General features: G+C 49.2%; 2 protein-coding genes and 1 long non-coding RNA gene across 4 annotated transcripts in view; 2 read left to right on the top strand and 1 right to left on the bottom strand.

Moving 5' to 3' along the window:
• LOC113843161 (uncharacterized) overlaps positions 1-9,655 on the top strand; it is a 16,251-nt gene extending 6,596 nt beyond the window's left edge. The window contains exons 2-3 of the long non-coding RNA XR_011805642.1: positions 555-639; positions 9,411-9,655. This is a non-coding gene — a long non-coding RNA (uncharacterized lncRNA). The remainder of the gene's footprint in view (positions 1-554; positions 640-9,410) is intronic.
• A 5,685-nt stretch (positions 9,656-15,340) lies between these two features.
• LOC113840770 (olfactory receptor 6E1-like) lies at positions 15,341-18,194 on the top strand. Of its 2 annotated transcripts, none has more exons than XM_027447510.3 (2): positions 15,341-15,482; positions 15,627-18,194. In XM_027447510.3, exon 2 carries the CDS (start codon positions 16,296-16,298, stop codon positions 17,427-17,429), a length of 1,134 nt encoding a protein of 377 aa, XP_027303311.2. In that variant the 5' UTR covers positions 15,341-15,482; positions 15,627-16,295; the 3' UTR covers positions 17,430-18,194. The 2 variants fall into 2 exon arrangements, with proteins under 2 accessions (XP_027303311.2, XP_071886700.1); XM_072030599.1 differs by having other exon boundaries at positions 15,341-15,535.
• A 178-nt stretch (positions 18,195-18,372) lies between these two features.
• On the bottom strand, positions 18,373-39,830 carry LOC113841931 (antigen WC1.1-like). Its single transcript, XM_072030452.1, is given in 17 exon segments — positions 18,373-18,555; positions 19,121-19,298; positions 32,159-32,336; positions 32,566-32,718; positions 33,424-33,519; positions 34,178-34,318; positions 34,588-34,623; positions 34,987-35,295; positions 35,384-35,417; positions 35,873-36,213; positions 36,339-36,653; positions 36,734-37,060; positions 37,169-37,483; positions 37,711-38,019; positions 39,147-39,471; positions 39,473-39,494; positions 39,823-39,830. Coding segments are annotated over 17 exon segments (3,270 nt in total).
• Positions 39,831-71,101: the final 31,271 nt, after the last annotated feature.

Below are 71,101 nucleotides of genomic sequence, written 5' to 3'. Positions count from 1 at the left end.
CACTTATTTTATACCAGGAGATGCATTGAATGATAGCATATATTTAAAATAGAAGCTATATTATAAAATCCCCCACTATATGATAGGAGGACAGAATCAAGAAAAGGAGCACCCTTGTACTGGGAAGGTAATAGTCTGAAGACAAATGGATAACAAGAATCACGTTCAGAGAAATTGTATATATTTGGATTAACCATAAAATCTCTGGGAGGTGACCTGATACTGAAGGGGAGTGTCATTAGCACCTAAAAGATAATTTTATCTACTCTGACTTCAAAGGAAGAGAATGATGAGAATCTTTTTGAGGGTTACCTTTAATTAATGGCAGCATGTGGCTTGCTTAGAATCCAACTAGCAGGTCTGCAAACCAGTCAAAAACTTGGGCTTACATGTACATGTCTTTAGCTCCATGTCAGCATCACAAGGCTGTTTCTGCAGCTCTGTGTCTCAGGTTTAGCCTCCAGACTCTTTCAGATCCCCTGCTATCAGCCCCGCTTTCACATTTTGTTTCAGAACTAATAGTCTAAAAGTTTTCTTTACTCCCTGTCTTCCAGGTCAAGTCTTGACAGAGACCATCTCTGAGTGTTGCTGTTGGAAATATGAAACTCTGTAAAATGAGGTCTCTCAGCTGGAAAGAACGTAAGGCTCTCAGAAGTGGTGGGTGATCACATTGTGCCACATCAGTATTCCTATTTTAAAAGTATGTGGCACCAAATGGTATAAATGTGTTAGATGCCAATGGTATGAATAATGTTCTTGGCTGTACCAGTCCTATCTGATTGTGCAGCATAGGAAAAATGTTGATATTTGTATATTTAATTTATTTATTGAGTGTAACCCTTTTCTCTTGCAGAATTTATTGCAGCTAACTCTAGTAGAGAGAGATCAAGGGAAACAGGTACTACATATGCAAGTCTAGGCTCTGGTAGATAGAGGAAACAACAATTAAATTAATGAAATGCATGATGATTCAGAAGTTTACTCATTTTCTACTCAACACTTGATGAAGAACAGCAAGTATAAAGAAAATAATGGGAATTTATCTGTGCTAAGGTCTAAGGATTTGTTCCTAGATACAGAGAAACCATCTCAATCGAAACTAAAGTGCAACAGCTACATCTTTCATCCCAGAAGGGGTGACAGTGAAATCAACTATGTGGTTATCAGAGCAAGCTGTTGCTGCCACTTCTCAGCTAAGATAGAAAGAAATTTGACCAAAGAAAGCCCTCCACCACCACCACAAAAAAAAAAAAAAAAAAAAAAAAAAAAAAAAAAAAAAGTGAAAAAAAGTGAAAAAAAGCTGAGGTCTGGCAGAGCAAACAAGGATTTAAGACTGAGATTTCTCATTTCAGTAAGGCATTAGCAATCTGTGTCCAAAAGTCATTTTATTTTCCCAAACAGAGGAAATAATTTTGCAACTAATGTTCACAAAAATCTAAACATATGTCCTCCCTTGTCCTAACACTTTCCACTTCTTGGAGCAGTTCCTTAAGTAAACCTACATTAACACAGCTATAGGTATGTTAGGCAAGTAAGCCTTATACTGGTATAGAAACTGGTGTTAAACCGATGTAATCTGAGTGGACATAGCATTCTCTATGTTGATTTAGCCTCATTTAATTGCCTACTGCCTTAAGCCAAATCCTTAAAGACACTCTTAACTTCTTACATATTGGGGTATATTCTGTCTAATCATTATGCTTTTCTTTTCTTCAAAGAAGCTACATCTTCAAATGTACCTCAGGGATTTAGAAACCTAAGACTCCCTTTAGAAACAGCTTGCATGTCTAGCAGCCTCAGTTGTTTTTTTTCAAGTTGCTAAAACTTAAGCTTATCTTGAAAATACTATTGGCAGTCTTAAAATGGCATGAGTCTGCACCTGCATTATGCAGCTTAAAGCCTTAGATTAGAAAACAAGTCCAAAGTAAATATTTAATTGAGGATAAACAATTAACAGTTCAGAGAGATCAAAAGGAGAATTCACACTTCTGACTATGATTGTTTAAACTTGCCCTGCTGCAGGTTAGGAACAGTGACCACGTCAAAGTTGCCTTCACAGCCAGAAGCGACAGGAACTTTATCATTTAAGCAATCTCAGGTCTCTAGGCATAAGATCTGTGGAGAGACCTGAACTCCATGTTAGCTATACATTTTCCATGCCTGGGGATTTCTAGCATCCCTTTTAATAATGAGCTCCAACCATAAAAGCCAGTGGTGATCACAAATTCTTAAACTGTCAGTTATCTGGTATTTGCACCTCTTGTTGAGGGGAAAAAGCAGGGGAAAAGATGGCATGCAAGGTGAAACTGAAGTCAAAGAAAGATCTGCAAACACAAAGGCTGAAAAGTCAGCTGCTAATCTACCCTTTAATACAGAGACTCAGGAAAAGTTAGGAATGGTGAGATATCTTCTGGTATTGTCAATACACTGAGAAAGGAAAATGTTAACATGGCTTAAGACTGCCTAATGAGGATAACTCGGCTTCCCTGCCTTATACATCCATTTGATGAATTTAGTATTTTCATCTTTTAACTCACTTGGACATGATTGTATCAACTCAAAATCTGAGACACAAATGTACATCATCATACATTCTCTGCTAAACTTAGAGACCTCAAATTTTAACATGAGTAACAACAATTTCAGTATTAATCCTAGCTTTCTGAAAAGCAAGTGTTTTTCAAAAGAGAGACGATGATTTGGAGAGAAAATATCTAAGTATCTACTTAAGAGACTTAGAAGATATCCTTTATCTGTGTCTTGCTAGTGGAACATGGCCAAAAGTGTCAGGCCTTGCTGATAGACTTGGTGGCCTCACCACAACAACCCTTTATATTCTGTGCTGTGAAGCTTTGGAATTATGTTTAAGGCTCCGGGACAGCTGGGCAATGCTGCTCCAGTCGTTGTTCCTCCCCAGTACACTGCCTTGAAAGTATTAACAGCAACAAGCCACTTCTCTGTCAATAGCAAGGGCAATCATACAATAAAATGACTGCTAAAGGTCCAAAAAGCCCCTAATAAAGCTGAAAGCAAAGACTAACCTCTGTGTGAAACAGTGTGAAAAGTACAGAAATTACGTTTTTTTTTGTTTGTTTGTTTTGTTTTTAAACAGTTCAGAATGGAAAAGTTATGCCTCCAAAGTCATGATTAAAACAATGTTTGTGTTCTTGTGCACGTTGTACAGTCTTTATTCCTGGTCTCATTCACTCAGCATATATGCCAGCACGAATGAGAAGACATAATAGACAGCTCCCATGTTTCCCTAAGATTACAAAGTCTTACTGCACTAAGGCTCTACTTCACATCCAGCATCACTCTCCTGTCTCATTGCCATGGCTTTTGTGGCTGCAGGTATTCTTTACCTTTCCTTTTATCTTAGGATAGTTGATGTATGTCAGTTACTCTAAGGTTAAAAAAAAAAAAAAAAAAAAAAAAGCAGCTTTTAGCACTGAGGACAAGCCCTAAAGGAGATACTGACAAGCAATCTGTCTTGGGGGTAATTTCCAGATGGATCCAGTGCAGAAACCACATTCCTGAAACTAGTAGATGAAAGCATGGCAGCTGACACAGCTTAAATTTGTGACTCAGGCAAATCTGTGTTTACCCAGGTAGGATTAATACTCATACCAGCCAGAACTGCAGTCACTTAGTGCCAACATTAATGGTTCTGGGGTTGTCCATCTAAACTGACTACTTGCTCTGCTGACTGCTATGAATACACCATTGATTTCTTCATTTATTTAAAAAATGGCAAAACAAACATTCCCAATACAATCTAGGCTTTGACTTGCAGGAGGACTGAGCTGGTTCAGTCAGGTTATGGTAATTTGTCTGTTGACATTATTCTGATGGATAAAATGCCTATTATAAATATGTTTGTTGCTTCTCCCACTCTAGTGGCCCCTAGCCAAAAGTATGGTCTGATTTGGGCTTTAAGAGTTTGTTCTGCAGATGCAGTGCAGCTCAAAACACTTTCTAAGAGAAAATTAATTAGACATACCACTAAGTAGAACAGGGAATCTTAGAAGGTAGAATCTTCCCACAGCTCAGTAGAAGAAATAGGAGACCTTCATCCTTCTGTAGCTGATGAATTCAAAGCCTATTCTGCTGCATGTACCACTAGAAAAGGATGTAAATAGTCCATAGGCCCACAAGCAGCCTCGGCAGTTTCAAAAATAAATAAATAAATAAATAAGCAAATAGTTAGACAGGTAAAAATAGAAATAGTTTAAAGTTATTATCTTTAAACCAGATCATTTCAAAAACAGATCCTCTTGCAGGCATACAAATATTTGTTCTAGCATAAGGAAGAAGAAGGGAATACAAGGCTGGAAAGGAGAGAAGAAGATTAAGACTAAGGCAGCCCAAACTTGAATCATCTCAATATGCCTGGAACCCTCCTCAGAGTTTCAGCATATGCTTTGAGACCAATGAAAAATGAACTGAAACTGCACATCGTTGTTGAGCTGATCTATCTGTAATTTTAATAGTCATATCAGAGAAGCCAAACCTTATTTATTTCTCAGGGTCCCTGTGCCCTTCAAGTTACATCTATCACCAATGAACACTTCACTCAAAACTCCTTTCCGTGTTTCTTTACAAACTGTTTTTAGGATCAAAGATTGCAGCAATAAGATGACACATGGTGACAAAAAGGAACCAGGAAATTCCACCCATCTCCCTGACCTCTCTGCTTACTAGTGGGAACCAAAAGTAGGGAGGCACTCTGCTGTGCCAGGTACCAAGCAGGTGGTTGAGGTGCTGAAAAGCGTGATAAAAAGGATCTGAAACTCTCATGAGAAGAGAGATTGGAAAGGATGATATTTTCACAGAGTGAAGGATGTACAGGAGAAAAAAAAAGTATGTGTAATAAGGAAAACAATTTGGAAAAGGGAGACTAAATGAAAGACACAGGAGAGTATCTTTGATCTTATACCCCATTATTTAAGCTACTCTGGAGCAGATGGACTTCCATCTGCCTACTACATGCTGCTTCTGCCTGCATCGTGAAATGCTGGTCTGACCTCTATCTCAGGTGGGCTGGGACTAGCTGGATGTTCAATCTGATTTCTCATAGAAATTCCAGTGTTCTTCTAATTGAACAAGGCTCTTCAATCAGGATTCAAATCTGATTGCTGTGGTGATATTTAAACACATGTTTAATGATTTGTTAAACCAGAGGTTATGTTAGTACCTGTTCTGGGCACTGTAGAAGTTGCACCACTCTTAAGAACAGACCTCTGGCCACTCTGGATGGGAAAAGATGCAGGCACATGACTGTTAGCTCTGCCGGTTTGATTAGCATATGTTAACCACTTGGGTGGATGTTTATTTAAAACCATCTGCTCAGTTAATCTGTGTAACTATCTGAAATAACTCCTGAGGTCAGTGTTTTAAACAAAGGGATTGGGCAGATGGTCAGCTTTGCAATGCAGGTGGAACACTAGAGGTTTGAGGAAGCAGATATAATTCCAATATAAGCTTGAATTACCCACTTTTCTTGCAGTTGTTGGATTGTTAGAGCTGTTGCATCAGTTCCCAGGCAGTGCTTCTACTAACCCAACCATGTTAATTCATGCTGCTGGTAAGGTCTACTATCTGAGGCCAATTGTTGGGGTATGTGAATTTGTAAAATAATTTCACTGCTCAGCTTCCAACTACAACCCCAAAGCTAGTGCCTACTGCCCCTTCAGCTGAAAAAACAACAGCAACAGCAAAAACAAAGCACAGAACTATTTGAGTCCCCTTCTAGAGAATGTTTAAACCTCTCTGCTTAATTTGCACTCCTATGTCTGTATGATGCCTGTGGTCATCTACTGTACCTTAGCTGAAATGAGGTGCAATTAGCCTCTGAAGACTGGTAACTCCTGTTGAGCATGAAAATCACAGGAGAAAAGGACAAGCCTCGTATGGATTTTTTGATTACCCTTGAAATCTTACAAGAATGTGGGAGCCAAGGGGAAGGAAATAGTTAAAAATATTTGTTTGGCAATTAGGTTATCTATTCACAGAAACAGAGAAAACCAGCATGGTTTTTCAGTACTTTTTTTTGGTGATCATTTTCATCAGACACCTCTACTAGATGGCTGTCCAAATAATTGGTTTTGTGGCTTGGCAGTTAAATAAAAATCTGGGGGCAAATTCAGCTGGGATCAAACAGAATTCTAATCTTCTTGCCAAACAAAAATTAGAAATTGATTTAATTTGACATGTCATGTTCCAGCTGACACGAAATATTTCATTTGAAGAATTCACACAGAAGTAGAAATATGGAGAGAAGGAGAAGTTCTAGGAACTGCCACTGGGGAGGCAGTTCTCCCTTTATTCCCTGTCTCAAGGGCTGCCCATTTACAGAGGGTATGAGAGATTCAGATTCAGCTCTGTCCTGTGTCTCCATTACTCATTTGCCAGCTGAGTGGCATAATCAGCACATATGGTTAAAGAGCAGCTCTCAGTTATGTGCTGATGCACCTTCTCTTTGCTTATTCATAGGAGCAGGGACTGGAGCTCTAGTTTTCCAGGGAGTTTATCATTCACCAGGTGGAAGCTCATTCTTGGATACTTTTCTGTGGTCTTCCCTTTGTAATATTTAAATATTTTATGCAAAGCGGAGTTGTGGTACTAATACCCGGGTTTCTCACAGCCCAGACGAATACTCTACTCCCAGGCTGTCAGATAAAAGCGATATTTGTTACATCCTCCTTTATCTTTGTGGTAAAAGAAGAAGAGGATCAGGTTCTGGCCAAGGTATCTAATGATTTCAAACTGAATTTGTAAGTAACCTTAGGATAAATATTCTAAAACACTTTGCTGAAAGTTTGTCTAGCTCCAGTAATTTGCTTGCAAACTCTTGGAGAAAGAATGCCTGCCAGATATATTGTCTGGCATGGGAAAGCTCAAAGGATCCAAGAAGATGGATTGTGGTCAAAACGTTTTAATTTTAACTTCATTGAATATACGCAGTATATAGTAGCCTGCATGAATACAAGACTGTTACACAAATTAGATATAAAATATATTCATGGGCTTGGAAAGACAAATTTAATGTAAAATCTGCATTAAACTAACTGTTACTAGCCATTTTTGCACTTCAGATGTACAGTCATATTTCCTTAAAAAAATATTCACACAAATTTGTTGGAAATACAGTGATTCTAGCCTCTAAAATACAACATCTCTGTACTCCTCATCAAATACAATAGTCGTTAGCTAAATTAAAATGGAAGAAACTGTATAGAGAAGAAAAATAGAGGAAATCTTTAAGGGGTTACTTGAAAAAGATCTAAGAAGGCATGCTGTCTCATGTGTTGCTGATGATGCACAAAAAGTCTCTGTGGAAAAGTTCAAGACAGTGTCAAGAATGCTGGCATAATTAGATAAATGACCAGTGCCTTTGGGGCATTGATGTTTTGTTACGTAGAAAAAATAGACAAGACCATCACATGCATTCACATGTAGTAGGAATGAGTAAAATATCTAATACTTTCTTAATCTCAAAAATCTAAGCCAGGAGACTTTCTAAAATATGCTGATAGATTACAAAATAAGGAGGGAAAAGGGGAGCTTAGAGTGGCTTTCATCTTTTTTACTACTCCCCAAATCAATCAGTCAATAAAATGAAGTTGTATTTTAGACCACACTAGAAAATGACTGCAGTCTACTGTCACCAACATTAGACACAAGCTGAAACACAAACTCTGGTCAAAAGTGGTATCAAGACCTTTCTACTTGGATGTAACATCTTTAGAACCAGAGTGTAGCTGTGTGCTGCATATGCCAGGTGATGAGTGGTGGCTGGAAGAAAAGAAACAAAAGAACCAAACCAAAACAAAACAAAAACACATCTTCTGCTTTGTGCATAATTTGTTAACATTATAAGTTGCTAACATTATGCTTTGAACAAAATACCAGTGCCAACTGTTTCCAGCAAATGGAAAGTCACCACAAAAAAAAAAAAGGAAATCCAGTTCATTGGCCAGCCAACATACCTGCTCAGCTACAAGCAAGGAAGCCAAGCAGTTGGCCAGTTCCCAAAGAAGCTGGCCAGCCTGTGAGCCCATCAAGCAGTTATACCATTAGCCAGGCAGCCAACTTGCCTGACTTCTGACAAAAGCTTTCCAAGTAGCATTGTGTCTCCAGGAAACAACAACAATAACAACAAAACCAAGAAGTTAAAAAAAAAAAAAGTGAAAAAAAGTTATTTTCTGGAAAATGTGTTTTGGTGGAAAAATTGTGATCAGGTCAAGAGCCAATTCTCTCTGAGGTGCTCCAGCAGACTCCATTGCCTGAGGCCTGGAATCATTACAAAACATTGTGGATGCCAAAAGGGAGGTACACACTGGAAATAAGGTCCATAGTGTTGAAGGACCAACCCATGAGGTGAGACAGTAGTAGGATTCAAAAGGCTAGCCACAGATGAACAGAAGCCTACCCTCCCTGTAACGGTACTCCACTAAATAAGGAAATACTGTTGCTTATATTCTCATTACCAGCTACTGCTTTTACTCATGGGACTAAAGCACTTGGGAAATTTTGTCTCTAAATTTACATTCTTGCACATGCAAGGGAAAGAAAATAAAGAAAAAAAATATTTGCTAATATTTACAAACATATAAATGGTATGTTTGATATAGATCAGGAGTACACCAAGAATCACATATGTCTTAGGCATAGCTGACTGCCACCGCAGTCCAAGAGCTGGACATTTTATTTCTGTAAAACAAACCCTGTATTATTACTTACCCTTGGCTTGCACACTTGTGTGTCCTGCACTGACCCTCACTGGGGTGAGTGTTGGATATAAAGCTTCTCTTCTTGTTGGCTTCACTGTCATCTCTTTCTAAATGTTCCTTTTATGGTGATTTTCATAACATCATAAAGATCTAAGAGCTCTCACAAGACCTTTATGGGACTTGATAGCAAGAAATAAAAGGGGCCATTGAACTGTGATGGACTACTTATGGGCCTTGAGTACCTTGTGCACTTCCACCGACAGAAGCCAGCAGGAATATACAGCAGAGAGAAGACATTTACTTTGCAGCACAAATCACACAACCATGACAAGTAAGACACTAAAGAGCACTGCGTTACTGAGAAATAGAAACTGTAGATTTAAAGAAACTCTTCACAAGTGCTAAATATTATTCCTGCCCTGATCAGAATTCACAAATCCTGCCAGATAACCAAAGGCCATCCAGTTTCCAGGTCCCAGAGGGTCTGGAGTTGGCATTGGAGCTTTCATTTTAGCCAGGGCAGACCTTGGCAGTATCCCCATTTTCATTGTTGTGTAATAGAAATACTTTACATTCTTCTTCCACCTTTTATCAGTGGATTGATCTCCTCTAAAGACAGTAATGAATCAATGTTCGTAACGCCAATGTAAATTGGGATTTGTTTTCCTTGTTCTGCAGATGGGAAAGAGTGAAGAACAAAGATGATGCAACTTATTTAAAGAAGGCTTGGGAGAGTGAGACAAAGAATTCAGTCTCTGATATCCAAACCGCTGCCTTAAATTTTCTGTCAATAACCTTTCAACTTCATGCTATGCAATAAACATTCAAGCTGGGCATAAATACAAAGAAAAGCTGCAGCTGTTTTTAAAATTGGGTACCTAAGCTCTTGTGTTCATAGGTAGACATGAATAAATAGGTAAATGTTCAGGACATCTTTAGGCATATGATTTCACTATATCTGTGTATTTTTTGATTTTTTATTTCTCATTTTCTAATAAGCACTTCTATGTGGGTATTTCAGTATTACTGAAAAGAAATGGGTCTGTCACTAAGTTGATAGCAGTATCAATGGCAGCTCGATAGGCATGAGCCAGGCCCCAGCACGTTACAATGATTTGTGTTACTTTGGAACTGCCAGAATCATGACACCTTTTTTTTCAAGCATTCTGCCAGTTTTTGAGGATTTTGCCATTGTTCAGGGGTGAATTTCCAACACACTGGGGGTGCCAACTGCTCTAGATGCCTGCCCATATCCACCCATACTCCCTGCCACCCACAACTATCCTGCCTCCGGGCAGATCTCCGGATGAGCTTCATAAGTAGTTGTTTAACTTTAAGCAGAATCTGAAGTGCATTCATGAGGCAGAACAACAAGACTATGGTATTCTGAGTATCCCAATAATATTCAATATCTTGGAGAGCTATTTTGACAAGCTCAGGGGATAAGAGGGTGGTGAAGGAGGAAGGCAGAGTGATCCAGGAGGATACAGGGGTGGTGAAGGAGAAAGGGAGAGTAATCAAGTAAGAAAAAGTATCTTCCCCTTTCCCCTCCACAGATTGACTCTCTAACGGAGAAAAACAATAGGTATAATTGCTAATAGTTCCCAAGATACTGTTTCCAAAGTACAGAGTCCACGATGTTACTGAGTATAAATACCAAGTTAGAGTCATGACCAGATATCTTATCGTCTCATAAGCCATTGCTATAACACTCAGTACCATAATGATCTGAAACCAGGGCCCAGAGAGGATAAACAATACTACAGAGAGCAAATACGGAAAATAATGTACTATAATACTCAATTTGGAAAACAGGCGCAGCAGAGTTGAGATTAAAGCAATCAGCATCATGACAAGTGACTATTAAGCAGGTCTAATCCTTACACCAATTTTAGTTTAACACACTCTGATCAGATCTGTCGTTATCTCAACCTTTCGTGCCCCACGTTGGGCGCCAAAAGGACTGTCGTGGTTTAACCCGGCCGGCAGCTAAACACCACGCAGCCGTTCGCTCACCCTCCCCCCTCCCTCTCTGGGACGGGGAAGAGAAATGGAAAGTGAAGCCCGTGAGTTGAGATAAAGACAGTTTAATAAGACAGGAAAATAATAATAACAAAATAATAATAATAATAATGATACAATGGTGATAATACGAAAGTAATAATAGTATGTACAAACAAGTGATGCACAATGCAATTGCTCACCACCCGCTGACCGATGCCCAGCCTAACCCCGAGCAGTCCGGCCCCCTCCCCCCAGCTAGCCACCCCTATCTATTGTTTAGCATGACGTCAGATGGTATGGAATACCCCTTTGGCTAGTTTGGGTCACCTGTCCTGGCTCTGTCCCCTCCCAGCTCTTACTGCAACCCCAGCCTGCCCGTTGGCAGGACAGAGCAAAGGCTGAGATGTCCTTGGCTTAGTATAAGCACTGCTCTGCAACAATTAAAGCATCGGGGTGTTATCAGAACTCTTCTCATCCTAAGCCAAAACACAGCATTCCACCAGCTACTAGGAAGAAAATTAATTCTGTGCTAACTGAAACCAGGACACAAGGCCAAGTGCAAGGTGTTGCACTTGGGCTGGGGCAATCCCAGGTATTCATATCAACTCGGAGAAGAAGAAGTTGAGAGCAGACCTGCATAGAAAGACTTGAAGGTCCTGATGCATGAGACGATGGACATGAGCCAGAAGTGCGTGCTTGCAGCCCGGAAGGCCAACTATGTCCTGGTCTGCATTAAAAAAAAAGGAGGAGTCCAGCAGGGAGAGGGAGGTGATTGTCCCCCTCTAATCTACTCTTGTCAGACCCCACCTGGAATCCTGTGTGCAGGCCTGGGACCCCCAGCACAAGGAGGATGTGGAGCTCTTGGAAGGCGTCCAGAGGAGGGCCACAAAGATGATCAGAGTGCTGGAGTACCTCTCCTATGCAGAAAGTTGAGGGAACTGGGCTTGTTTAGCTTGGAGAAGAGAAAGCTCTGGGGAGACCTCATTGCAGCCTTCCAGTACATAAAGGGTGCATATAAACAGGAGGGGAAATGCCTGTTTACATGTGTTGATAGTGATAGGACAAGGGGGAAGGACTTAAACTAAGGCAGGGGTGATTTAGGTTAGAAAGTAAGAGAAAGTTTTTCACTCAGAGGGTGGTGAGGTACTGGAACAGGTTGCCCAGGAAGGTTGTGGATGCCCCATCCCTGGAGGCATTCAAGGCCAGGCTGGATGCGGCTCTGGGCAGCCTGCTCTGGTGGTTGCCAACCCTGCCCAGAGCAGCAGTGCTGGACCTAGATGATCTCTAAGGTCCTTTTCAACACATGGCCATTCTATGATTCGATGATTCTATGACTTTCACACCAACTCCTTCACTGAAGAGTTCTCGACTTTATCCTAAACTATACATACAGTTCTTAATTCACTTTTCCACAAAGAGGTGGTCATTTCTTTCAGTATGACCTGGACTTGCTAAAGGCAGCATCGGGAAACGTGAGTCTGGGCATGTGGGAGGCCTTCTGAAGCATGAGCTGGTTGGCAGGCAGAGTACCTGAGGGATTGTACAGGGCATCCCCTGCACTGAGTGTTCCTGGGTGGGCTGGGAAGAGGCTTCCTGAGTACAATAGCTCCTTGTAGCCCTGTGGATGCTAGCTGTGAGGTCACTTCTGTCCCAGAACCTGGCTGGCCAACAGCAGGAAGGAAGAGCCTCTGAGGTCATAAAAGGCCATCAGAAAGCTGCCCCCAACAGGGTGACACATTTAGGGAGGTCAAGGGAAATCTGGGAGAATAAAGTGAGGAGATTTGTGGGAGAGAAGATTAGCTTAGCTAATGGAAAGGAAAGATTTTGAAGAAGTGGCAAATGGTTCAGGTAAGGCTGATGGTTCTGCAATACTCACCGGGAAAATATTAATGTTATGCCCTCATAATATTTCTAACCAGGAACATTAAAACCTAGTGCTACCCTAATTACTATGCTTCACCATGGAAAGAATCCACTGCTCTAATCCCAAACTTCAAATCCTACCTTTATCTTAAACCCCCAAACACATCACCTGTTACCATTAGTCTTATCCAATTGATCGCACTCATCCCTAGCCCTTAATCGCTAGCATTAAATTGCCAGCCTTAACACCAACCCTTGTCCCATAACAAAGCACATAATAAAACCCTAACCAGAGACTGGTGGGGATGAACTGCTCATGTCAGCTGTGCCTAGGGATCTCTAGTGGCAGCAGGAGGCCCATGGCTGTGCAGGTGGATGTCAGGGCACTTCTGACTGAGGATATCATGTGCGACCTTCAGCAACATGGCTGGTGTATACTTTTATCATTTTAGCTGTCATAAGTAACTGAGGAGACGCTGACATGAAGCTAGTGTAAATATTTATTTCAAGGTCAGTCCTGACCTAGTACCTAACAGAGCTTTCACACAGGGGTCTTCTGTCCATCAGAGAAGCTGAAAGGCCATCAGGAGGTGCATGGCCTTGGAAGACGAAAACGACCTTGCCTTTATCTTGCTAGGTGCCAGGTGTCAAGGAGGCTGCTGGGTTTGGATGTTTTTATAGGGTGTCGATTATGCCTTAGAAACTCTGACTCCAGCAGGAAGCAATTGGTTTTGGTGGGGACTGTGAGCTCGCTTCTGCCTCTGGAGTTGAGAGGCCAGCATCAGGAGCATGGCTGGGCAAGGGACTGGGAGGTCCTATGTTTCTGAAGTAGCTGCCAGGTCAACCCTCACCTCTGGGCTGCCAGATGGACTTTTAGGCTCACATCTCGCAGTGTCTCTCACAGACCAGCAGAAGGCACCTGGTGCTTGTGTGATGCCCTCTGCCCAAGTACCTGAAAGGCCCATTCAGAAGCATGTCTCAGAGGCTTCCTTACCAAGGTTCTGGTTTGCTCAGTGTCAGCTGGCAGCATCCTTCCTCAGCACAGAGGAGAACTGAAACACAGGGCTGCTTTAGCCCACCAATGATCACAATTCCAGGACTGTCTGCTTCTCAACTTTCAACAAACACAACCCACACAGATCCTTGCTCGATGAACACTTTAATTGATGAGGGTATTTCTCTGGAGTTTCGCAGAGACAAAATTTTTCTGAAGTCTGTAGCTCATCAGCTGAGATTTCTTCCAGATGAGAAAGCCAGGTGTGAGACCTGAAGAGGAAAAGAAATTCTCTTAACCCCCACCATGAGCAATAGCCCAGGTGCAACATGGACAACCAAGTTGCCAAAGTACTGAGATGATGCAGCCCACTGGGAGCAAAGGAATTAGATGTGAAGGAAGGGGTCCAGCTGGAGGAGAGATACCATACAGATGAGAGCCTGTGAATAAAAATAGATGGGATAACCCAAACATTGGTTTCTGGGGTCAGTTCTGATACCTTTGGTTATCTGAAAATTCTGCATGGATCGGAAAAGCATGACATAGGCTTTTAAGGTGACTGTCACCCATTTCAGTAGCTGCAGGAGGTAGAAAATACATGGACTGGGACAGATGCTGTGCACTTCTTTCCTGGGTGCTTACAAAAAAGTGTTCCTCTTCCTTGACTAGCTCCACCTGAATGAGGAGTTCATGTATCAGGCTTGGATGTGAAGCCTGTGCTCCAGTGTGAGGCTCCTGAGGCAGACTGGGATGCATATCTCTTGTCCTTAGCAGCAGCAGCACAAACAACTGTGCCCAGTGGGTCTCCCTGTCCTGCATTTCCATTCAAGACAGAGGTAGCTTTTAAACTAAAAGAGGGTAGTATTAGACTAGATATTCAGAAGAAATTGATTTCTCTGAGGGCGGTGAGGTACTATAACTGGTTGACCAGAAAATCTGTGTGTGCCCCATTCCTGGAATTCATGAAGGCCAGGTTTAATGGGGTTTGAGCAACCTGGTCTGGTACAAGGTGTTCTGGCCTATGGCAGGGCAGTTGGAACTAGGTGATGTTTTAGGTAGCTTTGAAACCAAATCTTCCTATGTTTTTGTGATCTTATGATTAATGTGACTGACCAGACTTGTTTCCCATCACTGCCTCCTATGATTATTTACCCTCGTTGTAGGGGAAAAGGTCCTTGACCAGATCCCCTCAGTTCTTAGCTGCCTGTCAGGTCTAAACCACAACATATTGCTGTTGGTGACTGGGCCAATCTTCAGCTAAAACAATTACAGCCAATGGATTAATCTGAACAAGTTTTCCAGAGGAAGCCAGTGCACAGTGCACAGTGCCTCAGCAGGGCATTTGGAGTCTAAGACCAGCCCAAATCCCAGGCTGAAATGTCCACATAAACATGGTTGTACTCCCCACTTCTGATCTTCCCATTTTACTGCCTAAGTGCACCCATTCTACCCTGGGAAAGGTCCTGAGGGGACAATACAGCCCACTGAGAAACTACTTTTCTGCCTTCAACCTGTCTTCTGTTCTTCCACCCTTGCATTTTGAGGTGTTCTCTTTTTGCAGTCATTTCTCTGATCCTTTCTGTCTAAAAACATAGGGAAAGGTGAAGGAGAAAATATCTGTTTTATTAAACAAGTTTCTCTCTCTCTCTCTCTCTCTCTCTTTATTTATTTATTTATTTATTTTCTCTTAGAAGAGTAGTTTGATTTACAGAAGAGAATAATTTACCAAAATCATCAGACACCTGAGACTTCAGTAATGAGTTTCACCTATTTCACTCCTGGTGCCTGTGAGAACTTGTTCTCCCGAGGCTCCCCCAACAGTCAATGGAGACAAAAGAAAGTGCTCGTGGCTGGGTCATCACAGCCTAGAACTGTAATACAAGATAAAGGTGAGGAATCTCTTTCAGATGCTCTTCTCTCTCTCAGCATTGACAGGATAGGAGTAAGTTAAATTGCTCAACCTGAATGATATAACTTTTAGACAACTGAAATATACACCTGCATGGTAATACTTGGCACTTTGTTTTTTCTAGGTGCTTCCTCTTTCTACTTCAAGGACTGTCCTTAAGCTTTCAAAGATGACAAAATTTGTTCCACCTCTCAGAAAAGTAAGGCAGTTAGGTGAGGCCATTTGATTGTACGAGAGAATAGCAACTATTTGGAAACAACTGCATTTCCACACAGAATGAGGTCGGATGCGACTCTGTGACAGATCTGTTTCCACTGACCTGGTGGGACCATAATGAATTTTGACTTCAATTTAGAGTACTGAAAAAAGCAAGCTACACTTGCTACTTGTATTCCATCTTTCCTAAAGAAACAGAGGAAGATGATGTAGAAGAAAGCAGGGCGTTACAAAAGAGGTACTTGAAATTTGCTTAATTTGAAATCAAGCAAGGGATCCCCAGTGGTTGCTAGTCCAAAAAGGGTGTATACTGAAGAGGAGAGATAATAAATTCCAATGTACATATTTGAACTGATGATTTAGCTTTTACATAATAGAAAGCATTTATGCAGGACATGAAATTCCCTTTGGAAACACTGGTATGATGGATGCTTGCAATTCTTCTGAGTGGAATTTCACAGGAATAGAGTAGAACAGAGTAACAATCCGTTCTTAGCCCTGTATTTTTGTAGCGAGAATCATTTGTAGCTGATGGACAAAGGTGGAAAGAAGACAAGAAATTCTCTGAGGATTCTGCATGATATGTGAAACAGAAAAGTCAGGGTGTGAGGAATGTGCAAAAGAATCTGTGTGTGTGTGTTGTATAGGAAGTCTGCAAGCAAGGCAAGAGAGAAGGAAGGAGATAGCTTTCTGTCCAGACCATGAAATTATTGGACTTGTTTTTGCCATGTTCCTACGTCAGCAGGATGAATGGAACTTGGGTATGGGAACAGGCAATGGAACTGTCATTTCTGAATTCATCCTCATGGGCTTCTCAGGGCTTGATCAAAGGCTACGGCTATTTCTCTGCCTGGTCCTTCTACTCATGTACCTGACAACGGTGATGGGGAATGCAGCCATCATTTTCCTGGTGTGTGTGGATAACCGCCTGCAAACCCCCATGTACTTTTTCATTGGCAATCTGGCATTCCTGGAAATCTGGTTTACATCCTCCACAAGCACCAAACTGTTGGTAATTCTGAGCTCTGGCAGGAGAACAATCTCAGTAGGCAGATGCTTTGCCCAGTCCTCCTTCTATTTTGCCCTGGGTGCTGTAGAGTTTTCTCTCCTTGTTGTCATGTCCTTTGACCGTTACCTTGCCATCTGCCAGCCTTTGCGCTATGCTGCCATCATGAAGCATCAGCTCTGCGTCCAGCTGGTTGCTGCTGTTTGGGTCATGGGCTTCACATTCTTGATTTACCACCTGGTGCTGCTCTCCAAGCTCACTTTCTGTGGTTCAAACAAGATCCAGCATTTTTTTTGTGACAACACCCCCTTATTCCAACTGTCTAGCTCTGATGTCACCCTGCTTTGGAAAACTGAATCTGTTTTCATATTGTTTATTGTGCTGTCTTCCTTGTGTCTAACTCTGGCATCTTACACAAGCATCTTCTTCTGTATCCTACAAATGCCAGCAGCCTCTGCAAGGAGAAAAGCTTTTGCTACGTGCTCTTCCCATCTCACCACCTTGGCCGTTGTCTATGGAAGCTGCATTGCTCTCTACGCACCCTCCTCAGGACATGTTTCTTTGGAGACCAACAACATTGTAGCTTTGCTGAACACTGTCCTGTACCCATTCTTAAACCCATTCATCTACAGTCTTAGAAACAAGGCTGTGATGCTGGCCCTGAAGGAAGCCATGACCCGTGCAACAGCACAGCTTTTCCCCTAACCGTGATTCATTTCTGAAGAGCAATTTGAGTTCTCTGCCGTCGTATCTTATGTAATACCACAATCATACATATGTGACCTCCACATGCAGATGCCTCCAGAGGATTATGTTCTTGCTGGATTGTATTAGGCTGTGTGATAAGAAGCACATCTGCAAACAAAATAAAGGCCCAAGGAAATGATGACAGGATGAATAATTCGGTTCATGCCCTGCCCTGGCTGCTTCCAGGCCCATCACAGGAGAGTCCTCAGCTCAACAAAAGCCCATCTCCATGAGCCCAGAAGAGCACAAAGCACAATGGCAGGTGGGAACCCAAGTCACTGGCTCCTATGGAACCAAGATCTTGTCCCAGCTCCTTCCAGGACTGCCTTGGGAGGGCTGTCACCCCACTGTCCAGGCAGAAACCCATCCAGATGTGTCACTGGCAGCAGCTCTCCACATCAGCATTTGGAGTAATGGGATTGCTGCCAAGGGCTGTAGGTCACCTGATGATCATACATAGGGGTAAATGCAGCAGCTGGACTATAACCAGGGCATCAGAGGGCCCATGTGTTATTGTAGTCAGCAACAGGAGAGATGGGAGTGTGTGGACTTAATGTGTGTGTGCCTGTGTCATTGTGAGTGTGTGTGAGATTGGGGTGGTGTGTGGCAGCAGCTACAGTGGGGCTGCACCCACAGGGGCTCATATGTCCAACCGTCTTCAGCTGGGCAGACTGGGAGTCAGGAACTTGTCCTGGACAGGCTGAGTATCTGATCCCAGCTGCTGGAGGGTTCTACCTTGCACACATGCACATGAACATGCATTTGTGCACACAATAACTTTGTGTTTCCAAATAATGGGCCTCCATCTTGCTCAGCCAGAGAGGCAATCAGGATAATGCTGCTGCTGTTTGTGGTTGTGTGAATGCTGAGTGTACCTGCCTGCATTCACCCATGTCCTGTGTCATTGTGGACTGCACTCTGCTGCTAAAGGGATTGAGAAAAACACATTCGTGATATCAGTCGTGGCATAACTCTTGTCTGGCTTTGATTCTAGTTCATATTGGAGTTCTACCACGTCCAACGCTGCAGCACTCAGCAGTGGCATGATTTCATTCAGGCCATAATAGTCCACTGTTAATCTCCACTTTTCGTCAACCATTCACACTGACAATATGGGACCATTAAAGGGTGAGCAAGTCTTGCTGATCACTTCTTGTCTCTCCAGTCAATAAATCAGCTCATGAATGTGAATCAGGGAGTCTCAGTTAGTGCAATATTGCTCCTTGTGCACCACTGGGGTAGTGATCAACATCTGCTGCTCCTTGACCCTCAGCAACCCTACAACAGAAGGGTCCTCCTAAAGACTGGGCAAGGCAAACAGCTGTTTAATCTCACTGTCTTAAAGAGGCTGCACTTCAGCCTCCAACACAGTTAACTGTCAGGATTCCTCCGTCACTCCAGAGATAAAAATGAGTTCTGCCCATTTATAGCTGGATGACATTGCAGTACACCTTGCACTGGTTTCCACTTGAGCCTCATACTTCTGTGGATCTGATGTGTCAGGCCATCGAACCCACACTGTCCAATAACCTCAGTTGTCCCTCCACCTGACTGGAGGCAGAGCACCTCTAGTCCTGGTCAGAATATTCATGGAAATTGGAGCAGCAATTGTGGGTAAAACTACGGAGTGGTATGTTGTGTGGACCTACCATATCCCCTTTCTTGAGCAGAGGCATGTTTACTCCTAAAAGCTGAGGTACTGGTTCATACACATAGAGGGAGGAAGGTATATGCTCTTTGAGTTGGTGGACCTCTTGGGAAAGTTTCTCCACAACCAAGACACAGGCCCATAGTGCAGAAGAAATGCCTGCAATGACCATGCTGCATCTAAGGGGATCTACTTTCCGTTAGGGCTATCTGCACAAGAAAAGTCTTAGAAAAACAGACCATAGAAAGATAAATACTGTAAAGGAGTTCATGACAGTTCTGGGAGATTGGGCAAGTTTCTAACTCCCTGAAACTCATACAGCAACTGGGCAAAATAGAATCATAGAATCATTAGGGTGGGAGAGACCTCCAAGGTCATCTGGTCCAACCACTACTACCAATGTCACCCACTAAATCATGTCCCTAAGTGACAGGTCCAACCTCTGTTTAAAAACCCCCCAGGGACGGTGACACTACTGCTTTCCTAGGCAACCCATTTCAATGCCTGACTACTCTTTCTGAGAATAAATGTTTTCTAATTTCCAAACTAAACCTCCCTGGAGCAACCTGAGGCCATTCCTTCTAATGAAGAACTGGTCCAGGGCATTGCCTTGGCAAAGGGGAATGGACAATGTACAGGCAGTGTGCACCATGGCTTTGAGAAAACCACTGCCCTGTTGAGGAGTATCCCTGATGAGAAGGACCTGAGGGTTCTGGTTGAAGAGAAGCTCAACATGAGTCAGGAATGTCCACTTGCAACCCCAAAAGCCTACAGTATCCTGGGCTGCATCTAAAGCAGAGTGACCAGCAGGTTGAGGGAGGTGATTCTTCCTCTCTTCTCTGCTCATGTGAGACCCCACCAGCACAACAGACACATAAGATTTTGGACATAGGACTTAGTGAGTGGGACCAGAGCAGAGCCACAGCAATAATCAGTGGAGTGGAACACCTCTCCTGTGAAGGCAGGCTGAGCCAGTCGGGTTTGTTGAGCCTAGAGAAGAGCAGACTCTGGGGGGAAACTTCTTGCTTTCCAGTACTTAAAGGGAACAAGTAATATGGGGAAAGACTTTTTCCAACTCCAACCAATTTGTGATTCAGTCATTCTAGAATGTTTTGCAATGCCTCTCAGAACTTTCTTGTAGTATCATTGCATCAGCTGTACTCCAGGTTCCCAAGGGTAGAGACTCATTTTGAGAATGACAGCACTCACTGTGGAACCTTGAGGAGCAGGGATTACAATCAGCAGTGAGGCCTCAAAACACAGCATTGTCATGCACTCTAACTCCACAGCCTAGCCCTTTCTTCCCTGAGTCAGAAGGGACCTCTGGAGGTGTTAACTACCATCATCTTCTCTGAGCAGTGATAGCTTTACAGGTAGATCACTCACCAGGTAACCTTGAGGAGCAAGGATTGTAAACATCAGCAAGGCCTCAGAACACTGGATTGTCACGCACACTAATTTCACAGTCCAGCCCCTTGTACCCTGAGTCAGAATGCAACAATTAGACATTCTCTCCTGAACCTAAGTAGGAACAGACCCTTGTGGAGAGAAATAAATTCTTTGGGCCTAATCTTGACACTGGTTTGGAAAGGAAAGCCCAGGCTTGAGGCATTTCACTGGGGTAATTATATTTTATTTGAGAGATGCTATGAGAGAGTCTTCACAGACTCACTCACAGTGTTAGATACATATTTATATGGCTTCCATATGGGACAAGAACTGGTTTATTCATTCATAGCAGAGGGGGAATCCAAATATTTATGTAGGAACACAAGAAGCACAAGTAGTCAAATTGACAATGGGAAAATATAATGAGAACACCAAAAACACAAGCCTAGAATGGGAAGTACTGGGATTCATTAGTGGAGATTGAAGGGGTCTTTATTAGTACTGAAAAACATCCCCCAAAATAGTTTCCACACTGCATCCTCGAGCTCCTTGTTCCTCATACTGTAGATGAGGGGGTTCACTGCTGGGGGCATTACTGAGTATAGAACAGCCAGCAAAAGGTTCACGGATGAGGAGAACCAGGAGGGGGGTTTCAGGTAGGCAAAAAAGGCAGTGCTGAGAAACAAGGAGACCGCAGCCAGGTGAGGGAGGCACTTGGAAAAGGCTTTGTACATGCCCTGATGTGTTGGGATCTTCAGCACGACCCTGAAGATCTGCACATAGGACAGCACAAGGAAAACAAAGCACCCAGACACTAAATAAGCACTAACCACAAGAAGCCCAACTTCTCTTTGGTAGGCATCTGAGCAGGAGAGCTTGAGGATCTGGGAAATTTCACAGAAGAACTGGTCCAGGGCACTGCCTTGGCAGAGGGGGAGGGAAAAGCTATTGGCGGTGTGCAGCACAGCGTAGAGAAAAGTACTGCCCCAGGCAGCTGCTGCCATGTTGACACAAGTTCTGCTGTCCATTATTGTCCCGTAGTGCAGGGGTTTGCAGATGGCAATGTAGCGGTCATAGGCCATGATGGTAAGGAGAGAAAACTCTGCTGAGATGAAAAATAAAAATAAAAAAAACTGAGCAGCACATCCCAAGTAGGAGACGGCCCTGGTATCCCAGAGGGAGTTGGCCATGGCTTTGGGAACAGTGGTAGTAATAGTGCCCAGGTCTAGGAAGGCGAGGTTGAGGAGGAAGAAGCACATGGGAGTGTGGAGACGGTTGTCACAGGCTATGGCAGTGAGGATGAGGCCATTCCCAGGAGGGCAGCCAGGTAGATGCCCAGGAAGAGCCCGAAGTGCAGGAGCTGCAGCTCACGTGTGTCTGCGAATGCCAGGAGGAGGAACTCATTAGAGAAACTGCTGTTGGACATTTGCTGCCTCAGGGAATGGTAGGCTGTCAATGGTGGAAAAACACGGAACAAGTTAGAGAGATTTCTCTGAGGAAACCTAAACCTATATACTCTTATATTTTGTAAGAATATAAGAATATTATATTGTATAACATATATATTGTTTTCTGAAACCTCCCCAGGAAGAGAAACTGCTACTTGCCTTTGAGGAAGATGTGCTCCTGCCTCAAGATCTCAGTTTTGCTTCCTAAGAGTGCAGAGGGACCAGATCGATTTTCTGTGGGCTCATCCAGAGTCAGTACTGCCCTACTGCGTCTGCTGAAAACCAGTGGGGATGGATCTCAGATGCCCCGTGGCCAGAGGTGTCTCTGTATTTTAGGTGCTGAGCAGGACATCCAGCAATCCATCAGGAAACAATGCAGTATGTAGGTTAAAGAGTTAGAGGAAAACTGTGAGGTTCCACACAGACCTAAAGATCTCTTTGAGTGTAATGCTCTAACAGCCTCACTGACACAACCTGATGAGTCCATTAGCATTTCCCTGACTGCTCTTTAGGGCAGGAAAGTGAAAGCACAGCCTTTCAGAAGTACTTTCCCTGCAGGTAGTGCACGAGTTGGTCTACCTTGTTTAAAATCATCACCAGAGATACCCTGTGGGTGCTGAGGAGATGTGAGCTGCCTGCCCCAGGCATCAGCCTCTGGGCACCCGCAGGACCCTGCCCTGCCCTGCCAGGGGGTCCTTCCACCCACAGCTTCTCTCTGCAACACCCTGGGCAGCTCTCCAGGCAGGCTGAGTGCTGATCCTGGCAGGTAGCAGAGGCCCTGCCCCAGCACACAGCCCCTGGGGCACAGCAGGAACCCTGCTCTGCACCACAGCCCTGGACACCCCTGCCTGCACCCTGCCTGTACCTGTGGCCAGCCCTGTGAGAAAGAACCATCATGTCCTGTCCTTCAGTTATTTATGGCAGATAATCACTGTTCCAGAGCTTGTTGCTCTCCTCTTATCCAAACTCTGAGAGTTCTTCTGAAAGCTCCCATAAGCTACAGGATTTGCCAGCAAATCTGGAGATGGCACCAGGAACAACAGCTGTGCTGCCCTGCAGCCAGACACTTACCCTGTTCAGGGCTCTGAAGATTTCTCCTGCAGTGAGCTCTCAGCATCCCCCCTCCACTCTGCCTTTAACATCTCCCTCCCTTCTCTCACTGCCCTTGTCCCCTGCAGGCAGCGCTCCCAGCCCTGCTGTGCTGTGCAGAGGAGCTGCTCCTGGGCAGAGCTGTCTCTCTGCAATGCTGTCCGCTTGCCAGGAGCTCCCCTTGGACCCATGAGCCCGGCCCACCTCATCAGCACAGGGAGCTCTTGACAAGTCCCTGGGCCACCAGGGGAATCACCTTTGAATCATACCCCCACCAGGGGAATTGACTTTGAATCGTACTGATGTAATCACTGCTTTTCCTTCTGTCACCTGAGGATGGACACTTCCAGTGCCCTCATTTTCCTAATTCAAGAGAAGAGTTTGACTTGAGAATTATCTTTTCTTGTCCTATTTTGAGACCGGATACCCACAAAGTGACAGGCAGGCAGCATCCCATCCCTTCCAAGCACTTGTTATTCAGGGGGGGGAAAATTTTTCACAGAAATTGAAATCCTTCTCTCTACACAAGCTACACAACCAGTTTGGGGTCTTCAGTGTCATAGAAGTATAGAATGGCATGATTTGGAGGGGACCTTAAACACCATCTTGTTCCAGCCCTGCTGCCATGGTCAGAGGTACCTTCCACAAGACCAGGTTGCTACGGGTCCCATCCTCCTGGCCTTGAACGCTATTATTGAGCGGGGTATTACTTCTCCGAAGAACCTTTTCCAGTGCCTCACTAATCTCAGAGTGAAGGTTTCCTGCTTTAGATTTCATGTAAATTTTCTCTATTTTATTTTTTAAACGGTTTCACCTTGGAAGGGTATGGGATCTCCTGCAGATGGCAGCAGCGGAGACACTGACACTGCCCACTGCTTCTGCATTTGCTGCCTTGGGGCCAGCCCAGCCTGGGCTGCTCTTCTGGGCTGGGCTGGGTTAGCCTGGGGAGAGGAGAGGGAGCTGTGGAGAGCTAGGGAAGGTCTGGGCTGGGCTGGCCTCCTGGGAGAGACAGGGAGGAGCTGCAGAGCAGGGACTGGGCTGGGCCCTTGTTCTCTAAAGGCTGCATATGGAAATGTGAGTCTAGATGTGTGGCAGGCCTTCTGAAGCATGAGCTGGTTGGCCTGCACAGTACCTGAGAGATTGTGCAGGGCATCCCCTGCACACACTGCTCCTGGGTGGGCTCGGAAGAGGCCTCCTGAGCACAACAGCTCCTTGTAACACTGTGGATGCTGGTTGTGAGGTCAATTCTGTCCCAGAACCTGTCCGGCCCACAGCAGGGAGGCAGAGCCTCTGAGGTCATAAAGGCCTTCAGAAAGCTGCCCCCAACAGGGTGACACATTTGGGGAAGTCAGGGGAAAGTTGGGAGAAGAATAAGGCAGGTAGAACTGGGGCAGAGAAGAGATGCCTGGCTAAGAGAAAGACCTTGGAGGAGGCGGGTGAGGTGACATGGATCTTGTTAAGGTCATAAAATGCATGGAGTATATAGGTGGGGATGCTCTGCTAAGGTCAGCTGTGCCTCAGGATCTCAGGAGGCAGCAGGAGGCCCATGGCTGTGCAGGTGGCTGTCAGGGCACTTCTGCCTGAGGGCCTGATGTGCCACCTTCAGGCACATGGCTGGTCTATGAGGGTGTCGTTTTAGCTGTCATGAGAAACTGAGGAGCCACTGACATGCAGATAGCATAAATACTTATTTCAAGGTCAGTCCTGCCCTAGTACCTAACAGAGCTTTCACATTGTCTCCTGTCCATCAGAGAAGCTGAAAGGCCATCTGGATATGTATGGCCTTGGAGGATGACAATGACCTTGCTTTTATCTTGCTAGGTGCTGGGCCTCAAAGAGAGTGGATGTTCTTAGAGGGTGTCAATTGTGCCTTAGAAACTCTGAATCCTTTTCAGGAACAGGAACTTTCAGGAACTTTTTCTGAACGCTGTTTCAGAAACAGCGGGAAGCAATTGGTTTTGGTGGTGACTGTGAGCTCGCTTCTGTCTCTGGAGTTGAGAGGCCAGCAGCAGGAGCATGGCTGGGCAAGGGACTGGGAGGTCCCATCTTTCTGAAGTAGCTGCCAGGTCAACAACCCTTGCCTCCTGGCTGGCAGGTGGGCTTTTAGGCTCACATCTACCGGCGTCTCTCACAGGCCATCAGAAGGCACCTGTCTGGCAAGGTTCTTGTGTGATGCCCTCTGCCCAAGTACCTGAAAGGCCCATGCAGTATCAGCCTTGGCTGTGGATTGTCAAGTCTCTTGTGCCTCAGTATGAGAGAGAGCAACAAAAGTCTCAAACTGACAGGCCTATAATTCCCCGGGTCGACCCTTCGGCCCTTCTTGTAGATGGGCGTCACATTTGCTAGCCGCAAGTTGACTGGGACCTCCCCCGATAGCCAGGACTGTTGATAAATGATGGAAAGTGGCTTGGCCAGCACCTCTGCCAGTTCTCTAAGTATCCCCAGGTGAATCCCATCTGGCCCCATCGACTCGTGTACATCCAAGTACAATAGCAGGTCACCAACCACTTTCTCATGGATAGTGAGGACCACATTCTGCTCCCCATTCCCTTTATATAATCCCCAACATTATAAACCTTTTTTTCTCCTAAAATCAAGCCACAATTCTCTGTTGAGCCAGGCTGGTCTTCTTCCATGCTGGCTCTTCTTTGGGCACACGGGGACAGACCACTCCTGTGCCATTAAGATTTCCTTCTTGAAGAGCACCCAGCCTTCCTGGACTCCTCTGACCTTCAGAACTGCCTCCCAAGGGACTCTGACAACCAGTGTCCTGAACAGCTCAAGGTCAGCCCTCTGGAAGTCCAATACAGCAGTTTTACTGGTCCCCTTCCTGGCTCTTTTGAGAATGAAGAACTCTACCATCTCATGGTCACTCTGCCCAAGAGAGTTTCCAAACACCACATCTCCCACCAGTTCTTCTCTGTTTGTGAAGAGAAAGTCTAGCGGGGCACCACCCCTGGTAGGCTCCCTAACCAGCTGCATCAGGAAGCTATCTTCCACGCTCTCCAGAAACCTCCTAGACTGCTTTCTCTGGGCTGTATTGCACTTCCAGGATATATCTGGGAAGTTGAAGTCCCCCACAAGAACAAGCACTGTCGATTTTGCAAATTCTGCCAGCTGCCTGTAGACTCTTCATCAGTCTCCTCATCCTGGTTTGGCGGTCTATAACAGACCCCGACCAGGATGCTTCCCCTGTTGGCCTTCCCACTGATCCTAACCCATAGGGACTCAACCTTATCATTCCCAGCCTCAAGTTTCACAACATCAAAACTCTCTCTGATATAGAGAGCCATACCACCACCCCTTCCATGCTGCCTCTCCCTTCTGAAGAGCCTATAGCCAGACATTGCAGCACTCCAGTCATGAGAGTGGTTCCATCACATTTCCATGATGGCAACCAAGTCATAGCCTGCCTGCCGCACGATGGCTTCCAGCTCCTTCTGTTTGTTACCCATGCTGCATGCATTAGTGTAGATGCACTTCATTTGGGCCATTGCCTTCTCTCCCAGCCTTGCCATTGTTTCCCCTGGCACAGCTCCAACAAGCCTTGTTTAAGCCCCATCCCCCTTCTTACCTAGTTTAAAGCCCTCTCAATGAGCCTCACCAGCTCCTGGCCCAGGATCCATTTTCCCCTAAAAGATAGGGACCTGTCTGCAGCCATTAGGCTGGGTGCCAAGTAAAGCGCCCCATGTTCAAAAAAACACCAAAATTTCTGTGTTGGCACCAGCCTCTGAGCCACGTGTTTATCAGGTGGGCTTTCCCTGTCCTCTCTGTATCCCTCCCTGCCACTGTAGGGATAGACGAAAACACCACCTGTACACCCGCTCCATCCACTAATCGTCTCAGCCCCCTAAAGTCCCGTTTGATGGTCTTCACGCTTCTTTCTTCAATGTCATCACTGCCAGCCTGGACTATCAAAAGAGGATAATAGTCAGAGGGGTGAACCAAGTTGGGAAGTTTTCTGGTAATGTCCCTGACCCTGGCCCCTGGGAGGCAGAAGACTTCCCTACGGGTAGGGTCAGGCCGAAAAATAGGGTCCTCTGTTCCCCTGAGAAGGGAATCACCCACAACAATCACCCTTCTTTCTTTCTTGGTGGAGGCAGTCCTGAGGTGTGGAGTCGACCTCCTCGCCTTAGGCATCCTCATGGGTAGACTTTCTACCTCTTCCTCACCTACTGGTCTCTCAGGCTCCAGGGCCTCAAACCTGTTGCATAAGGGCACCTGGGAAGGTGGGGCCCATAGTGGGGGGCATCACCTGTGATGTCGAGCAGGGACCTGTCTCCATTCCTCTTCAAGTCCTCCCTCTGCCCAACAGCAACAGGGCAGGGGGTTCACCTCCATTTGGAGTGTCTAACCCCACTACCTGTTCTTCAGGCCTTGCAGGGCATTGCTCCACAAGTCTATCTCCTGCCCACACTCCCTGATATCCCTCAACCTCTCCACCTCCTCCTTGAGTTCTGCCACCAGGCAGATCAGGTCAGATGGTAGCAAAAGGCTTAGACACTCCCTGCATCCAGAGACCTGAACTGCTCCATTTTTGAGCGGGTAGTAAGTCTGGATGTGTACAGACTTCCTAGAGAGATCATGGTGCCTGGTGGAAACTATTGCAGCCTAGCTAGTGGTAGACTGCCGTTGGAGGAGGTGTTCCTATGGGTGGGGGGGAACACTCTGCCCTCCCTGCTCACCCTGCCTGCCACACGAACTGCCGCACTGACTGCCGCGCCACTCCCTTCTGACGTGCCACGCCCTGGTCACTTGCACTCCCTAGGGGCAGCTTCTGAACATCTAGGGAGGGGGCGCTGCTGGCTCCGCCTATGCCTTGTTCTCGCCTCTTTCACCTCCCTCGTGAGGGCTGCCGGGTCCTGACAGTTCCCTCAAGTGGGCTCGATGCCGGAATAATTAGCCCTGCCTGTCTGATCCCACGTTCCGCTGCAGAACATTTCTGCCTCGGAGCCAATCACCTCGGCAAGTGGCTTCGAAATGGTAGTGGCACCCGATTTAGGTGCTTTTTGAAATCTTCCTCCTTAACTACACGATGAAAGCTCTCCAATTAGCTGTCCAAGTCTTGAAGACTTGAATAAAACTATGGAAGACATATGGTTCCTTAGGTGTTTCTGGATTGTAATGAGTTCCTTGGTGGATTTTGGTGCTCAGTCTGTGAACCTGAGGTAATGAGAGGAGAATGATGCAATTGCTTGAGCAAGTAAAGTCAGAAGGAAAAGTTGAAGTGATTTGGAGTATTAATGGGCCCCACTGAGGGCCGTTACCAAGAGATTCTCCTCAGGGACTTGTTAGGGCAAATAATTGGAGGCCATGATTCCAGATTGGCAAAGCACTGTGCTGAGAAAAGTCTTGGTTTGTTTTGGTCAGACAAAAGCAGACAGGTCAAGGCCTTACCTCAGACTGGAGGAGAAATCCTGCACCCTCATATCTCACTCAGGGCTCTTTCTGGAGTCTGTGGGGTAGGGGGTGATTCTCATAATATCATGTGAAGGACAATAGTATGACACCTCCCAGCATTTGCACACAGTTGAATGGAGAATACATGGTCCCAATGCCATGAGTATAACTTGTCTCCTCATAAGCCATGGCTGCGGGAAAAAAAATGTCAGTGCTGCTGAATCCTTTCATTTTTGTCAGAGCCGTCTGCCTTCTCCTCTGCAGGCTTTCCTATGCTGTCCTACTCCTCTCTGAAATCTGCAGACAGCCACTTCTCTTCCCCACCTTGCTCTCACTCTGCTATTCCCATGATTTCACTGATGCCTCTTCACTCTTGCCAGTTGTTCCTTCAAACACAAGGGTATGGGCTGATCCAAAATCCCTGTGGGTGATCTCTGGACCCACAACACCAGTTCCAACTCCAAGTCAAGAACTTCATATGAACATGTAATCTAAATCTACCCTCTTTCAGTTTAAAAGCATTCCCCTTGTCCTAAAACTTCACACTCTGAGAACAAATCTCTCCCCATCTTTTCTGTTGGCCCACTTTATGTAGTGGATGGTCTCCTCAGAACCTTCTCTTCTCCAGGCTGAACAACCCCAATTCCTCAGCCTGTTTTAATAGGAGAGGTGCTCTAGCCCCTTGATCATCTTTGCGGTCCTCGTATGGACTCGCTCTAATAGCTTCATGTCAGTCTTATACTGGGAGACCCAGAGATGAACGCAGAACTCCAGGTGGGGTCTTGGGAGAGCAGAGTAGACGGGGAGAATCACCTCACCCATTCTCCTCCCAGCCTGTCTTTGTGCTTGGGATTGCCCTGACCCAGGTGCGGGACCAGATGATGGTTGGACCAGATGATCACAGAATCACAGAATCATTTAGGTTGGAAGAGACCTCCAAGATCAACGAGTCCTACCTCTGACCTAACACTGACAAGTCCTCCACTAAACCATATCACTAAGCTCTACCTCTGAACGACCTTAAAAGACCTCCACGAATGGTGACTCAACCACTTCCCTGGGCAGCCCATCCCAATGCCTAACAACCCTTTTGGTAAAGTTCGATGAGACGCTGGAGAGCAGCCTAGAAGAGAGGGATCTGGGGGTCGTGGTAGACAGCAAGTTGAATATGAGCCAGCAGTGTGCCCTGGCAGCCAGGAGGGCCAACCGTGTCCCGGGGTGCATCAAGCACGGCATCGCTAGTAGGTCGAGGGAGGTGATTGTCCCGCTCTACTCTGCGCTGGTGCAGCCTCACCTCGAGTACTGTGTGCAGTTCTGGGCATCACAGTATAAAAAGGACATGAAACTGTTGGAGAGAGTCCAGAGGAGGGCTACGAAGATGGTGAAAGGCCTGGAGGGGAAGACGTACGAGGAACGGCTGAGGGCACTGGGCCTGTTCAGCCTGGAGAAGAGGAGGCTGAGGGGAGACCTCATCGCAGTCTACAACTTCCTCGTAAGGGGGTGTCGAGAGGCAGGAGACCTTTTCTCCATTAACACCAGTGACAGGACCAGCGGGAACGGGGTTAAGCTGAGGCAGGGGAAATTTAGGCTTGACATCAGGAGGGGGTTCTTCACAGAGAGAGTGGTTGCACACTGGAACAGGCTCCCCAGGGAAGTGGTCACTGCACCGAGCCTGTCTGAATTTAAGAAAAGATTGGACTGTGCACTTAGTCACATGGTCTTAACTTTTGGGTAGACCTGTGCGGTGTCAAGAGTTGGACTTGATGATCCTTAAGGGTCCCTTCCAACTCAGGATATTCTATGATTCTATGATTCCTAATATCCAACCTAAACTGGCACTTCAAATGTCACTCAGATGTCACTCTGCCAACTCCAATATCACTTTGTGTCTGCCTCTGAACTGCTCCCTCCTGCCTCTGTCTACATTCAAAGTAATCCAATTGCAATGAGACAAGCAGCTTACATGCTGCCTGGTTTGTGCCCACCTGAACTGAGGCAAAAAGAATCCCAGCTCCTGTGGGCTTCTGTGAGGCATGGGACAGGCAGCTAAGCCCCTTTCTAGCCTCTGAACTGCAAACAAAGTATGAGATGCCTGGTTTGACTCAGCTGAAACCCTTCCCTAAGCAGGGGGAAGGAGATATTTGGGTGGGTCTTCTGCCCAAAATGAGGAAATGGAAAAGTGATCCAGTTGGCCTCAGTTATCCTAGAGAAGAGGCCCAAGCCCTCCTCATCACAGCCTCACTTCAGAAAGTTGTAGATTGCAATGAGGTTTCCCCTGAGTCTCCTCTTCTGCAGAATAAACAACCCCAGCTCCCTCAGCTTCTCATCATACGACTTAAGCTCCAGACCCCTCACCAGTTTTGTTGACCTTCTCTGGACACGCTCCAGCACATCGATGTCTTTCTTGTAGTGAGGGGCCCAAAACTTAACACAGTTCTCCAGGTGTGGCTTCACCAGAGCTGAGTACAGGGGACTGATCACCTCACTGCTCCCGCTGGCTACACTATTTCTAACACAGGCCAAGATACCATTGGCCTTCTTTCCACCTGGGCACGCTGCTGGCTCATGTTCAGCCAAACATCGATCATCACTTCCATGTCCCTTTCCTCTTCACAGTCTTCTAGCCACTCTGTCCCAAGCCTATAGCATTGCATGGGGTTGTTGTGGCCAAAATGCAGGATCCGGTGCTTAGCCTTGTTAAACCCCATCCCATTAGCCTCAGCCCAGCCTACCCCGCTCCCTCTGAAGGACCACCTTAGCCTCAGGCAGATCAACATTACCTCCCAACATGGTATCGTCTGCAAACTTACTGAGGGTACATTCAACCCCTCATCTAGGTCATCAATAAAAGTATTAAACAAGATAGGCCTCAGTACCAACCCCTGGGCGATGCCACTTGTAACAGACGCCAACTGGGGTTAACTCCATTAACCACAACCCGCTGAACATGGCCCTCCAGACAGTTCTTCACCCAGAGAAGACTATACACAGCCAGGAGCGATGACCCAAAGGGATTAAATAGATGCTCCAATAGGTGTTCCAGCCCACCTCCCACTACCAAAAGCACCTCCCAGCCTGCAGCAGAGGAGCCTGCTGGGGAAGAGCTGGAGGGCTGTGGGGACACACCAGCAGGAGCTGGTGCCAAGTCCTGCCCAAGTGTCCAAGACGTCTCCACGTTCACCTCTTGCAACTGAAGTATCTCTGCCCATGGGTGCTGGGCAGGCATCCTTAGGCTCCATGGGGGCCCAAGGCAGCAGAAGGTGGGCACTGCAAGGGAGTGTCTCATGGGGCTTCCCAGAGATCCACTTTGTCTGGAAACTGCCTGTGGCTGGCAGGACAGAAATGTCTCTGTCAGTAGGAATAGTGACCAGGGACCAGGGGCTCTGTCAGCCCCAAAGCCAGACCCCGATCCTGCTGGCTCTAAGATGTGCCCCTTCCCAACTGCTGCATCTTTGAGCTCTTCTCCCCTCCATCCGCCTCAGGGACACACCCTGACACCTGGGCAGGGAAGACTGGAAGATGGTTTTAATATGAGGAAATACCAACACACAGCATAAAATCAGGGGAATACCAAGAGGGGAAATACCCATGTGTGTCTGCTGACTGCTGGAAAATGGAGACCATTCCCTGGCACTCACGGCTCTCCCAGTGGCACTGAGCTCTCCTCCCTCCCGGCTGCACCCAGCTGCTCAGCAGAGCTGGGCTCTGCTGGCCTGGAGCTCTGGAACTCTTGTGCATGGGTCTGTGGTGTCACACCCTCGGTGTCCTCATGGGGATATGCCTGAGACACCTCTTCAACATCGTCATAGCCCGTGGTCCCCAGGAAAGGTGACGAAGTGTCTCCATCAGCTCCACGGACCACAGCACTTCTCCGGGAGTGCAGGCTTCCCCCTGTAAGCATCAAGGCAGGCTTCTGTGGTTGGGCCTATGGGGTACCCCTCGGGGCTGTTTATCACCTTCCTCGTCCTCACCAGCCTGAGACATTCGGCCCATTCTCCCAGCCCCCACAAAATCTCCCAGGACAGGTTCTCCATGGATGGTCAAGCTTTCAATATGGCATGGATTCTCCTAGGCCTGGGGTTGGCACCTAGGAAGTGGCAGTGCTGCATTGCCCTCTCACCTGTGGCTGCATGCCTCAGCCCATCTCCTTCCTCTGGTGTCCTGGGCACTTCCCAGTCCCCCTGCCCAGGGACAGGATCCTCCCCAGGGTCAGAAACCTCCCCAGCATCATCATAGCCATCTACTGGGTAACCTCCGGGCAGGACAGGGACATCTGAAAGGAGAGGGAAGGTGGTGGCAATGAGAAGAGATGTCCTGCAGAGCAGAGGATGGGAGGGTGTGTGGGGACACAGGGCTGACATGCTGCTGGTGTCAGGGTCACAGCAGAGCCTTTATGCAACCAGGTCTGATGATAACACTCGGTGGCCACTGCTGTCTGTCTGGTCTGTCTGCAGGGAGGAGAAATGGAGACCTTTCTTCTCTCCCCTCCCCGACCTCTTGGTGTGGCCCCAGATCAGCCTCCTCCTCATGTGCCTGGGGTAGGGCTGCAGCTGGGTCAGGGACCCCTCTGAAAAGGAGGCTGCAGAGAGCTGCAGTGGGTGCTGTGGGATGAGCCCTGCTGCCCTGACTGGTGGTCAGCACTGCTGGGGATGGGCACCCACAGAGCTGGGGGTGCATGGGGAGGAGACCAGTTCCTTGGAAAGAGACAATTCTCAGAGGAACTCCAATAGCTGCCCTGGGAATGCCCTTCACTTAGTTCTTGGTTCAGGGAGAAGCAGAGAGGGGCTGTCCCCTCTGGGATGGGCAGAGCTGGTGTGGAGGAAGCTCCTCTGTGGGGGCCAACACCTGGATGCTCTCCCACAGACCCCATGGTCCAACCATTTCAGGGACCATGGGCAGGAGCTGCAGGGCACAGCCCTGGTCTGAGACAGGGAGAATGGACACAGCAGATGTGCCCCTGCAGGTTACCTGCACCCACCTGAGAGACTGAACCTCGCCTGCTTCTCCCACGCCAGGCTGTAAGCGATCTCCTCATACACGGCCTCAGGGAAGGGCTCCCCAGCTCTCCCGGAGCCTGGGGACAGAGGCAGGGCTGGTCTGGGAATGGGCAGAGAGGGACAGGACCCCACTGGGTTCCCCCAGCCCCTTTATCGGGGCCAGCACAGGGCTGTCCCCACAGCACAGCCCCACTGTGTTGTGTTGGCACTGCAGCCACATCCCCAGGGAGGGCAGCATTCCCATGGAGATGGTCTGGGGCAGCATCAGCCTCACATTTGGAGACAGCCCTTGTGCCCCTTTGTTCCCTTGGTCACGTCCCAGTGCAGACCCTGCACCAATTCCCTCATTTCCCCTTCGCATGGAGTTGCTCCATCTCTGCCCCACACATCAATAGTACAGCCTGTGCCCTATTGTGGGGCGTCTGACACCACAGTGATGGACTCCGCTGCCCCATGATCCTCCTGCCAGTGCTGCCCAGAGCACTGCCAGCAGTGCATCCTCCCCTTCTTACCCAGCCCGGCTCTCACATTTCTCTTTTCACCCCAGAACTGATGCCTCAGGCTCTGGGCTCTCTCCACCCCTTGATGTTGGTGCCCCATGGTCTGTCAGTCAGTGGGGCAGCACATGGGGCAGGAGGCAGCACACAGCTCTGCCTGTACCCATCTCCAACACCCTCAGCACCCCCAGTCCTGTCAGGAGGCATCTCCCCCCAGGACCACTGGGGAAGGACCCACCTCTGTGCCGAGCCCTGGCACTTCGCACCTGCCCAGCCAGGAGGGCCAGGAGCAGGCAGAGGAGGGCCCCCAGGATGATGCAGATGACGACAGGCACCGAGAGTCTCTCACTGCTGGTGGTCGGACGGCCCCGTGGGGGATCTGCATGGGCAGGAACATGGCAGGGGCAGCATCAGACAAGGGAGAGGCTGGGGGCAGGACATGCCACTTCTTACCACACAAGGCAGCAGGGGTTGGGGTGGACAGGGGTGGGTGATGGGGCAGCTCCCACCCTGCTGGGTACATCACAGACTTCTCCCAGCTCCCTTGATTTCCTGGGAGTCTCACAGCCCAGCAAGGAGCCCCTTCCCCTGGCTGTGGGTCACAGCGTGAAAATGGACAGCCCCAGCCCCAGGGGAAGGACAGCTTACCAGCTTGTGGGGGGGGAGTTGCTGTCCTAGGTGCGGCTGTAGGGGAGCAGAAGGAGAGCTGGGCTGAGAGGCTGGGGCTGTGGCACCAGGCAGCCTCTCTGGCAAATGACCCCAGCATGTGCCACCTGAATTTTCCCTCCTGTGGGGCTGGGCAGGGTGGCAGGGACAGGGCCCAGCACCACTGCTCTGGGCTGCTCACAGGACAGTGCAGGAAGCCCAGGGGATGTGCTGGCACATCCAGCCTCACAGAGGCTGTTCCCCACCCACCACCAGCCCCCCACTCTGCAGGGAAACCCTTGCTTGGGCAAAAACTGGGGCCATGCCATGATGCAGCAAGACATACACCCAAGCCAGCTCCTTGCCAAGCCCCCAGCCATGTCTCCCAGCCCCACTGCTCACCTGAGCAATGCACAGCCGCATCTGCCTTATGCTGGCAGGCACCGCTGTCCCCTGGCTGGGCCCAGCAGTCCTGCAGAGACAGCTCCGTCCCTCTGCACTCCATCAGCCACATGGGGCCCGTCCCCTCTCCAGCAGCAGCCTGGCCCAGGGCATAGACTGCGGGGCCACAGCCCAGCTGCCTGCACGCCACCTCGGCGTCCCGCATGTCCCAGGCATTGTCACACAGCGTCCCCCAGGTGCCGCGGTGCCAGACCTCCACTCTGCCCGAGCAGCCGTCCTTGCCTCCCACGGTGCGGATCTTCTCCCTGTCTGGGGAGGCAGAGACCTCCCATGGTACCGGGACAGCTGGGACAGCCCTGCCAGGTTTAGGAGGGCACGTGCAGGGGCAGCTCCCTACCTGTGCAGCTGGTGGAGTTGGGGCATGCAGCCACCTGTGGCCTTTCTGTCCATGTCCCAAAAGAAAGAGAAGTTGGCCTGAAAAGGGATGCTCTAGGAGTTGTGCAGAAGACAGCAGAGCTGACCTCTGCTCACTCGTCCCCATGCTGCCTGGGTCAGGGCAGCAGCAGCACCCTGTTCACTCAGGGGACACACACGGCACTGCAGGGGGTACCCAAGTGCTTGGCCCCACAGGGTCCCTGGTTCATAGAGCAGCAGGAGGCTGTCCCAGGAGGGGGGACTCCTGAAAGCCCTGCATTGTCTCCTCTGAGACCTTGCCTGGAGTTGCCTCTGCATCCCCCAAAGAGCTGCTGGCAGCTGCTTGTGAACATGGGTTGCTCTGTGAGCTGAAGTCACCTTTGTACCACCAGCAGCAACAGGGTCTAATGCAGAAAGTTGGAACCTCGGGGTTCCTTCTCTGCATTTCACCATGCCCAGTGGGGAACAGGACCTGGTGCCTTGATGGCTCAGATTTACCATTGCAGGTGATGTGGGTCTCTTCTCGGAGGTCATCACATGACTGCGGATTCCAGGGATCAGAGGGACACTGCCAGAAGGAGCTGTTGCTCTTCCCACACTCCACGTGATCCAGCCATGCGGTGCCAGACAGCTTGGCATAATTTAAGAATATTTCCCTGTCCCCTTCATTCCCGCAGCCCAGCTCCTTGCACACCAGTGACACCGTCTCAGTGGTCATGGAGTTGGAGCAAACGCTGCCCCACGTCCCGTTGTAGAAAACCTGCAGGCGCCCGGAGCAGCCGTCGCTGTTCTCCAGCCTCAGGGCCATGAACTCTGGAAGGAGGAAAGGCCCCAGGGACGTCCTTGGATGTCAGCCACTGAGGGCCTTAGCCCTACCTTGCTCTATCCTCACCCCAGCCTCACTGGCCCCAGCTCCCAGCCCCAATCCCAGCACAGACCTGAACAGATGACTCCCGCATCCTCCTTGTGCCCACAGTCGTGCTGCCCCCAGGCCTCGGCAGGGCAGTCCCAGAGAACAGCTTCGGCCCCAGAGCAGTTGACGCCATCCAGCCAGATCTGCTCAGAGCCCTCCCCAAACCGAGCAGAGCCGGCTGCCTCCAGGGCCCCTCCGCAGCCCAGTTGGCGGCAAACGACGGCGGCGTCGGCCAGGTCCCAGGCATCATCGCAGACGGTGCCCCAGCGCCCCTGGTAGTAGATCTCCACTCTCCCGGCACAGCGCCCGGCCCCTTCCGCCAGCCGGACTCGCTGGCTCCCTGCAGTGGGGAGAACCCCGGCTGTCAGGGGCTGGCTGCCCTCCCAGCCCCACAGATGGGGGACATGCAGCACCACTCACCCCGGCACACGGCCCCCACGTCCTCCATGATCCCTGCTGCCGGTGTGCTCTTGGGCAGGGAGGTGTTGCAGAGGCTCAGGTCAGCCTCGTGCCCTGCACACTGCACCCCACGCAGCCCCACAGGTCCTCGCCCTCGCTTGGCCCTCATGGGGGTGAAGGCTGCCTCTGCCTCTCCGCACTGCAGCTGCCGGCACACCACGCTGGCCTCCTGCATGTCCCACTGCTCATCCAGGACTCTGCCCCACGTCCCGTGCTGGAAGACCTCCAGGCGCCCATCGCACTGGCTCTCTCCACCCACCAACCGTACAGACATGGGGCGAGCCGGGCCTGGTGAGAGTAGAAACTCAGCCTGGTGCTGCCGTGGGGTGCAAAGCTGTGGGTGGCCGTGTCACACACCAGGGGCAAATGGACTTTGCAGCACTGCCCAGCACTCACCTGAGCAAATGACAGAAGCAGCATTCCCCTGGGAGCACGACGAGGCCCCCAGGGTAGTCACCGGGCACTGCCCCAGGTGGCCTTCAGTCCCGTCACAGTGGAACGAGTCTCTCCAGACGGGGCCGGTTCCTCTCCCAAAATGCCCTCCTCCAGGAATGGACTCAGCAAAGCCACAGCCGAGGTGCCGACACAGAACGTGGGCGTCCGAGAGGTCCCAGCGGGAGGCACAGAGGGTTCCCCACGTCCCCAGCACCTCCACCTCCACCCTGCCCTCACACGCTGTGCTGCCGTTCACCAGCCTGTGCCCCGTGTACTCTGGGGACAGAGGGTGAGAGAGGCCACATTTGTGCTCTTGTTCCCACAGGAGCTGCAGGAGAGGCCAAAGGGACAGCGTGCCTTTCTCCTCCTGCAGCACTCTCATTTTAGGGCTGCAGACCACCATCTCACCCCACCTGTCCCCCACCCACCACAGCCCAGTGCCCACCCTACTCTCCTTCCCCCACCACAACCCCGTTGGCCATCATCCCACCCCAAGTCCTTACGCGTGCAGGTGACATGAATGCCATTGCTTTGGGTACAGTCCTTGTCCTTGGGAGTCTCCGTGGGGCAGAAGGAGAGGACGGATTCATTCCCCACACACTGCAGCTCTCTGTCCCAGACAGGACTGGCCCCTTCTCCCAGCTGAGCTGCCCCATGGACAGACAGGGCTGTGCCACACTGCAGCTCCCTGCACACCACCTCGGCAGCTTTGGCATCAAAGTGGGAGTGACAGACAGCTTTCCACTGGTCCCTGTCGTAGACCTCCAGAATTCCTGAGCAGGGGCTGTCCCCTCCGACCAGCCGGACAAATCCTGGAGCAACCAAGGAGACCTGTGAGTTCCCAGAGCCCTCTGGCAATTCTGTACACACCTCCCACCTCATCCCTAAGGCAGCCACATGCAGAGCCCCATGGCCAGCCCAGCAGCTCTCAGGGCGTGCTGATGGCACTAAGGGGTTAGGGCCCCTCTGCTGCTCCTCAGAATTCAGCCCAGCCCCTGGGCTGCCTGCACTGAAACATGCACAGCACGTGGGCCCAGGGAAATGGGCTCAGGCACTGGGGGCTGCTGCAGTCTGCTCTGCCCTGCCAGGCTAAGGCCAGTTAAAAGAAATCCTTGGAGCTTAAGAAAAGCCCCCTGTTCCCAGGGGCTGCTGGTGCTCTTGGGGAACTGCTGTTAAATCGGGCACATCTGGGGAGCAGACAAAGGGGGTCCTCAGTGTGGTGCCAGGAATGTCAGTCCTCAGCCACCAGCTGGGAATAGAGCAGGAGAGCAGGCAGAGAGCAGCCCTGGCTTGACACAAGCTCCCTGTATGAGGGTATGCACCAAGGAGAGCCAGGAGATGCTGGCACAGCCCCTGGTGCACAGGGCAGGCAGGAGAGGCTCAGCAGTGGTTCAATACTGCCTGGAGGGGCCGTGTCTCCAGGGTATGGCTTTCGTTGGGTGACCCTGGGACAGGAACAAGGTGTCACTTGCCACTCTGCTCCTCTGCTCAAGCTCAGTGTTCCTGCCCTCTGAGCAGCCTTTCTGCTTTGGCTGACGTTCTCTTGTCTGCTGGGGGTACAACCCAAAAGTCCTGGGCCATTGCACGCGCTTCCCTGAGGCTGCTGGTGGCTGGGGTGCTGCTCTGGATTCCCCTGGCATAGGGACCAGCCTGCCAGACAGGGCCTGGGTGAATGGAGGAGAAAGATGGGAACCAGGCAGCACAGTGGGGAAGTGTAGTATCTTTCCTCTCTCAGCACCAGGAACACATCCAGGGTTGGCTGCTCCAGCTCTAGGGGAAGGATGGGTTTGATCACCTGGGCTTCGCTCCCACTGGGCTTTTCCCAGGGACATGGGACAACTGCAGTGACAGACTAAGCTCAGCAGTGAGCCGCCCCTTGAGCTGTTACTGATTTCCCCTGTCCCAGTCCCAAAATGTGGTGTATAGGCTTAACTCTTACCTGAACATATCACTCCAGCATCCAAACTGTGAGAACAGTAGGTTTCACCGTGTCCTATAGCAGTGCAGTCAGATAGGGCAGACTCGTTGCCAGAACAGAAAACACTTGCCAGCCAAATGCGGCCAAATCCTGCCCCAAAGTGTCCATTATGGGGAGCTCCAAGAGCAACCCCGCAGCCCAGCTCCCTGCAAACCACTTCAGCATCATCCTTGTCCCACGAATTGCTACACACGGTCCCCCACTCGTCACGAAGTTTCACCTCCACTCTCCCAGCACAGCGACTGCCACCATCCGCCAGCCTCACCTCCGAAGCCCCTTCAAACACCAACACAGGAAGGGTCAGGAGAGCTTCGAGACCCACACTGTGGGTCTTTTGCTCAGGCAGAATCACAGCCCCCAGAGTGGGAGCCCTGTCCCCACGGTGGTGGTATGGTCCTTCCTCTCCCCATGGGCTGTACTGGGTTGGAGGTGCCCAGCACCGGTGCTCCAGGGCTATTTGCTGCCCCAGAACCCTCATAACCCCCTCTTCCTACCCCAGTGGCAATCTGTCCCTGTCCATAATTTCTGCCTCTCATTTCAGTGGTGCCTGCAAAGCAACCCCACTCTCAGAGGCATCCAAAAGACCCCGCTGCTGCCTGCTGGCTCCAGGCTGTGGAACAAGGGAGCTGGCACTTACCTTTGCATGGATGCACCCAGAGGAACAGCCACAGCACCCAAGGGGACAGGAGTCCCTCTGTCCCCATCCTGAGGCTCCTGTCCTGACAGCACAGCCCTGCTGCTGGAGCTCCTGGGGACCCACAGTGAAATGGCGATGATGAGAGGGCAATATATCTGTGCAGATGCTGTCCCAGCTGCAGGAGGAGCCAATCGAAGCAGCAGGCACCTTTTTAGACGTTATCAGCACTTATCTCCCCTCCGACGCAGCCCAGCTCTCCAATGAACTTCTCCAGCGCTCTTCATGACCATATATGAGGGACGGCTCCGCTGCGGGTCTCACGTCACTGCGGTGGGACATCATCGTGGGGTAGGGCTGGGTGTGGGGGCAGATGGCTCTGACACCCCTTGCAGCCTGCTGTGGGAGCACGGAGCATCTCCTGAGCTGTAGCATCCAAGAGCCCAAGGTGCGATTGTCCGGCCGTCCCTGCGCCATGGGATCCAGGGGACTGGTCCTGCAGCAGGGCTGTGTCAGGCTGGGAAGGGACCAGTCCCTGCCCCTGCTACAGCCCCTGCTGTGCTGGCAGCAGCAGCTGGGAAAGGCCCTTGGGCAGGGCCAGAGCCCCATGATGGGGGTGCTGGCTGTCCCGTCCCTCCCCAGGGAGCCTCCTGTGGGGTCCCGGCAGCAGCCAGAGCTGGTCCAGGGCCTGCCCTGGCGGCAGAGCTGCAGCCCAGAGCCTCAGGCGTCTCCGTGGCTCTCAGCGTGTCACCCAGGGGCCGTTATTCCCCGCGGCGGGTCGGGAGCAGGAGCCTGCCTGCCACTGCAGGTGCACAAACCGCAGCCCACGTGACATGGCGCCCGGGCAGGAAGACGGTGGTTTCCTCCTGGCCCCGTGCCCAGGCATGGCCCTGCGGTGCCTCCCAGCCTCCTCACAGCTCCAAGCCTGGCAGGGTTCAGGAAGTGTTTGGATAATGCTCTCAGACATATAGTTTATTATATATATATATATATATATATATATATATATATATATATACAACACACATATATACATTTTATATTTTTAATAGAACACATTCTTATGAATATATACAATATATGTATTTTACTTATACATTATTATATTATATTTTTATATATTTTATTAGATTAAATATTATTATTATTTATTTAATTTATTATCATAGAGTTCATATTATGTAATATAAAATTACCGATATTATATTATAGATTATATTTTTATTTGATATGTATTTATATTACATAAAGTATTCCAGTATATTATACAGTATTATGTTATGTTATACAATATAATATATTATATTAATTATATATTTTATTTTATTTTATTTTATTTTATTTTATTTTATTTTATTTTATTTTATTTTATTTTATTTTATTTTATTTTATTTTTTTTTATTTTATTTTACATGTATTATACTTATGTAAAAGGTTTGTTTTTCATAAATATATACATTATATATTTTAATATTTTAATATATATTTAGAGTTTTTATAGTGTTTTAGATACATATATAATTTATTTTATTGTCTGGTGGCTGGAGTTTGACTCACTGATAATTGATTCTTTCCAACTCGGGCTATTTCATGATTCTGCCCAACACAGCTCCAGGTGATGCCGTAGCATATTCACCTGCCATGGGCCTTCTCCTGGCCTGCACCTGCTCCTGCCCTGTCAGCTACTCAGCCAAGAGTGGCATCACAAGTACATTCCCCAGGCATGGGTCTCCTTCCTGCCTGTCATCTTCTCAGGCAACAGTGCCCTCACAAGCTCTTACGAGAGCTGTGGGCCTGCTGCTAGACTGTCAGCCTCACAGGCACCACTGACCTGAGCACCACATAGACACCTGTATGGTTTCTGTTCCCAATGAAGTAGTGTGATGCACCAGTAGACAGGTGCCTGGGGTTTCTGTTGGATTTCAGGAATAATCAAGCATGGGGTGCCATCGCTGACATGACATCATAAGCTCCCAAAGACCCACACAAGCCATATGCTTATTCCTGGCATACTGGCTTCTCGCAGCTCCTAACACAGGCCATGTTTGCCCTCGGCCTGTCAGCGACTCAGGCACCACTGTTATCACAGGAATATTCACCTGCCATGGGCCTGCTCATGGCCTATCAGATCTTCAGCTGACAGTGACCTCATAAGCACAGATGATCTATTGGAAGATGTCAGTGTCCCTGTCCATGATGGGCGGTGGCTGCTCATGTTCAGCTGGCTGTTGACCAACATCCCCAGGTGCTTTTCTGTTGGGCTGCTTTCCAGCCACTCTTCCCCAAGCCTATGCTACTGCATGGGGTTGTTATGATCCAAGTGCAGAAGCATTGTTGAATGTCATGTGATTGGACTCAGTCCATCAATCTAGCCTTTCCACATCCCTCTGCAAAGCTTTCCTACCCTCAAGCAGACCAACTGTCCCACCTAACTTCTTGTCATCTGCAAATTACTGAGGGTTTACTTGATCCTCTCATTTGGATTGTAGATCTAAATATTAAATAAAACTGGACCCAATACCAAGCCCTGGGGAATGTCACTGATGACTAAACTGGACATCTGGACAACTGACATCAACTGGACTGAACTCCCTTCACTCCCTCACTCTTTGAGCACGGCCATTTAGAAAGTTCTTCAACCAGCAAACTGTACACTTGTCCAAGCCATGAGCGGCCAGATGGGTTGTCATTCTGCAGGGCTACTTCTGGTGAGGCTGAGTGCATACTAAGATGTAGCTCCTTCTTTTATGCTTTTTCTAATGCCCTGTTCTCAGTCCTTTCAAATCAAATAAGCATGAATTTGGTGCTTGTGATGAGCTGGTGCTCAGGTCATGTTCCAGTTACTTGCTATATTATGTATCATTGTCGTTGAGTTTGTACAGCACTGGCATTCTCACACTCCCTTTTATCTCTGTTTGCTTGAGTCTGTGTCGTGGTTCTGCTTGAGTGGGCAGCTGAGCTCCACCACAGCCACTCTCTCACTCCCCCTCCTCAAAGAGGAATGGGGAGAAAATATGTGAAAAGGGCTCAAGGATTGAGATAAGGACAAGAAAATCACGCAATAATTAGTGTAACGGGCAAACCAGACTCAGCATAAGAAGACAGATAGTAAGATTTATTGCTCATTACTAACAAGCTAAAGAAGTGAGAAACAAAGGAAAGAAACCAAAAGCACCTCCCCCCCCATCCACCCTCTTCCACCTCCTCCCCCCGAGCGGCGCAGGGGAACGGGGGAATGGGGGTTATGGTCAGTCTACAGCACTTCTTCTCTGCCGCTCCTTCTCGGTCACTCTCGTCCCCTGTGCTGTGGGATCCCACCCACGGGATGCAGTCCTTAACGAACTGATCTGGCATGGGCTTCCCACAGGCAGCAGCTCTTCCAGAACTGCTCCAGGTATGGGTCTGTACCACGGGGTCCATCCCTCAGGAGAAAACTGCTCCAACCTGACTCCCCTACGGGCAGCAGCTCCTGCCAGGTCACCTGCTCCTGCGTGGTCTCCTCTCCACGGGCTACAGGTCCGGCCCGGAATCTGCTCCGGCAGGTGGCAGCCTCCATCGGTGCAGGGCCACCTGCTCCACCGTGGTCTCCTCCACGGGCTGCAGCGTGGAACTCTGCTCCACCATGGTACTCCATGGGCTGCAGGGGGACATCCTGCTTCACCATGGTCCTCACCACAGGCCACAGGGGACTTCTGCTCCGGCACCTGGAGCACCTCTCCCCCTCCTTCTACACTGACCTTGGCACCTGCAAGGCTGTTTCTCACTCCCTTGACTCTCCCGGCTGCTGTGTGGCGCAGCGTTTTTTTCCCTGTCTTAAATCTGCTCTCACAGAGGCGCAAAACAACATGGCTTATTGGCTCAGATCTGGAAAACAATGGGGCCCTTCCCAAACATGGGGCGGCTTCTAGATCTTTCTCACAGAAACCACCCCTATGGCCCCCTGCTACCAAAACCTTGCCATGTAAACCCACTACAGTCTGCGGTGTCAATGGTAGTTCAGGAAGACTGGCAGGGGAGTGGCTTCAGGGGAAGCACGAGGTTGCTTCTGTCACAGTGGGACTTTGGTCTGCCTGCACAGTTCAGTGGCTCAAGCTGTGACACAGCCAGGAGTTCTACACTTCAAGGGAATCACAAAGGAAGTTCCTTCCTGAAGGGCGATGCCATCCTGAGTCCTGTCCTTGCCTGTGCAACATCTATCAAAGGGTCGATACAAGTTAGTCCTCAGAAGAAAGGCCCCATCACAAGGGGCTGCCTAGAGCTGGGCTCCTCTCCACAGTTCTGACCTGGAGTCTTCTCCTGCAGGGCCTCTCCCTGGACTGCATCCTCCTTCAGGCCACATCCAAATGCTCCCACATGGGGTCTTCCATCAGCTGCCATGTGGAGATCTGCTCCAACATGGTGCACCATGGGCTGCAGGGGAACTTCTGCTCTACCACCTGGAGCACTTCCACACCCTATTTCTTCATTGACCTTGGTGTCTGCAGGGTTGTTTCTCTCAGCTTCATGAGGCCAAACTGCTTCAGTTAAGTGACTAAACCAAAAGAATGCAGGATATGGGGATTAGGTGTTCAGGTTAGGCTTTAGGGATTAGATCTTGCCTTCCAGGGTTAGTGGTTGGGCAGAGTATTAGAGGGAGGCATGTTTACTTCTTTGGATTCTAGTCTGTGTCTAGTGTAGAGACTATGTTATGTTACGTTGGGATTTTCTTCAGGGCTCTGTTGAGGAATCATGTTAAGGCTGGAATTCAATGCTAGGGATGAAAGGCTGAGGAACAGCATGAGAAATGAGCTAAGAGTGTATGGTAAGGCCTTATGGATTTGGGACTTGGCTAACCCATGCCAGGTGAGGTTTGAGGTTGGGGTAAGAGTAGTGGATTCCTTGCAGAGAGAGGGATAGCATTTAGATGTAGGGGTAAGTAGGGCTTACAGTTACTGCTTCAAAATACTGCCAGGGCTTGACATGGATGTTTTCCTAGTAAATGTTGCAGCAGCACAGCCTTGCCTGAACCCCTCTCACCTCTTCCAGATCTTTCCTTTCTGTTAGCCAAGTCCCTCTTCTCTCCCCCAAATCTCCCACCTTTATTCTCTCAGCTTTCCCCTGGCCTCCCCAAAGGAGTCACCCTGTTGGGGGCAGCTTTCTGATGGCCTTTATGACCTCAGAGGCTCTGCCTCCCTGCTGTTGGCCAGCCAGCTTCTGGGACAGAAGTGACCTCACAGCCAGCATCCACAGGGCTACAAGGAGGTGTTGTGCTCAGCAGGCCTCTTTCCAGCCCATACAGGAATAGCCAGTGTAGGGGATGCCCTGCACAATCCCTCAGGTACCCTGTGGGCCGAGGAGCTCATGCTTCAGAACACCTGCCACATGTCTGGACTCACATTTCCCTGGGAGTTCTTCAGCTCCTTCAGGGCATCCTGAAGGAAATGACCAAGTCAATATGCAAAAAAATTATCAAGTACTGAGTGCACATGTTAGGGAAGTGTTCAAAACTCTCTGTGGTAGGTGAGAAAGTCTTCATGTCTAGATTTGTTTCATTCAAGTCCATTCCCAGGGCACATTGCCATTAAAAGGAAGGTGACCTTGAGTCACTGTCTGTCCCACAGTATATTCCTAGGGAATATCTTATGGAACTTCTGCTCACTGGTAGTCATCTCTCCATTCCCACATCTTGTGCACTGTCATATGGAGAATAAAGACATGGACTCCTGATACATTAATTCGATATCCCTCAGAGGAGGAAATATCAACCACTTGTGTGAGCTGTGGCAAGAGCCCAGTCTGAGAATGGTGGTTGCAAGGAGCTGTTGTACTGGGTCTGGCTGGAATGTTAACTTTCCCTGCAGCAGCCCATACAGTGCCGTACTCTGTACTTGTAGCTGGAACAGCAGTGTTAACACACCAGTGTTGTGTCTGCTGCTGAGCAGCAGTGGCACAGTATTGGGCCTTTCTCTAATCCTCCTAAGGGATGGGCAAAAAGTGAGGAGAGAAACATCACTAGGGCAGCTGACCTAAACCAATCAAAGGGATATTCCATACCATGTGATGTCACACTCAGCAATAAAAGGTGGAAACAGGAAGAAGAGGGGAGGGGTGGGCTCTCGTTGAGAAGACGTCGGTCCTCCTCTCAACACCGGCTGCGTGCGTTGATTCCTTGCTTCAAGGACGTGGTCAATCATCGTTCATTTGTGGGAAGTAGAGAGTAATTTCTTTCCTCTGCACTTCCATATAGCTTTCGTTTATTTTGTTTGTTTGTTTTCCTCCCTTCTTTTTATTTTCCCTTTTCCCCTCCCTTTTCCCCTTTCCCTTTTTATTTCCCCTTAGTTAAATTGTTTAGTTCATGGTAGTCTTTATTTAATTATTATAATTATTTCCCTTTAATTAAATTATCCTTATCTCAACCTGTGAGTTGTTTTTTGCTTTACTTCTCCCCCTCCTCATCTAAAGGAGGGGGAGTGAGAGAGCGGTTGTGGGGTTTAGCTGCCCAGCACAGTAAAACCACCACAGCTGTTCTGGGACCATTGCCCTGAGGCAGCATTTCCCAGAGTGTCCAGAGAACAGTGGTCCATCCCCTGCTCTGCTGGTCCTCCCTGTCTCACCCAGGAGGCCAGCTCAGCCCACACCCTCCCAAGCTGTCCACACCTCCATCTCCTATCCCCAACGCAGCCCAGCCCAGAAGAGCAGCCCATGCTGGGCAGACCCCAAAGCATCAAATGGAGAAGTGGAGGGCAGTAGCAGTATCTCTGCTGCTGCCATCTGCAGGAGATTCCCCTCCCACAGGCATCCTGCAGCCCCCCAGGCCAGCCCCAGTCCCCAGCACAGCACAGCACCACACTGCTGGCCCTGGGGCTCCTCAGGCAGCACCACTGCAAACACACAGCACCCTGCTCTTCTCCCAGGACACCCCATGTCCCACACAGCCTTGCCCCAGCCCAGCACGTCTGGGATGGTCTGAGCAGCCATTCCTGCAGCCCCTGCCCGTGCTGCCCATACCCCCCAGCTGCTGGTGCTGCTCCGTAGAGCAAGGGGGCTGTGGTGCACAGGGCCATGAGGGCACTCTGCAGGGCTGTGCTGGCCAGGCAGGGAGGCAGAGCCAGCTGGTGGGGGGCACTGGCACTGACTGCCTCCCACACAAGTGGTTCCTTGGCCATGGATAGCCGACACAGATAGCCAGACTTCTTCAGAGTCAGAGACTCATGGAATAGCCTGAGCTGGAAGGGACCCACAAGGATCATCGAGTCCAACTCACTTCCAATGTCAGGATATGTTTTGGGGTGATTCACTGTATTCAGTCTATGAAATTTCACCACAGGTATAACAACCAATTCAACAGAGAGCTTTCCCTATGCCTGCAGTGTTCCCTGGAGTTGCAGAGCTCTGCTTTTCCCACCCAGATTTAGCACCTCAGGGTGCCTCCACCTGGGACGTGCCCGTGCTCTATGGCCTCCATGTGCTATTGACTCCTGGGCACACACTGTCACTGCCGAGTGCTTGGGCTCTCCTGGCAGCTCCCTCTTTCCTCCTGAAAGAAGCCTGTCTGCCATTATCCCTCTCACCCACTGGGCACAGAGGCAGGAGAATTCACTGTCTCTGTGGGTGCTGTCCAAGAACAGGGAACAATCACAGGTGCACCCTGGCAGTGCTGCTGTGGCAGGACCCTTCTCCCCTCCACCTCTGCACTCTGCCATGTGTCCCTGAAGCTCCACCACAGGTCTACAAGGAAGGGCATCAGGCTGTGAGTCAATGCATGGTCCTTCCTTTTATTAAAACACACAGAAAGCCTGACCCACAATTTATACGAAGACTTGGAGTCACATGAGACAGGTACATACAGTGTAGGAAGGTATGACCAATGATATTTCTTTGCGGGAAACACTATGAGAAATAAAGCAAAGTAAAAAAGAAAAAAAAAAAAAGAAAAAAAAAGATTTTTGGGTATGTATACAGTTAACATTAAGAACACAGGCAGTTTATTCCTTCTGAAAAACCTCCATTCATCACTTTCCACATGGCTTCCTTCAGCTCCTGATTCCTCATGCTGTAGATGAGGGGGTTCACTGCTGGAGGCACCACCGAGTACAGAACTGCCAGCACAAGATTAAGGGAGGAGAAGGACATAGAGGGGGGTTTCAGGTAGGCAAAAAAGGCAGTGCTGATGAACAGGGAGACCACAGCCAGGTGAGGGAGACGTGGAAAAAGCTTTGTGCCGGCCCTGCTCAGAGGGGATCCTCAGCACGGTCCTGAAGATCTGCATGTAAGAAAGCACAAGGAAAACAAAACACCCAAAGGCTAAACACACACTAGGCACAATAAGCCCAACTTCTCTGAGGTAGGCATCAGAGCAGGAGAGCTTGAGGATCTGGGGAATTTCACAGAAGAACTGGTCCAGGGCATTGCCTTGGCAGAGGGGGAGGGAAAAGGTATTGGCAGTGTGCAGCACAGCATTGAGAAAGCCACTGCCCCAGGCAGCTGCTGCCATGTTGACACAAGTTTTGCTGGCCATTATGGTCCCATAGTGCAGGGGTTGGCAGATGGCAATGTAGTGGTCATAGGCCATGATGGTGAGAAGATAAAACTCTGCTGAGATGAAAAAGAAAAAGAATAAAACTTGTATAGCACATTCCGAGTAGGAGATGGTCCTGGTGTCCCACAGGGAATTGGCCATGGCTTTGGGAACAGTGGTGGAGATGGATCCCAGGTCGAGGAGGGTGAGGTTGAGGAGGAAGAAGTACATGGGGGTGTGGAGGTGGTGGTTGCAGGCTACGGTGGTGAAGATGAGGCCGTTGCCCAGGAGGGCAGCCAGGTAGATGCCCAGGAAGATCCCAAAGTGCAGGAGCTGCAGCTCGCATGTGTCTGCGAATGGCAGGAGGAGGAACTCTGTGGGGAAGCTGCTGTTGGACATTTGCTGCCTCAGAACATGGTTGGCTGTCCATGGAGGAAAAGACTGTGTCAACTTAGAAAAACTTCTCTGCACAAAACCTCATTTGTGTTTCACAGAAACCCTCTTCACAAAACGTACTGTCTATTCCCTATGAGCTCTCTTTCTTTCTGTCTAAGGGTGCCTAAGGGATCAGGTGGATCATCTGTGTGATCACCATGATTCAGTACTGTGCTACGGTATGTGGTAAAGTGCATTGCACACAGATCTCAGATGCCCACAGTCCAGAGGCATGCTCTTTGAGCTTCTTCTGCTTCTAATAACCTGACAACTTTTATCATCATTATCATCCCTATGATTCACCCTCATGGCAGGCATGAAAGCAGAGAGTCCAGAGAGTGCCTTCCCTTCAGGTAGCTCCTCCCTTGGACTTCCCTAACAAGAATCTCCCCACAAAATTCCCTGGGGGTGCTGTGGAGCTCTGAAGGAGCCTTCCCCAGGCAAGAGCCTTTGGGCACCAGCAGGACCCTGCCCTACCCTGTCCTGTAAGGGGACTCCTTCCACCTACAGCTTCTCCCCATAACACCCTGGGCATCTCCCCAGGCATTCTGAGTGCTGAGCCTGGCAGGCGGCAGAGGCCCTGCCCCGGCACACAGCCCTTGGGGCATGGCAGAAACCCTGCTCTGCACCACAGCCCTGGACACCCCTGCCTGCACCCTGGCTGCACAGCCTGCAGCTGGCCCTGTGAGAAGAAACCCTCATGTCCTCTCCCTCTGAGAGTTTGGGCAGGCAAGCCCTGCTCTAGAGTTTGTCATACTCCTCTGCAGTAGAGAAACTCTGAGAGTGCTCCTGAAAAATTCCATAGGCTGTGGGATTTGCCAGCAAATCTGGAGATGGAATCAGGAACAAGAGCTGCATGGCCCTGTAGCCACACACTTACCCTGTTCAGGGTTGTGAAGATTTCTCCTGCAGTGAGCTCTCAGCATCCCCCCTCCACACTGCCTTTAACATCTCCCTCCCTTCTCTCAGCCAACTTTGTCCCCTGCAGGCAGTGCCCCCAGCCCTGCTGCGCTGTGCAGAGGAGCTGCTCCTGGGCAGAGCTGTCTCTGCAGCGCTGCCCGCTTGCCAGGAGCTCCCCTTGGGCCCATGAGCCCGGCCCAGCTCAGCAGCACAGGGAGTGCTTGAAAAGTCCCTGGGCCTCCAAGGGAATCAACTTTGAAAAACACTAAAGTAATCATTTATGTTTCTTCCCTCCATTGTAGAGGGAGCACTGTCCTTTTTCATTTCAGAATAGGTATGATGTCCAAGGATCACCTTTCCATGTCCTGGTTTTGGGCAGAACACCCACCCAAGGATCTCCCTCCCCCTGCTCAGGGAAGGGTTTCAGCTGAGTCAAACCAGGCATCTCATACTTTGTTTGCAGTTCAGAGGCTAGAAGGGGGCTTATCTTCCTCTTCCATGCCTCACAGATGCTCACAGGAGTTGGGATTCCTCTTGCCTTGGTTCAGGTAGGCACAAACCAGGCAGCATGTAAGCTGCTTGTCTCAGCTCCCAGCACACTGAATGCAGACAGAGGCAAGAGGGAGGTATTCAGATGCAGACACCAGGTGATATTGGAGATGGCAGAGTGACATCTGAGTGACATTTGACGTGCCTAATTCCTCTGGGCCATAAACAGAGATTTTATTATTGCATGAACAATATAATATAACTGTAGCAATTGCTCAATAGCAAAAAAATTAAAAAAATAAAAGGCATGCTGTAACCTGGTTGCCATCACTGCAACTTGGTGGGACCACTCCCATGAGTGGAGTGCTGCAATGAATGGTTATGGGCTCTTCAGAAGAGACAGACAGAACAGAAGGGGTGGTGGTGTGGCTCTCTATATTAGGAAGTGTTTTGATGTTGCAGAACTTCAATCTGGGAATGATATTGTTGAGTCCCTATGGGTCAGGGTCAGAGGGAAGGCCAACAAGGCAAGCATCCTGGTGGGGATATCTTATTGACCACCAAACCACGATGAGGAGACAGATGAGGCATTCTACAAGCAGACTTCGAGCTGTTCAGGACACTGGTTGGCAGAGTCCCTTGGGAGGCAGTTCTGAAGGGCAGAGGAGTCCAGAAAGGCTGGACTCTCTTCAAGAAGGAAATCTTCAAGGCTCAGGAGCAGACTGTCCATCCTCACGTGCCCAAAGTCCAGCCAGTATGGAAGAAGAGAGAGCTGAACAGAGAGTTGTGACTAGAGCTTAGGAAGAAAAAGAGGGTTTAGGACCTTTGGAAAAGAGGGCAGGCCACTCAGGAGGACTATAAGGATGTCCTGGTTTCAGTTAGCACAGAATTAATTTTCTTCCTAGTAGCTGGTGGAATGCTGTGTTTTGGCTTAGGATGAGAAGAGTGCTGATAACACCCCGATGCTTTAATTGTTGCAGAGCAGTGCTTATACTAAGCCAAGGACATCTCAGCCTTTTGCTCTGTCCTGCCAACGGGCAGGCTGGGGGTGCAGTAAGAGCTGGGAGGGGACAGACCCAGGACAGGTGACCCAAACTAGCCAAAGGGGTATTCCATACCATCTGACGTCATGCTAAACAATATATAGGGGTGGCTAGCTGGGGGGAAGGGGCCGGACTGCTCGGGGTTAGGCTGGGCATCGGTCAGCGAGTGGTGAGCAATTGCATTGTGCATCACTTGTTTGTACATACTATTATTACTTTCCTATTATCACCATTGTATTATTATTGTTATTATTTTTACTATTATTTTGTTATTATTATTTTCCTGTCTTATTAAACTGTCTTTATCTCAACTCACGGGCTTCACTTTCCATTTCTCTCCCCCGTCCCAGAGAGGGAGGGGGGAGGGTGAGCGAACGGCTGCGTGGTGTTTAGCTGCCAGCCGGGTTAAACCACGACAGCCTTTTTGGCACCCAACGTGGGGCTCGAAAGGTTGAGATAATGGCAGATCTGACCAGAGTGTGTTAAACTAAAATTGGTGTAAGGATTAGACTTGCTTAATAGTCACTTGTCATGATGCTGATTGCTTTAATCTCAACTCTGCTGCGCCTGTTTTCCAAATTGAGTATTATAGTACATTATTTTCCGTATTTGCTCTCTGTCGTGTTGTTTATCCTCTCCGGGCCCTGGTTTCAGATCATTATGGTGCTGTGTGTTGTAGCAATGGCTTATGAGACGATGAAATATGTGGTCATGACTCTAACTTGTTATTTGTATTCAGTAACATCGTCGACTCTGTACTTTGGAAACTGTATCTTGGAAACTATTAGCAATTATACCTATTGTTTTTTTCCATTAGGGAGTCAATCTGTGGAGGGGAAAGGGGAGGATATTTTTCCTTACTTGCTTACTCTCCCTTTCTCCTTCACCACCCCTGTATCCTCCTGGGTCACTCTGCCTTCCTCCTTCACCACCCTCTTATCCCCTGAGCTTGTCACAATAGCTCTCCAAGATATTGAATATTTCTGGAATACTCAGAGTACCATAGTCTTGTTGTTCTGCCTCATGAATGCACTTCAGGTTCTGCTTAAAGTTAAACAACTACTTGGGAAGCTCTTCCGGAGATGTGCCCAGAGGCAGGATAGTTGTGGGTGGCAGGGAGTATGGGCGGATATGGGCAGGCATCTAGAGCAGTTGGCACCCCCAGTGTGTTGGAAATTCACCCCTGAACAATGGCAAAATCCTCAAAAACTGGCAGAATGCTTGAAAAAAAGGTGTCATGATTCTGGCAGTTCTAAAGTAACACAAATCATTGTAACGTGCTGGGGCCTGGCTCATGCCTATCGAGCTGCCATTGATACTGCTATCAACTTAGTGACAGACCCTGCGGCCACTCCAAGCCCTGTGACAGATCCAACGGCCACTGTGACCCCTACGGTGGACTCGGCAGCCGCTCCAGATCCGGTTCCTGCAGCCGCTCCAGATCCGGTTCCTGCAGCCGCTCCAGTCCCAGCTCCTGCAGCCGCTCCAGATCCGGTTCCTGCAGCCGCTCCAGATCCGGTTCCTGCAGCTGCTCCAGCCCCAGCTCCTGCAGCCGCTCCAGTCCCAGCTCCTGCAGCTGCTCCAGTCCCAGCTCCCGCAGCCGCTCCAGTCCCAGCTCCTGCAGCCGCTCCAGTTCCAGCTCCTGCAGCCGCTCCAGCTCCAGCTCCTGCAGCCGCTCCAGTTCCAGCTCCTGCAGCCGCTCCAGTCCCAGCTCCTGCAGCCGCTCCAGTTCCAGCTCCTGCAGCTGCTCCAGCTCCAGCTCCTGCAGCCGCTCCAGTCCCAGCTCCTGCAGCCGCTCCAGCTCCAGCTCCTGCAGCCGCTCCAGCTCCAGCTCCTGCAGCCGCTCCAGCTCCAGCTCCTACTGCTGCTCCAGTCCTAGCTCCTGCAACTGCTCCAGCTCCTGCAGCCGCTCCAGCTCCTGTGGCCGTGTCAGAGAAACGAGCTGTAGCAGTGCAAGTTGACCCTGCAGAGGGTATTCCAATCCCTGTAACGGGGTCAGAGAAACGAGCTGTAGCAGTGCAAGCTGCCCCTGCAGAGGGTGTTCCAACCTCTGTGGCAGACCCTGTAACAAAGTCAGAGAAACGAGCAGTAGCAGTGCAAGCTGCCCCTGTAGAGAAGGTGAAAATATGGTATAGAAATTCAAGTCGTTTAGAACGCAGAGAGTCTTCTGCCAATCCAGGTAAAGCTTCTGCCAAAACTAAGTATAGAGATGACGAAGATGATGACGACGCTGGGCCATCAAGGATTCAGGAGGAGGAAGATGAGGATGCCGAAAGAGCAACAGTAACTACCCGAAGCCTAAACGAGCGCGAGCTACGAGATGTGCGAAAAGATTTTGGTCGCTGTATAGGTGAGCAGCTTGTCACCTGGCTGCTCCGGTGCTGGGACTCTGGAGCCAATTGTGTGGAATTAGACGGCAGGGAAGCCAGACGGTTGGGATCCCTTGCTCGAGACGCCGGCATTGACAAAGCAATTGCAGATGGAGCACAACCCACCAGCCTCTGGAGGCGTCTCCTCTCAGCTGTGAGGGAAAGGTATCCCTTCAAGGAAGATATTTTATGTCTACCAGGCAAGTGGACCACTATGGAGAAGGGAATCCAGTACTTGAGGGAATTAGCCGTACGGGAAGTGATTTATGAGGATCCAGACCAGAGACAAACATCCAAAGATCCAGATGAAGTCAAGTGTACACGACCCATGTGGCGGAAGTTTGTACGGAGTGCACCATCATCATATGCCAGCTCATTGGCAGTAATGGCCTGGAAAGAGGATGAGGAACCCACAGTAGATGAAGCGGCTAAACAACTCCGGCAGTACGAAGAAAGTCTCTCCTCTTCCTTACAGGCCTGCGTCTCAGCTGTGGAGAAACTTTCTGAAAAGTTTCACCAACTTGAAGAGAATCTATTGTCCTCCCCACCTGAACCAACCAGTGTCCAACGACCAAAAGAGAACACTTGGGAGAAACTTTCTGAAAAGGTTCACCAACTTGAAGAGAGATTATTCTCCTCTGCACCTGCACAAAGCAGTGTCTCAGCTGTCAGGGGTAGGCGTTCACCCACACAAGGAAGACGATATGGTGGGTACTCACCCCGTGCCACCCTGTGGTTTTACTTACGAGACCATGGAGAGGACATGAGAAAATGGGATGGAAAATCTACCGCGACCCTAGAGGCACGGGTACGTGAGTTGCAAAAGAAAACAATCAGGAAAAAAGGATTCTCCGAAAAGTTTGCTGCTCCAACTTCCAGCAGACAATCCTTCAAACACAGAAACGAAGAAGATTCTGACCAGGATTAGGGGGGCCCTGCCTCCAGCCAGGGGGAGGAAAGGGACAATCGAGTTTATTGGACTGTGTGGATTCGATGGCCTGGCACATCACGCGCACAGAAGTATAAGGCTTTAGTAGACACCGGTGCACAATGTACTATAATGCCATCGAGCTATAAAGGACCAGAGCCCATCTATATTTGTGGAGTGACAGGAGGATCTCAGCAGTTGACTGTATTGGAGGCTGAAGTGAGTCTGACTGGGAATGAGTGGGAAAAGCACCGTATTGTGACTGGCCCGGATGCTCCATGTATCCTTGGCATAGACTATCTTAGAAGAGGATATTGCAAGGACCCAAAAGGGTTCCGGTGGGCTTTTGGTATAGCTGCCTTAGAGACAGAGGGCATTAAACAATTATCTACCTTGCCTGGTCTCTCAGAGGACCCCTCTGTTGTGGGGTTGCTGAGGGTCGAAGAACAGCAAGTGCCAATCGCTACCACAACTGTGCACCGGCGGCAATATCGCACTAACCGAGACTCCCTGATTCCCATCCATAAGCTAATTCGTCAATTGGAGAGCCAAGGAGTGATCAGTAAGACCCATTCACCTTTCAATAGCCCCATATGGCCAGTGCGAAAGTCTAATGGCGAGTGGAGACTAACAGTGGACTATCGTGGCCTGAACGAAGTCACGCCACCACTGAGTGCTGCAGTGCCGGACATGCTGGAACTTCAGTATGAACTTGAATCGAGGGCAGCCAAGTGGTACGCCACAATTGATATCGCTAATGCATTTTTCTCCATCCCTCTAGCAGCAGAGTGCAGGCCACAATTTGCCTTCACTTGGAGGGGAGTCCAATATACTTGGAATAGGCTGCCCCAGGGGTGGAAACACAGCCCTACCATTTGCCATGGACTGATCCAGTCTGCGCTAGAGCAGGGGGAAGCTCCTGAACACCTGCAGTACATCGATGACATTATTGTGTGGGGTGACACAGCAGAGGAAGTTTTCGAAAAAGGGAAGAAAATAGTCCAAATCCTTCTGAAAGCCGGTTTTGCCATAAAACAGAATAAAGTCAAAGGACCTGCACGAGAGATCCAGTTTTTAGGAATAAAATGGCAAGATGGACGTCGTCAAATCCCAATGGATGTGATCAACAAAATAACAGCTATGTCTCCACCAACTAACAAAAAAGAAACACAGACTTTCCTAGGTGTTGTGGGGTTTTGGAGAATGCACATCCCAAATTACAGTCTGATTGTAAACCCGCTCTACCAAGTAACCCGTAAGAAGAATGAGTTTGAATGGGGCCCTGAACAACGACAAGCCTTTGAACAAATCAAGCAGGAAATAGTCCATGCAGTAGCCCTTGGGCCAGTTCGAACAGGACCAGATGTAAAGAATGTGCTCTACACTGCAGCCGGGGAGAACGGCCCCACCTGGAGCCTCTGGCAGAAAGAACCTGGGGAAACTCGAGGTCGGCCCCTGGGGTTTTGGAGTCGGGGATACAGAGGATCTGAGGCCCGCTATACTCCAACTGAAAAGGAGATATTGGCAGCATATGAAGGAGTTCGATCTGCTTCGGAGGTGGTCGGTACTGAAGCGCAGCTCCTCCTAGCACCCCGATTGCCGGTACTAGGCTGGATGTTCAAGGGAAGGGTCCCCTCTACGCATCATGCAACTGATGCTACATGGAGCAAGTGGGTTGCACTGATTACTCAGCGGGCTCGAATAGGAAACCCCAGTCGCCCAGGAATATTGGAAGTGATCATGGACTGGCCAGAAGGCAAATACTTTGGGATATCATCAGAGGAGGAGGTGGGTCGTGCTGAAGAAGCCCCACTGTACAACCAGTTGCCAGAGAATGAAAAGAAATATGCCCTGTTCACTGATGGGTCCTGTCGTATTGTGGGGAAGCATCGGAGATGGAAGGCTGCTGTCTGGAGTCCTACGCGACGAGTTGCAGAAGCTGCTGAGGGAGAAGGTGAATCGAGTCAGTTTGCAGAAGTGAAAGCCATTCAGCTGGCTTTAGACATTGCTGAACGAGAAAAATGGCCAGTTCTCTATCTCTACACCGATTCATGGATGGTAGCAAATGCCCTGTGGGGATGGTTACAGCAATGGAAGCAAAACAACTGGCAGCGCAGGGGCAAACCCATCTGGGCTGCTGCATTGTGGCAAGATATTGCTGCTCGGGTAGAGAACCTGGCTGTGAAAGTACGCCACGTAGATGCTCATGTGCCCAAGAATCGGGCTACTGAAGAACATCAAAACAACCAGCAGGTGGATCAGGCTGCTAAGATTGAAGTAGCTCAGGTGGACTTGGATTGGCAGCATAAAGGTGAATTATTTATAGCCCGATGGGCCCATGACACCTCAGGCCATCAAGGTAGAGACGCAACATACAGATGGGCTCGTGATCGAGGGGTGGACTTGACCATGGACGCTATAGCACAGGTTATTCATGACTGTGAAACATGTGCTGCAATCAAGCAAGCCAAACGGTCAAAGCCTCTTTGGTATGGAGGACGATGGCTGAAATATAAATATGGAGAGGCCTGGCAGATTGATTACATCACACTCCCTCAAACTCGCAATGGCAAGCGCCACGTACTTACAATGGTGGAAGCAACCACCGGATGGCTGGAAACATATCCTGTGCCTCATGCCACCGCCCGGAACACCATCCTGGGCCTTGAAAAGCAAGTCCTATGGCGACATGGCACCCCAGAAAGAATAGAATCAGACAATGGGACTCACTTCCGAAACAACCTTATAGACACTTGGGCCAAAGAACATGGTATTGAATGGGTGTATCACATCCCCTATCATGCACCAGCCTCCGGGAAAGTTGAACGATACAATGGCCTGTTAAAGACTACCTTGAAAGCAATGGGTGCTGGGACGTTCAAAAACTGGGATACGCATTTAGCAAAGGCCACCTGGTTAGTCAATACTAGGGGATCTACCAACCGAGCTGGACCTGCCCAATCAAACCTGTTACGTACTGTAGATGGGGATAAAGTTCCTGTAGTGCATGTAAAAAATATGCTGGGTAAAACAGTCTGGGCTACTCCTGCCTCGGGAAAAGGCAAACCTATTCGTGGAATTGTTTTCGCTCAGGGACCTGGATACACTTGGTGGGTGATGCAAAAGAACGGAGAGGTCCGGTGTGTACCTCAAGGAGATTTAATACTGGGTGAGAATAGCCCATGAACTGAATTGTACCATGTTAAATAGTATATTATACTGTATGTTATCACTACCATGATTACTATAGGTGACTAATTAGAATGTATGGAAAAGAGTGTAACCTGAGCATGACATAAATGGTATGGAATAAGGGGTGGATAGATGTCCTGGTTTCAGTTAGCACAGAATTAATTTTCTTCCTAGTAGCTGGTGGAATGCTGTGTTTTGGCTTAGGATGAGAAGAGTGCTGATAACACCCCGATGCTTTAATTGTTGCAGAGCAGTGCTTATACTAAGCCAAGGACATCTCAGCCTTTTGCTCTGTCCTGCCAACGGGCAGGCTGGGGGTGCAGTAAGAGCTGGGAGGGGACAGACCCAGGACAGGTGACCCAAACTAGCCAAAGGGGTATTCCATACCATCTGACGTCATGCTAAACAATATATAGGGGTGGCTAGCTGGGGGGAAGGGGCCGGACTGCTCGGGGTTAGGCTGGGCATCGGTCAGCGAGTGGTGAGCAATTGCATTGTGCATCACTTGTTTGTACATACTATTATTACTTTCCTATTATCACCATTGTATTATTATTGTTATTATTTTTACTATTATTTTGTTATTATTATTTTCCTGTCTTATTAAACTGTCTTTATCTCAACTCACGGGCTTCACTTTCCATTTCTCTCCCCCGTCCCAGAGAGGGAGGGGGGAGGGTGAGCGAACGGCTGCGTGGTGTTTAGCTGCCAGCCGGGTTAAACCACGACAAAGGATCTTAAGAGGATGTGCAGGAACAAAATTAGAAAGTTCAAAGCTCATCTGGAGCTCACTCTGGCTACTGCTGTTAAAGATAACGGAAAATGTTTTTATAAATACATAAACACAAAAGGAGGACTAAGAAGAATCTCCATCCTTTACTGGATGTGGGGGGAAACTTAGTGACAAGAGATGAGGAAAAGCCTGAGGTGCTTAATGCCTTCTTTGCCTGAGACTTTAGCAGCAAGACCAGTTGTTCTCTGGGTACTCATCCCCCTGATCTGGTGGAAGGGGGATGATCTGGTGGAACTAGCTGCTGTGCGTCAGAGAGGCTGGGAGTCCAGCAGCAGTGCCATGGGCTGGAAGGATCACAAGCAGCTCACTTCAACCTGGGCAGATTCTGGCCCAAGAAGGGAGTGTTTTATAAGTATGGTATTACGAGGGTAGTGGTGCCTCAGAAACTTCAGTAAGTCCAGAAAGTCCAGTAGGAAGCAAATGACTGTTAAACAGCCTGTGAGTTGACTTCTTTCTGAAGCAGCTGACAGGTCATCCCTTGACTCCTGGCTGGGATCTATGCCTTTGGGCTCACATCTGCTGGTCTCCATAAGCCAGCAGATGCACCTGCTTTACAAATAGTCTCTGAGATCCTCTCTTCATAAGTACCTGATAGGCCCCATTGAGGAAGAGGTCTTGAAGAGGTGTTGTCATATCAGAGGTTTGGTTTTTGACTCATTCATCTTTCAGGGCTGATTTCAAATTTCTACACATTGGAGGCCACTGCCTCCCAGATGCCTGGGGGAACACAAAGCCTTCATGAAGCCATGGAAGACGTTACCCTGGGTCCATAGGAACCATTCTAGAACCAAAACATGTAGGCAGGAAGCACACTTTTGTGGTGTTGCAGAGCTGCTGGGCACATTGCACAGGGTATTCTGACAGCCTTTGTGTCCTTCTCAGTGCTGGCTTAGGAGCTGCTTCTTTATTGGGAACAGAGTAGCCAACAGAGGTGAGACAGATACTCTTGAGTTCATGAAAGCCATCAGAAAGCTGCCACTAAGATGACTGATATAGGGAAGGCAGGAGGAGCCTGGCCAGGAGAGATGTGAGATTTGGGGGAGGAAAGAAGAGCTCAGATAGCAGAAGGTAATGATTTTGGAGAGGTAAGAACATTCAGGTAATGCTGATCCCACCATAAAGCTGATTTAAAGCAGTCATGTGAGGCCATTACCCTTTTTTAATCTGTTATATTAATATCCAAATCTAAATGCCACTCTACATGCTGACAGGAATCCACTGCTCTAATTTTTGACCACCATATCCCTTGAAGCCAAAATTAGTCCATAACCCCTTTCCATTACCTTTCTTCTCTAGCTCACTCTCATCCCTGCACTTAACACTAGTATTAAAATACTCTATTTAACCTTAGTCTTCTTGCAGACCTAAAAAAAACCCTAAAGCAAAGAGCTTGCCCATACCCTAACCACAGACCTGACACCACAAGCAGAACACCAAACCCTCCCACTAAACATCTGCTTAATCTCTCACCCAGAAAGGTTTGCCATAGTCCCTAATGCCATACATAAACAACTATCATCCAAAGCCTGTCTTCCTGTGCATTAACCTTCTCACCTGTAACCCTTTTCTTAACCCTTAACATAGGTTCCTGTTCTCTCGGGGCAGGGCAGGAACCGTGAGATTTCTATGCAGTCACATGGCATTCAAAATGAACGGGAATGGCCATGGATTTGATCAGCTTGTAGGCCACAAGGAGGAGACGGGTGGGAATGCTCTGCTGAGCTCAGCTCTGCCTCAGGATCTCCCAAACCAGAAGGAGGAATTGGCCTGTGAAAGGGACTATGAGGTCAGTTCTGTCTCTGCAGTTGATAGGGCAGCAGCAGGAAAGTGTCACAGAAAGGGACTGTGAGGTCACTTCTGTCTGAAGCAGCAAACAGGTCACATTTCTACCCAGGAACTGTACTTTTCAGCTGACATCTGCCAGTGGTCGTGGTAGGCCAGCAGAAGGCACCTGGTTGGCATGCTGACTGTGGGATCCCCTCTGCCCACATACCCAGGAGGACCCATGCAGAAAGAAGGCCCACATATGGGTTGTCCTGTCCCTTCTGCTTGAGTCCATGACTGGACAGCAGCAGGCACAAGGCTTAGGTGTGTCTGCAGAAAAGTCTGTAAGGTCAACAGCCGGACCATGGCTTGGAAGATCCTGGTGAGGTGACTTCTGTCTGGTTAGTTGGCAGACTGCAAGAAGGATGACAGGTTGCGATGCCTACTTCAGGAGTTGTTTCCACCCTGATGGAGCTTTCTTTGGTAGTAGAAAAGAGCAGGAGAGAAAAACCTGCCAGAAAGTGCACCTTGGAAGGTTGGCACTGGCCATGAAAAAGACAAAATGTCCCTCAAAGGGTTGTGTCGTGGTGCTAGAGGTCACCCAAAGGGTGTCTTTGATCAGACCATGGCTTTGTGTTTGAAGGAACAGCTGGTGAGGGTTGACGAGACATCAGTGAAACCACGGAAATGCCAGGATGAGTGCAAGGTGAAGAACAGAGATGGGTGTCTGCAGGTTTCCAGGAAATAGGACAAAGTGTGGGGCAGCATAGGAAAGTCTGGAGAGGAAAAAGAGGTGGGTGCTGTCAAGAAGAAAAGGCCCCAGCAGCCCTGACATTTTTGTCCCCTTTGACAGAGCTTCTGAGGAGATGAAAGTCATTGCAAGGGGGCTTATTGCTTTCTTGAGACCCTGTGCAGAGGCAGGGAGGAGTCATACCACTGTTCTTCTTATGGCCCACCACACCCCACAGACTGCCAGCAAGAGCCCTGAGCCAGACATGGGAGTGCAGGACATTCCCTTCTAGTGGCTGGAGTCAGGACCTGGCCCTTTTACTTCAGCACAGCAAACCCAGACCTTTCGCAGCAAAGTGCTTTGCCTATCTGTAATCATGGCCTCCAATTATCTGCCCTAACAAGTCCCTGAGGAGAATCTCTTGGTAACGGCCCTCAGTGGGGCCCATTAATACTCCAAGTCACTTCAGCTTTTCCTTCTGACTTTACTTTCTCAAGCAATTGCATCATTCTCCTCTCAGTATCTGACATTCACAGACTGAGCACCAAAATCCAGCATGGAACTCATTAAAAGGCAGAAACACCTAAGGAACCATGTCGTCCATAGTGTTATTCATATCCTCAAGACTTGAACAGCTACTTGGAGAGCTTTCATGGTGTAGTTAAGGAGGAAGATTTCAAAAAGCACCTAATAAATGTCTCCTCTCATTTTAAAGGATGATTTTTGTTGCATTTCAGTTTTGAGCATCTTTCTTCAATTGATATTAATCCAGAGCTTCTTCTATGGAGATGGACATAGGGAGGAAAAGCAGACTCTTGAGGTCTGACCGTGCATGGACAACCTTGCTTCTCACCACCCCAACCCTGACATTTCTCTCATTGGCCACCTGGTGTTTGCATCACTTTTCCTTACACCAGACTTATGCACTGAAGTCTGCAGCTGGATGTTAGAGCCCCTTTGCACCAGCTCCCACCTGCTTTCCTTAGAGACCTGGCTGCACACAGAAGGGTTTTTTTCTATTTTAAAACAATCAACAGGAAAACATGCAGCAATTTTCCAAACAGAAAAACAAGTTCCGCATCTTATTGCTCTTTACAGATACCTTAAAGGAGGCTGTAGTGAGGTGGGGGTTGGTCTATTCTCCCACGTGCCTGGTGACAGGACAAAGGGGAATGGGCTTAAGTTGCGCCAGGGGAGTTTTAGGTTGGATGTTAGGAAGAACTTCTTTACCGAAGGAGTTGTTAGACATTGGAACAGGCTGCCCAGGGAGGTGGTGGAGTCACCATCCCTGGAAGTCTTCAAAAGACGTTTAGATGTAGAGCTTAGGGATATGGTTTAGTGGGGACTGTTAGTGTTAGGTCAGAGGTTGGACTAGATGATCTTGAGGTCTCTTCCAACCTAGAAATTCTGTGATTCTGTGATCTTGTATGTCTCCAGTCAGGTTTATCTCACTGGCTTATCCTCACAAAAGCATGACTGTAAATTAAGTATTTTATACTGATTGTTAAGAAATTACAGGTATTAAGATTAGTATTATTCCATATGATCTTAATTCAACAATAAATGATGAGGAGCTTGCTACAGAAACAATTAGGCAGACCGCTAATCGATGGGCAAGCTTGAACTCAATGAAGCTCAAAGCAGCAACTGGGTCAGTGAGAGCAGTCTGAATGATCAAAGTGTAAGGGGAGGACAAAGCAGGAGAACCATGGGAAGTGCATAGGTCCAGACAGGCATCTGGAAAGGGGACATTCAACAGGGATTGTTTGTTCAAGGTAGGTGGAAGTACCTGGAAGATGAGGGAGTACACCATGATGGAGAAAGCAATGACAATGCAAGTACAGGTGGCCATCAGTATTTCTTCTCCTGTGATGAATATAGATCCTGAAAATTCATCTGAAGGATGTAGATCATTTGGGGCCAGCCATGGCTCTGGAAATGGAGGTCTGTGAAGCTGTAGGACTCCTGGTCTCTTGCCTGGGGGATCCCCAGCACAGAGTGTCTGTGTCCCACAGGTCCAGCCCCACTACCCAGGCCAGCACAAGAGGCCTGGCCCAGGCACAGGACAGCTCCAGATTCCCCTCCAGGATACCATTTGCCATCAGTCCCAGCACCTATGGGACACTCCCAGGCCAGTGAAACGCCAGCTACTATTTGCTAGGCCATGTGCAATCCAGAAAGCATCTCGCAGTCCTTCAGTGATCTCTGTGTGACTCTGATCCATGGTGAAGCCCAGAAAAGTAACAGGCCTGTCCAGGGAAGGTGTCCTGGGTTGTATTTCTGACACTATCTTTGGAAGATGAGTGCAGAGATGCGGCAGAGATGCCACTGTGGAGACATCAAGACTGTCACCAAAGTACACGAGATTTGAGGGCTAAGAGAAATGCAAAGGAACAAGGGAACAAAGTGGAAGCCAAAAGAGAGCAGCAGGGAAACAGCCATTTCCTGCTGCTGGACATGGCCATGGCTCCAGGGAAGCAGCAGCCCTGACCCAAAGGCAGCACAGAGGCAGAGCCCAGTGGGCAGTGAGGGACAGCCCCAAAGGCCACTGGGGCTGCTCCTCCATGAGGCAGCTGGGCTCTTGGTCTGAGCTCTTCGTGAATGCTGGGGCTGCTCCCACAGGTGCAGAAGAGATGGGAGGAGATGGGACATGAGACCAGTAAAATTCTGCTCTCTTCTTTATTGTCGTTATCTGCACAAGAAGCCCAGTTCTATAAGTACATTAGAGGATTGGGTCAAAACTTAAAAAAACAAACAAACAAACAAAACCCAAACATAGCAGACACTAAGAATAAAAGTAAGTCAAATTCACCAGCTTTAGACAGTATTAATAAATAAATAAAAAATAAAGAAAATTGTCCTAACAGTTTATTTCAGGAAACATCAGTGTCCTGAAACGATTGTAGGCACATGATTAATGTAGAAGAAGAATGTCTGCAAATACTTGCTTTAAGCATGTATTCAAAGAGTTTCCTCGCTGCACCCTTGAGCTCCTGGTTCCTTATGAAGTAGATGAGGGAGGTCACTGCTGGAGGCACCACTGAGTACTGAACCACCAGCAAAAGATTCATGGATGAGTATAGAACTGCCACCAGCAGGTCCGTGGATGGGGTGGAGAATGAAGGGAACTTCAGGTAGGCAAACAAGCCAGTGCTCACAAACAGGGGGACCAGAGCCAGGTGAGGGAGGCATGTGGAAATGGACAGTGGCAGTGTCCACCCTGTTGGTCCTCCCTGTGTTTCCTAGGAGGCCAGCACATCCCAGACCCTCCCCAGCTCTCCACACCTGCCTCTAGTCTCCCCAGCTAAGCCCAGCCCAGCCCAGCCCTGCCCAGCCCAGCAGAGCAGCCTAGGCTGGGATGGCAACAAAGCAGCAAATGGAGAAGTGGGGGTCAGTGCAGTGTCCCTGCTGCTGACATCTGCAGGACATACCCCCCTACGATATTCACCAGGGAAGCCTGCAACCACCCAGGCCAGCCGTATTCCCCAGAACAGCACCACACTGCTGGCCCTGGGGCTCCTCAGGCAGCACCACTGCACACACACAGCACCCTGCTCTGCTCCCAGTACACCCCATGTTCCACACAGTCTTGTCCCATGCCAGCACATCTGGGCTGGCCTGAGCAGCCATTCCTGCAGCCCCTGCCCATGCTGCCCACAGCCTCCCAGCTGGCGGTGCTGCTCTGCAGAGCGAGGAGTCTGTGGTGCATGGGGCTGTGAGGCACTCTGCAGGGCCGTGCTGGTCAGGCTGGGGAGGCAGAGCCAGCTGGTGGGGGGCACTGCCACTGACTGCCTCCCACACAAGTGGTTCTTTAGCCATGGAGGGTGCGTACAGATAGCCGGCCTTCTTCAGAGTCAGAGACTCACAGAATAGCCAAGATGGAGGGGACCCATGAGGATCATTGCATCCAACTTATTTCCAATGTCATTAGATGTTTTGGGGTGATTCATTGTATTCAGTCTACAAAATGTCAGCTAAGGTATGACAATGCAGCAGACTGCTTTCCCTGTACCTGCTGTGTTCCCTGCAGTTGCAGAGCTCTCCTTTGCCTGTTCCCACCCAGATTTAGCACTATATCTATACTTCAAAATGTTATCTTTACTTTGCAATATCCATGAGAGTAGCTTTGGGAGAAGAGCTGAGCCTTCAGGCACTGCCCTCAGCAGATCCCCTTTTATGCTGCAGATGCTGGTACGGAGCCAGCTGTATTAGAGAATTGCCCCTGGCCTGTCCCTGCCTGTGCACACAGAACTGCCCCAGAGCAGCACGGTGAGCAAGAGACAACAAGAGCAGCGAGTCCTCGCAGCAACACGAGGGCTCTGTAGGAGAGTACAAGGTGAAAGGGAGAGCAGCTTGGGAAAGACGAAGCTCTGGAGCTCCTTGACAGTGCTGCTGTGCCAGGACACTTCTTCCCTCCACCCCTGTACACAGCCAAGTGCCCCTGCAGCTTCACTGCAGGTCTCTGAGGGAGGATCTCGGGCAAGCATATCACTGCAGGGTCGGTTTTTTTTTTTATTTAAATACACAGAGAGCCTGCCTCCTTGTTTACACCAAGTCCGGGAGTCACATGGGACATATAGATACTTAAATGAAAGAATATGAACAAAGACATTTCTTTGTGGACAATAATTTCACAAGTAATATAAAGAAAAAATTATACTCAAACAAAATAAAAAACAAACCTGCATCTGGACCTTTAATCACAGAATCACAGAATTTCTAGGTTGGAAGAGACCTCAAGATCATCGAGTCCAACCTCTGACCTAACACTAACAGTCCCCACTAAACCATATCCCTAAGCTCTACATCTAAACGTCTTTTGAAGACTTCCAGGGATGGTGACTCCACCACCTCCCTGGGCAGCCCGTTCCAGTGCCTAACAACCCTTTCAGTAAAGAAATTCTTCCTAACATCTAACCTAAAACTCCCCTGGCGTAACTTTAGCCCATTCCCCCTTGTCCTGTCACCAGGCACATGGGAGAACAGGCCAACCCCCACCTCGCTACAGCCTCCTTTAATGTACTTATACAGAGCAATAAGGTCACCCCTGAGCCTCCTCTTCTCTAGGCTGAACAAGCCCAGCTCCTTCAGCCACTCCTCATAGGACTTGCTCTCCAGGCCCCTCACCAGCTTCGTCGCCCTTCTTTGGACCCGCTCAAGCACCTCCATGTCCTTCTTGTAGCGAGGGGCCCAAAACTGAACACAGTACTCGAGGTGCGGCCTCACCAGAGCCGAGTACAGGGGGACGATCACCTCCCTAGCCCTGCTGGTCACAGTGTTTCTGATACAAGCCAGGATGCCGTTGGCCTTCTTGGCCACCAGAGCACACTGCTGGCTCATATTCAGCCGACTGTCCACCATCACTCCCAGGTCCTTCTCTGCCTGGCAGCTCTCCAACCATTCCTCTCCCAGCCTGTAGTTCTGCTTGGGGTTATTGCGCCCCAGGTGCAGGACCCGGCACTTGGCCTTGTTGAACTTCATACAGTTGACCTCAGCCCATCGGTGCAGCCTATCCAGATCCTCCTGCAGAGCCTTCCTACCCTTAAGCAGATCGACACACGCACCTAGCTTGGTGTCATCTGCAAACTTACTGAGGGTGCACTCAATGCCGTCATCCAGATCATTGATGAAGATGTTAAAGAGGACCGACCCCAGCACCGAGCCCTGGGGGACGCCACTAGTGACTGGCCTCCAACTGGACTTGGCTCCATTTACCACAACTCTTTGGGCCCGGCTATCCAGCCAGTTTCTAACCCAACGAAACGTGCGCCAGTCCAAGCCAAGAGCAGCCAGTTTCTTGAGGAGAATGCTGTGGGAGACGGTGTCAAAAGCCTTGCTGAAGTCAAGGTAGACCACATCCACAGCCTTTCCCTCATCCACCCAGCGCGTCACTTTGTCGTAGAAGGAGATCAGGTTCGTCAAGCAGGACTTGCCTTCCATAAACCCATGCTGGCTGGGCCTGATCGCCTGCTTGCCCTTCAAGTGCCGCATGATGACTCCCAAGAGGATCTGCTCCATGAAATGAGTTACATTATGAATGATATGCAGCTCTGCAGAGAAGATTCTTGTTCTGGTGGACATGAACTGTTCAACATGAGCCATCAGTGTGTGTTTGCATCCCAGAAGGCAAGCTGCATCCCAGGATTCATCAAAGGATGAGTGGCTAGCAGGTCGAGGGAGGTGATTGTTTCCCTCTACTCTGTTATTGTGAGGCCCTACTTGGAGTACTGAATCCAGGTTTGGTGCCCCAGCACAAGAAGGATGTTGATCTGTTAAAACAGGTCCACAAAGATGATCAAGGAGCTGGAGCACCTCTCCTATGAAGGAAGGCAGAGAGAGTTGGGGTGGTTCAGCCTGCAGAAGAGAAGGCTTTAGGGTGAATTCATTGCCTACAAACCACCTGTCTGAGCTGGGGCAAAAGCCCAGTGCAGGGAACGGTGGTTACGAGGGGCTGTCTGTGATGATGGCATTTCTCAGTAATTAAAGGGGGCATAATAAAAGATGGAGAACAACTCTTTGCTCAATCAAATAATGACAGAACAAGGGGGAATGTTTTTAAACTAAAAGAGCAGAGATTTTGATTAGAGGTTAGAAGGAAATTCTTCACTCAGAGGGTGGTGAGGCACTGTAAGAGGTTGCCCACAGAACTTGTGAATGCCCCATCCTTGGAGCTCTAAAAGGCCTGGGTGGATGGGGCCCTGTCAAACTTGATCTAGTGGGTGGCATACTTGCCCATGTCAGGGGGGTTGGAACTAGATGATCTTTGAGGTCCCTTCTAAACCAGGCAGTTCTATGTTTCTATGTTTCTATGATTCTAAGACAGGCAGTTTATTCCTTCTGAAAAACACTCATTCGTCACTTTCCACACCGCATCTTTCAGCTCCTGGTTCCTCATGCTGTAGATAAGGGGGTTCACTGTTGGACTCACCACCGAATACAGAACAGCCAGCAAGAGATTCAGTGAGGAGGAGGACATGGAGGGGGGCTTCAGGTAGGCAAATATGGCAGTGCTGGTGAAAAGGGAGACTACGGCCAGGTGAGGGAGGCATGTGGAAAAGGCTTTGTGCCGGCCCTGCTGTGAGGGGATCCTCATCACAACCCTGAAGATCTGCACATAGGACAGCACAAGGAAGACAAAACACACAAATAATAAAGAGGCACTAACCACAATAAGCCTAGCCTCTTTGATATAGGCATCAGTGCAGGAGAGCTTGAGGATCTGGGGAATTTCACAGAAGAACTGGTCCAGGGCATTGCCTTGGCAGAGGGGAAGGGAAAAGGTATTGGCAGTGTGCAGCACAGCATAGAGAAAAGTACAGCCCCAAGTACTTGCTGCCATGTTGACACAAGTTCTGCTGTCCATTATTGTCCCATAGTGCAGGGGTTTGCAGATGGCAACGTAGCGATCATAGGCCATGATGGTGAGAAGAGAAAACTCTGCTGTGACAAATGTGACAAACATAAAGACCTGGGTAGCACAACCGAAGAAGGAAATGGCCGTGGTGTCCCACAGGGAATTGGCCATAGCTTTGGGAACAGTGGTAGAGATGGAGCCCAGGTCGATGAGGGCGAGGTTGAGGAGGAAGAAGTACATGGGAGTGTGGAGGCGGTGGTCACAGGCTATGGCGGTGAAGATAAGGCCGTTGCCCAGGAGGGCAGCCAGGTAGATGCCCAGGAAGAGCCCGAAGTGCAGGAGCTGCAGATGGTGTGTGTCTGCAAATGGCAGGAGGAGGAACTCATTGGGGAAGCTGCTGTTGGACATTTGCTGCTTCTCGGCATAGCAGCCTATTTATGGAGGAATTTAAAGAGGCAAGTTAGATAGTGTTTTCTGAGCAAAACCTAAGCCATACCTCATTGAAACATCCTCAACAAGACACACTGCCTTTTCCAGGGAAGAATACATGCTTCTGCCTGGAGCTTTTGATTTGGTTGCCTAAGAATGCCTAAGAGACCAGGTTAGTCAACTTCGCTCTCTGGAAGGGTCAGTATTGCCCTGTAGGTACATGATAAAGACCACCAGGGACTGGTGGTGGTCTCTGAGACAGGTACCTGCCCCAGGTAGCAGGCTCTGGGAAGCAGAAAGACTCCCCCCTGCCCTTCTGGGTGGCCTCCTTCCTCCCAGAGCTTCTCCCCGCAATGTCGTGGGCAGATCCCCAGGCAGGCTGAGTGCTGAGCCTGGCAGGCAGCAGAGGCCCTGCCCCGGCACACAGTCCCTGGGGCACAGCAGGGACCCAGCTCTGCACCACAGCCCTGGACACCTCTGTCTAAATGCTCGGCTGCACAACTTGCAGCTGGCCCCACAAGAAGGAAACCTCATGTTTTGTCCCTCTGACAGCTTTGGAAGGTAATCCCTGCTCTGGAACTTGTCATTCTCCTCTTATCCAAAAAAACTCCTGAGTCCTGAGTCCTCCTGAAAGCTCCCATAGGCTGTGGGATTTGCCAGCAAATCTGGAGATGGCAACAGGAACAACAGCTGCATTGCCCTGTAGCCAGAGACTTACCCTGTTCAGGGTTGTGAAGATTTCTCCCGCAGTGAGCTCTCAGCATCCCCCCTCCACACTGCCTTTAACATCTCCCTCCCTTCTCTCAGCTGCCCTTGTCCCCTGCAGGCATGCCCCCAGCCCTGCTGTGCAGTGCAGAGGAGCTGCTCCTGGGCAGAGCTGTCTCTCTGCAGTGCTGCCTGCTTGCCAGGAGCTCCCCTTGGGCCCATGAGCCCGTCCCAGCTCATCAGCACAGGGAGCTCTTGACAAGTCCCTGGGACTCCAGGGAAATCAACTTTGAATCACACTCAAGCAGTCTTTTGGGATACAATCACTTCTCTAAAGTTTTGATTGGGATTTATTTCCAGTGCTGTCTTTGCTCCTAATTCCATAGAAGATGTTGGCAGGAGAATCATCTATTCTTGTCCCATTATGTGACCAGACACCCTCAACGTGAAAGGCAGGGTGAATACCACCTCTTCCAAGCACTTGTAGATATTGGTGGGATGCTGTGGAGTGTGTGTGGGGGAAGAGATGACATGACTTTTCTGCAGAAACTCAAATCTCTCTGTCTACATATGCTACAAAACCATTTGTCAGCCCACAGAGTCATAGAAACATACAATGCTTTGGGTTAAAGGGACCTCAAAGACCATCAAGTTCCAGTCCCCCCTGCCCTGGGCAGGAACAAATCCTACTAGTGTTGCTCAAGGTCCCATCCATCCTGGCCCTGGACACTATCAGGGAGGGGGCATCCAACACTTCTCTCGGCAACCTGTTCCACTCCCTCACCAACCTCCCAGTGAAGATTTTCTTCTTTAGATTTAATGTAAATGTACTGTCTTGTAGTTTAAAGGGATTACCCCTTTCCTAGAGCTACAATCCCTGATAAAGATTCTATCCCTATCTTTCTCCTATTTTTCTCCCCCGGTTCTGTTAAGGAGAGTCAGGAAGACAGTGGCTGCGTTGTACTTCGCTAACAGCTGGGGATAAACCACAAAACATCTGAGGACACAAACCTGACTGACAATTGATAAAGGAGGCAGTGAGGGAACCAGACCTGGTCAGTCACACTGACTGAAGGTAGCACGGGAGAGAGAGAAAATATTTATTCCAGTGAGATTATCTGATCAGGGACTTGTTGGTCTGGAAACCAATAGAAAAGGGGGAATGCTGGTTAAAGGGTATGAGAAGAGGCTGAAGACACTTGGGTTGTCTAGTCTGGAGAAAAGAAGGCTGAGGGGTGACCTCATTGTCCTCAACATCTTCCTGAGTGGGGGAAGTGCTGAGGGAGGTGATGACCTTTTCTCCTTGGTAACTGACCACAGAAGGTATGGGAATGGCACAAAGCTGTGCAAGAGGACGTTCAGATGGGACATCAGGAAAAAATTTTGTACTGTGAGGCTGGTTAAATGTGGAACAGGCTCCCTAGATACCTGGCTGATGCCCTATGCCTGTCAGTGTTCAAGAGGCATTTGGAAATTGCCAGAAATTAATCAGGGATTTTTTTTTTCCTATATATATGCCCATAGTTATGTATATTTATGTTCATAACTATGAATATTACTATAGAATCATAGAATATCCCAAGTTGGAAGGGACACATAATGATCATTGAGTCCAACTCCTAGCTCCACATGGGTCTACCCAAATGTTTTTATA

The sequence above is a fragment of the Anas platyrhynchos genome, chromosome W, assembly GCF_047663525.1.
Source record: "Anas platyrhynchos isolate ZD024472 breed Pekin duck chromosome W, IASCAAS_PekinDuck_T2T, whole genome shotgun sequence".
NCBI classification, from domain to species: Eukaryota; Metazoa; Chordata; class Aves; order Anseriformes; family Anatidae; genus Anas; species Anas platyrhynchos.
This window is presented reverse-complemented; position numbering and strand designations above follow the sequence as displayed.

Coding starts and splice junctions, on each gene's coding strand:
- LOC113840770 (XM_027447510.3), top strand. CDS start 16,296: ATGATATGTGAAACAGAAAAGTCAGGGTGTGAGGAATGTGCAAAAGAA.